Below are 54,659 nucleotides of genomic sequence, written 5' to 3' on the forward strand. Positions count from 1 at the left end.
GTCCTTTTTTGCACATTAGTTGTTAATTGTAGATCATTGTGACATGACAACAGCTGGTTGTGGTTGGACAACAGACTCTGCAGTGAAGCTGAAAACCGAGCACATTTACAACCCTCGACTATCGTCGAAATGGGTATCGAGCTGACTGTCGCTACATTCCGGTAAAGTTTATTACAAAATCGGCAATTTCAGTATTGTTGTCAAGTTTTCTAATATTTATATTTAGTTTATAGAAATTCTTTACGTGAGCCATGCAGAGCAGCAAGTTGCTTGGTTTACGAAACGATTAGCAGGACACATTGTAACATCTCAGACTAACTATGATGTACCTGGTAATGCATATGGGTTATTGGACGGCACATGGTGATAATATGACTATCAAATGCTTATCTGTGACAAGAGTGACCGCAATGATTTCTATCCAGGATATTTCATCAGTGGATGTACAAAATGCTATAAGAATTGTAGCGCTTGGTGTGCTGACAGCAGTTCTCTCACAAACGGAGACTCCACACGATCTAGTTGATGATGTAGCGTTCAATACAAATGGCCATCGTTCATTGGGTCGCAAAGTCATGTCTGTCGGTTTACGTTAGATAATTATTACAGACGTTGAGCTTTTACGAAGGAAGCGATGTAATGACGTAAAAAGCTGTAACGTGCTGAACTGTGAAACACTGTTGTCTTGCTATCTACACCAATTACTATACTGTAATGTTCAATACAACATACGCACAACTTATTGATATGCATGATGTTTACTCTTTTTACTATCGGTATTTGCACGTATCATCTTGTTTGGTAGGTTTTCTCAGAATTGACAGAATCATTACACACGTACTTGTCTATGAGACGGGCTGTCCATCTCTAATACTGCAGTATATTAATTAAAAGTGAAGATAGAAGAGCTTTAGTATGGACGGATATTTTATATGCGGATAGGTGCTCACTCAGTACAGACGGCAACAACGCAGGTCACTCTAGAGAAACTCGTTTGCAGTGCATGGTCTCCCTGATATGGTATAGTGTCCGATTATTGCAGATGTTTTATCAGCGGTGAAAATACAAAGATTTTTCAGCGAGAGGAGTTCTTCTCATTACCATCCATCATCAAATGGACTAGCAAAGAGGGCTGTCAAACGCTCAAACAAGATCTAAAAGGTGGACAATAGCGTACTACTCATTCAAGGATTGCAAACGTTTTGATGGCCAATCGAAATATGCCTTATGCTAAGATGGAGATCTCTCTCGCGGAGCTGCATGTTGTTTAGAAGGAAACCAGTAGCCGTTCTAGATTTGACTCGGCCGGATCTGACAGAGAAAGTACTCAAAAGGCATAGAAACAGAAATATCAACATCAAAGACACGACGACAAGGAACCTGAAGGTTTGACAGAGAGTTTACCTCCGTAGTTTTTGGCTATCACTCATTCAGCAGTGATAGCACAAGCTTTAGGAGCATGACTCCTATATATTTGTGTTTTCTTCTATAAGACGACCGAAGGGTCAAGCGACATATCGAACATCTATCTAGGAAGATCGAGGTATTCCGTCAGTCACAGCCTGTGAGGAATAATGAGCAAGCTGAATTCAGGCCAGAAGACTTTAAATTATCGGCTGCATGGACTCAGGCTGTCAAATAGAACAAGACGACCGCAACAGCTTGTAACAATTTGTCTATGTACTTGTAGTTTCAATTAGATCTTCAGATATGGCGATTTTGATGTGGATCATCAACATGTCTAGAGTCTAAGACACAATGGAACCGATTGCAAATTTAGTACTTTATTATTCCTCTAGAGCTAGCGCATGGTATACTAATGCCACACACTGTAACAATATGTCTACTCCACCGGTGTAAAAAGCGGGGTGGATAGTGGGATGAAGCCCCTTCGCTCAGGTTAGGATTTGAAATTCTGTGCCAGTGACTTTTGCAAATCTATTTACGCGCCGGCAAGCAAGGTAGTTTGCTTAATCATGATGACATCCATGGTACAGCCCCCTCCTTCTCCTGAACATCTTTTTACGCCACTCACTGTCTACACAGGCGCGGATCCAGGATTTTTTAAAAGAGCGGGTTGCAAATTTGATAGACCACGCCTACTTCAGTCAACGCAATCGTACCGTTAGAAGGCAAATGGCCCAGGCTTCTTACATCTTACCTAAAGTAAATGGCAACATATCTCTAGCAATGTGTCATGTTGTAAACTCCCTAAATTATCAAAACTGTCTAACAGAATCTAACTGCATCATGCATAGACTACTGCTAAATAAATGTTAAGTAAACTACGGTGCAACTATATCTCTTTCAAACAAAGACTGTATGAACAATGTCCGTGGATGATTTTGTACAAACTTCGTCTGCTGGTACCCGGTCTTTGTAACGCATGGCGATAACTGATAGGTGTGCAAGACGCTCCTCTGCCATGGTAGACCTTGTATAAGTCTTCAGTCTCCTCAGTAGAAAAAATGACCTCGATAGACAGTGTACATGGTATCATTAGCAGACGATGAACATTCGGGTACAACCGAGAGTCACAGGCTCCCAAGGCCAGGAGAAGGTTAATTAATTTTGGGGTATGGCCTTCTTGCACTCTTGCTCTGTTTTCCTTGCTTCTTGCATTTCCTGGTATTTGCTTTGCCATACTGACTGCCACCTTCTCACTTCACCTCCTAGAGACTTCGGGAATGGAAGATCTGCTTTCCATTGGGTCAACGTCGGAACGAACCAGAAGGATAAACACTAGACACAACAATGCTCGGACATTGTCTTGCTCACCACTAGATCGTTCGCGCATCTGAAGAAGCAGGAAGTCTAGGAGAGGTATCGCAACGGATCGTTTGTAGTGCTCAATCGGACTCCGACTACTAGTAGGTGTATTGCTTTGCTTTCGCTGTAAGTTCGATTGTCTTGGAACAGATTCAACGGATCCAATCCTGTCTGCGAGTCGCAGAATGTCTTGATACCAGATGTCAAAGAAGTTGTGTATATCCTGCCTTGTTGCCTTCATTCTTTCAGGTATACATACTGAGTGAACCATTCCCTACGCAACAAAGATATCCTGGTCACGAGTCTAGAGTTTCGCTGCCAGATGTCTCACTTCGTCAAGAATCCGCTTAGTTATTTTTAATTAAATACTGGAAATGAGCACAATGCGGCTTCAAGACCTTGTGCTTTAACTCCGAGGCCAACAAAAAGGGGGTGTTTGAAACCCCCACAACCCCTACCCTGGATCCGTCACTGACTAGATATAAATATACAAAAGCCATGCAGCGGACACGCTTACCTTCTACAGCTGCGTGTCGATATAAAAGGAACGAATTTAAGTTTGGCAAGGTGGTATCTATAAGATCGATCGACCAGGCATGCATGCATGCACTGCAGTATACGTAGTGGATTTAGACTAATAGAAGATGGTGCAGCAATCATGTGTACATGTTTTCTTCTTGAAGAAGAGTTGGAAAGCCAGACATATCTAATAATTAAATTATAGGTCGTAGCTTCGGGATCGAGCTAAAAATTCTAGGAATTAAGCCATGGCTTACCTTGGCCTGTGTTGAGCGACGACTACGAGCCTACAAGTAACCGGCTTTTAGACAAATTGTTGTCTAGAATCAAGTCGTTCTTGTATTGAGCATTCCAGCTAGACAGATATTCGTCACGTGCGACGTACGCGTGCGGTCTGATCCACGAGGCGTGATTAACATTTTCGTTCTACATGCCATTGATTAGACTCTGAAATGGTGTTGGATAGCTTGGACTGTTACAATCTTTCGTGTTGAAGTTTACTCAGACTGCTCAGCCGTTGTCAGAAGGTCAGCACTGCTAGATACACATACATACATCTCCATGAGTCAATGCAATTTGGTACCGTACTATAGCTAGAATATACGGTAGCCTAGATATCTGGCTGTAAAGTCTAACAAATTACGTAATCTGTTTTGCAGAATCCTAAAGTCCTAAAGGAACATTGCTTTGTTTGGTCAGCTCCTCCCTCTTCCCGTATTACAGGAAAGGGGAGGAGTCACGAGTTCAACCTTATATGGATACAAATTGTCGTTCCGTTTGTCGAAACATGACAAGTGGGATGTTACAATAGCCGACACAAGGGCGTAAGGACTACGGACAAATAGACAACAGAAACTAGGTCACGACACTACGTTATCTGTAGGAGTGCCATTGTTATATATAATTGCAAGGTTTGCAAGCCAGCTTGCAGTTGAAATTGTAAATCAGTGTGGTTCAGACGCGAAAAAGTGCTCTACTGAAGACCAACCATGTGGATCAAGACACAACGATTTGGAAATCTTCAAAAGAGTGTGATGACTATTGTGTGCCTTCTGGCACTGCTGGCAATGTCACAGGTCAAAGGCAACGAAAATGCTAAGTTATTGGTAAGTTATCTCAGTGAACATTACCAAAACTATCTACATCCATCAAACATCAAGTTTAGACTAAAGTAAGTTTGTGTAATCTAAGGATAATTTGGCTCAAGCTTTACAAGATTGTTCTGGGGAATCTGGTCCATCTCGTGGACAGTCAGGTATTGTGAATGGCCAATTGTGACGTTGAGGAAAGTCTCACTAACTAGGACATTACTGCTGTGACAGAAGTTCGTGTCGGTGGCAGCAAAGCTTCGTGCAGTGACAGCAATGCTGGTGTGTTAGTAAATATTGTATACTTGATTAATTAATTAAAGTAGTCTAAGCATTAATTGATTAATTAACGTATTGGCGGATCTATTTAATCTTGCATTTGCAGACCAGTAGAGTAATGTATAAAAGAGTTTGAATAATAAAAGATTATTGTATGACGTCATTATGGCGTCACTAAATTGTGAATGTTAACAGTTACGTCAAGAGTATAACGTGTGTGTGTGTGTGTGTGTGTGTGTGTGTGTGTGTGTGTGTGTGTGTGTGTGTGTGTGTGTGTGTGTGTGTGTGTGTGTATGTGTGTGTGTGGTGTGTGTGTGTGTGTGTGTGTGTGTGTGTGTGTGTGTGTGTGTGTGTGTGTGTGTGTGTGTGTGTGTGTGTGTGTGTGTGTGTGTGTGTGTGTGTGTGTGGTGTGGTGTGGTGTGGTGTGGTGTGGTGTGGTGTGGTGTGGTGTGGTGTGGTGTGGTGTGGTGTGGTGTGGTGTGGTGTGGTGTGGTGTGGTGTGGTGTGGTGTGGTGTGGTGTGGTGTGGTGTGGTGTGGTGTGGTGTGGTGTGGTGTGGTGTGTGTGTGTGTGTGTGTGTGTGTGTGTGTGTGTGTGTGTGTGTGTGTGTGTGTGTGTGTGTGTGTGTGTGTGTGTGTGTGTGTGTGTGTTAATAATATCATTTACTCAAATTGTACATTTTCACACTATTCTAAACACTACTGCAATGTACACTCATTTTAGTTTAGTCCTACAGCACACCACTTACACAATAATTATTGGCAAAAAGTACAACTTCAGTCATCTGAGATGCCAACGTATGCATGTCTACTGTACTACCTATAGAGCTATAGTATACACAGAAACTCTTAATTGTTAGGTAAAACTGCTCATCACGATACCGCTGAGGTAATACAGGAATGTTTGAAAAGCTGTGCATCTTCAAACGTTGCTGCATGTGTAGTCTACTAAAATCTACAATTATTAGCTATTAAATCCGTAAGAATAGTGGACCTCGATGCAATGTACGAGCCGGGGATCCATCACTCTGACCTAACTCCCGAGTTTACAGGCCTGAAATTAGTTGTGTAACCAGCTAGCTATAGGTGAACTAGAGCAAGATTGATGTTGTTGCTCTACAAATTGCCAGTAGCTTTTACAGCTGCCTTGTCACAGCTAATTAGGTAGGGAAGAAGCTAGCTGTTAGCTGCTGCATGCATGGCTATTACAGTGAGATTAGTCTTCCAAATGGTAACATACTGCACGTACTTACATCGTTTAGTATGCAATATGGCCAAGTGACGTGCATGGATAAATGTTTTAGACATACGTTAATTCTGTATTGACTAGATAAATGAAGTGCTATTACAGTTTTTAGGCATTTGCTTTCTTTGTAGGCTTAATGCGATTTGTATCAAGCAAGGGTTCACTACAATACTGTGATGGAACCGACTGGAGATCACTAATGAGTGAAGAGACTCAGCCTGGTGGATCACCGACGTCATCAGGAAGATCATGTGCTGACATCAAGAAGCGTAATTCTGCAGCCAAAGATGGTGTGTACTGGGTCAATCCAGATCCTTCAGTCTACACCAAGCCATTCCAGGTATGTCAACTTACAAAAATTAGTTTGTTTTAATGAAAATAAATTATTTGTACATCAATTGTTGTAGATCTATTGTGACATGACAACAGCTGGTGGTGGTTGGAGCATGTGCTACACAACAGACTTTGCAGTAAAGCTGAAAACCGAACACAGTTACAATCCTCGATTATCGTATGGTCGAACTGGATACCGAGCTGACTGTCGCGACATTCCAGTAAAGTTCATTACAAAATTGGCAATTTAGATATTGTTGTCATGTTTGTAATATTTCTATTTAGTTTAAGGAAGTTATTTATGTAAACCATGCAGCGCAGCAAGTTGCTTGGTTTACGAAGCGATCAGCAGGACACATTGTAACATCTCAGACTAACTATGATGTACCTGGTAATACATTTGGGTTATGGACGGCACATGGTGCTGCTAGCAGATCATATGACTATCAAATGCTTATCTGTGACAAGAGTGACCGCAATGATTTCTATCCAGGATATTTCATCAGTGGATATACTAACTGTCATAAGAAGTGTAACAATTGGTGTGGTGACCGCAGTTCTCCATACTTTCGCACAGACGGAGATTCCGCAGAATCTAGTTATGATGGTGTAGCGTTCAATACAAATGGTCATCGTTCACTGGGTCGCAAAGTCATGTCTGTCGGTTTGAGGCTCTAGTATGGAGACAATTAGCGTGCAAACTTTTGCGAATTAGTTAGTCGATTGCTCTAGAACTTAAAGATCTGTACCGTGGTTCCTTATAGCTAATTAGACAACTACTGCTGATTTTTGTAGCATTTTAGACACTACTCAATTGACACAAAGTTGCAACTAACACAAAAGTTAAACCAAGCGAGCCAAGCGGAATTACTGACTAAAAAGACTGAACTCTAGCTATTTATAGTTCCCTCTATACGTATGCTCACTAGACTTGTAATCTACTCATGTTAACGCTACATAGCTCTCCTTTAGTGAGCTAATAGGCGAAACATCTGGGCAAATGCACATGGCGACCGGAACGTGTGCTTCTCGTTTGGCTGGAGTACATGGAGAGGGTGTTGGAGAGTTCATAGCTTCGGTTAAGGTTGGTGGGTCGAGTGTAGAAGAAGCGTCCAGGTAAGCTGGTTTGAGGCGATCCATGCCCGGATTCAGAAATTTTTGAAAGAGGAGGTTGATCTGCTTGTGCATTAGTGTGCACAGTCTTGAGATAGCCAGTCTAGAGGGTTCAAAAAGCCCATCTGATCTGTGGTAACAAAAGCAGAACGTTTTGTGCAATCTGACCAGATAACGTGCTCAAGGGCTGCTTCGCAATCATCACATATACCAATTTTCTTATTACACGTCTGGGTGTGAGGCTATACGCACTCGATCCCTTTCTTTCATAAATGGGGAACCACGCATAAAGAAAAAAAGGGGTTGTAACCCCCTGAACCCCCATCTCGATCCTGGCCTGCGATCCAACGAAACAACCTCATTATACCCGATAGAGTGTATAGTGTTTTCCAAAAGGTTTTGATGATCACAAAAGGGCCATTATATGGTCACCGTAGAGACTTGCGAAGACGAATGAACGCATGAAAAGCAGAAGACAAGTCAGTCTGGGGAAAAACTTGACGAGGTCTTTGTTGTTGAGTGAGTTGTGCCCTGAGTCTTGACATCGTGTCCTTGAGTTGCATAGCATATATAGCTTACTAAGGATGAGAAGGTGTGTTGGAGCTATCACTGTAGTCATTCTGTTACCGGCGTTTGGCTCGCTAGACTTTTAATCTACTAATGGTTGTATGAATTAGTTAACCCTACATGTTCAATAAGGCATAGGCAGAATTTATTGATATGGTGTTCACCCGTTTGTTACTGTTTATCTTGTTTTTACCATAGTTGACTTAAAATCTTTACAAAACCATTACATAAATATTACATAAAATGTGCTTAAATTGAATTAAGACTTACAGAAGCATACGCCAAATAGATAGGATAAAGTAGAATGCAAGACTGCTAGTGGCAAGTGTACGATAAACGTGAGTTTACAGTAGGCAGTGCATGCATACCAGGCCCGTAGCCTGGCTTCAGATGTGGACCGTGCGTAATACACCAAAATGGACCAATGACGTCACATACATGTTACATTTTAGCCTTTCAAAGTATATATATATATATATATATATATATATATATATATATATGTATATATATATGTATGTATATATATATACACACACTAGCTGATTAGCGCATTGTTCGCCTTTGCAACTTCTGTTAATTAACACAAATTCCTGCGTATATATAATTGGGGCATCATAAAATTCGCTTATTGGGCGGAGAAAACACAAAATACAAATACCGGATAACATTTAACCCTGTATAAGTGACCAAGTATTCGCTTGAAGCTGTTTCGACAGACCCGATTTGGGAGAAGCTTTCGCGATCCGTCGACGGGCACATGTGCTGCATGTGCTTCAAGCCGGCCAGCAGCTTCGTCGTCTCTTTCCTGCTGCAATGTCAACTTTTGCGAACTACAGACGAACGCATAGATGCAGGGGACCTTCAGACTACCGCGAACGACACCATATTTCGAAGTGAGAAAAGAATGCGTGCTAGCCAAAGGTGGAGCGCAAAATTGCAGCGGTTTGCGAGCGCATGAGGAACAAAATTTTGTGACGTTGCGACCTACAGACGAATGCCAGCACAAAGCAAAGTACAAGAAACCAGCCACCGTCATGAAAGGGCACTAGCTGCTTCTCGAAGTAGGAAAGGTCGCTCGCATGCTTTAGAAGTGAAAAGGAGCAGATAGCGGTTTGCAACCACGTAGGCAACAAACAATCATACGGCTGCGTCCATGCATGGAGCACTTTCTTTAGATATGTAGACACTACAATTAAAAACATACTATATAGAAATAGCGAGAAATTTAGGGATTGCATGAAAACAATAGAGAGAATTTGACATAATAGGAGCGCATACAAATTTAAAGGAGCGTTTTGCGTACTATGTGCGTCAGTATATAATACATTGGATTAAAAGCGGACCTTCACGGCTGAGCGGGCGGTTCGTCCGAGCCCCCCGAACCCCCAGCCTACGGGCCTGCATACTCGTTTGAACGGGATAGCAAGCTTTCTTGTTGATACATATACGTCTTTCTGAGCTTTGTCTAGATCTGATGTCTCTGTATGGTTGTCCCTTTTGATGGACAGTACGGCCAAGCTATTTCGGCTCTTTTCCATTGTAGCAGTTCAAAGATACGTTTCAATCTTTTGAGGTATACGCATAACAGCTCGTCGACACTTCATGCAAAGTTCATGCAGTGCAATAATAAAAAATTAAGTGTTTCTGCTCCGGCTGCATTGTTTTCACTGTACAAGGTCACCTTGCAATGATTACGTATATATGCATGCATGTATGAACTTTCTTTGTTAGTCTCGTGTAGCCACTGTGTAGCCAAATTACAGACTTGTTTCTTTTGAAAACCGATTGGCGGCTGGTTTCTTGCTACTGGAAACGCTCTAGGGCCAAGACCCAAGCTACTAGTTGTGTACTCGTAACACATTCAGCTCCCTGATTACTGCACTATTTCTCCTCTCCAAACTGTCCCCGGTACGGCGTATCTAGGTACCGTATATGTCCATGCATACAGTGATAATAAGTAGACTGCATCCCTCCCTATTAGTTAACGTTATTGCAACGCAGCTCAATGTCGTCTAGACAACCTTTGGCGTAAAAGCGTAGCAGACACCAAGTATACGTACAGTACTGCACTGCCAGAACTGGTGCAGGTGCCAACGTGCTTGGAGCAGCCTACACAAAGATAAACCTCATTCAAGATTTGCTCTTTTCGCCACCTTCGGAGTCTTTGCCAGCCCCAATGAACTTGTAAAGCCCAAAATTTTATTTTCAATGTTTTGACGAGGACCATGAACAATCAGTGGGTGCAGCTACAGAGGGACTGGTAGGTCAGAAAGTTGACAACCTGTCTACATGCATGCAGATTAGATTGATGCTTCAGTATAGAAATTAGACTGTTAATTTATGGCAGAAATTATATCAGTAGTTTATGATAGTGTTTTGCGTTAATTGTTGTTTAGACATTTGTTGTCTATTTTGTTTGGTAGTGCGAGGAACACTTCGCTAGCGCTGTCTGCTGTGCATCATTTCTATTCTGGATTCTTCGTGCAAACGGAATCCTTTTTCTAGTAAAGCGAGGAATCAACGCAGCGACTCTAAACTTGTTCTGTTACCTTCTTTTATTTCTTAGAGTATGGAAAAATAGTTGGATGGCGATCTAAGGCAATGTTTTGGTGCATTGGCACAGTGAAATACATTATGTAAATTAATGGCGTCGCTGTAAAGAACGCGGACGTACAATGCTAGAGAAAGCATAAAGACGTTGCATTGTTATCGATGAAGTTGAAACGGTCGGTATCAGCATACAAAAATCTTTTGGATTCCGTTTGCACGAAGGATCCAGAATAAGAGATGCACAACGGTCTAGCCTATAGTCGCCCTCATTTGGTAGCGAGACCGTTCTAGCTCAGCGTGCGTTTAACATAAGCCCTATCATTGCTAAAAAATACTCTATCGGGCTAAACTAAAGCATGCAAGCTGTAGGGGTGCATACAAACAAGCTCAAAATTTTGCGGTATTGTATCTGCGGCTTGGTCAAACATACTTCAATTCCTCGATGACACGGTGCATTGTTAAAACTAGCTAGCACTTGTTTGTATTTTTCGGCACCATTTAGTTGATCAAATTCGCAGTCAACTGGCGCTCGGACAAACTCATCGAAGTGCTGCTGTTTGGCTTCATGCATCCATGCAGGATGTCACATGCTGCCATGAACCATCAGGGTACTGTTTGCTTACAAAATTATGCGGTTCCGCTCAAAGTTGCACGGACCTCCAGCTTGGAGCTCTGCAGCCACTGATATTATAACAAAATTTCGCCTTAGCACCTCGACTCGTGTGCCACTGGGCGTGGCTCTTCCTGACTTCCCGATTCTCCTAAATTCTAGGCTGACACGTATGTTTCTCCTCTCAGGTACAAACTTCAGCCTTTTCAAAGTTATGAGCCGACTTTCTAGTTTGCGAGCGATTGTAGATTTGATAAAACTATAGATTCCGGTGGATTAGATAGCTTAACTCGAGGAGGCCTTTTCGAGTGTCAAGTCTGGTCGATCTTCGATCGCCGTGTCTGGATTTGCCTTTGTTTCTTTTGCTCCCTCTTTTGTAACCAAGCGTTCTCTTCCACGCCCTAGTGGTTACGCACATGTATAACTATAGCTACAGAACAGTCATCTGACTGTAGGAAATGCCCTGCTTGTCAGCGTTCTATAGTTATAGCCGCTGTACGTCATCTCTACAGTGCTATAGCTCGATCGTTTGAGCGTTTGCAGTTTAAATTGTCAAACCTAAATGCATCCATCAAATGACAAAAAATGCAAGACGGTTATGAGAGATAATGAGTTGGGCACTCATGAAAACAAACGTCTACCAGTTGTGGCACTCTTCGACACTTGAGATTTCCTCATGCGTCTAGATTGTCAACCTTTAATTTTTAAACTAAAATAAGATGTTAATTGCAATTGTGCATTCAATCACTAAATAAACTATGCTAGAAGTAATTTTCAACAAGAGTACCGGTATAATAAATTAACTAAATAATATATGTATACGATTTTTATTGTGGGCAGGATTTTAACATTTACGCACTCTCTTTGTTAGTCTCACGTAGTCGCCATTTTGTTGGGTGCTACATGCACGTTGACAGTATTTCCAGTACAGTACTGTACATACACTTTGTGTCTGCTAGCTGCTGCGCTTTTTTACCCCAAATTAGGGGTTTATGCCCATTCGTTGCAATCCGTCAAAGTAAATCGCATCACCTCAATTGAAATTATTTCATGTGCGAGAAAAACATATTGGTAAGTAATGTTTTAGTTAGAAAACTTTAACCAGTCATCACTGCTGGCCATTGCTCTAAGTTGTTGCACCGAAATCTGAGCATCACCAAGATTTTGACGCACGTAGATTCGACCAGTTTCGAGCTCTCTCCACCGCATCATCGTATTCAATGCAAAATATCGAAATCGAGGATGTTGTGCGAACCCACCATCGTAGTGTCGCATCAAGTGCTTGAAGTACTGGCTCTGTCTTACACTTCGTTGACGTGGAGCAATAAATTCTCCCACACCGGTCGGAAAGAGCGTCGGAAAAGCACAAGTAAAGTAGCCTTCGGACTTGGACTCATCAACTAGATCTTTAGGGCCAATCAACACAAGTCAAGTTGGCGAGATGAACATCGTTGGCTTTTTGGCTACCTTTACTGCCACGTACCTCGACTGCCCTGCTGATAGCATCTTTCTCTGGACGCTACATTCTTGCCGCCGAAATTAAGTACAGTGCGGTAAGTGGGTAGTTCGAAATCTTCTTCGCTTTCACTTCCAACTATAGTCTGATTATCTGTAGATGTAGCAGAAAATAAACTGTCATTTTCAATTACACGCAGACCGGGCAGTTCACCGTCCTCAGGTAGACTTGATATGGTATTGACATCAATTTCGATATTAGTGCAGTAATTAAGTTACTAACGGTTTTTTCTCTCTAAAAATTCTAGGAATTAAACCATGACTCACCTTGGCCTGTATTGAGCGACAACTTTGAGCCTACAAGTAAACGTCTTTTGGACAAATTGTTGTCTAGAATCAAGTCGTCCTTGTATTGAGCATTCCAGTTAGACAGATCTTCGTCACGTGCGACGTACGCGCGTGCGGTCTGATCCACAAGGCATTGAAATGGTGTTAGATAGCTTGGACTGTTGCAATCTTTCGTGCTGAAATTTATTCAGACTGCTCAGCCGTTGCCAGAAGGTCAGCACTGCAGTCTAAACACGTACATACATCTCCATGGGTCAATGCAATTCGGTACCGTACTCTAACTATAGTATACGTTAGCTTATAAAATACTAGATATCTGGCTGTAAAGTCTAACAAATTACGTAATCTGTTTTGCAGAATCCTAGGAACATTGGCTTGCGTTTATGTTATTTTGACATTCGTATTAGCGTAATGTAAATATGCCAAAGGGGTCACTCCTGCAAGGTATTAAACGATGCTTTATTAGTCTGAAATTCGAGGCTTAGATGGCGTTTTACAACCACCTGTCTCAGCTCGTCTCCAGTTGGAAAGACAATGGATTTGGGAACCATATGCTTGCGTAAAACACTGACACCAGTATGAACAATTTCAACAGCCGTTGACTTACCAATGGAAAACAGGGATACCAAAGAATTGAATGACAAAGAATGAGCCAACCAGTATATAAGGCTAGCAAACCTTTTGGCACTAGGTACGGCCAATCTGATGACTGTATTTTGTTTTTGAATTCTTGTTCCGTGGAGATTGTGCAGAGCCCAAAACACTCCCTTTGTCATTCTAGATGAGGCAATGACTGTTTCTCTTCCCAATCTGGACAAAGTCGGCCAACTCTAGACCAAGAACCACATACTTCATTCTCCCAAAAGCCCCCACTTCTGGGAGACGACCAAAATCGTCTCTTTCTTTTCAATCCACCGAGAATTTGAACAAACGTTGGGTTCGTCCACATGCTTTATTCATTAGAAACAGTTGTGGGCGTGCACAGCAAAAGTGATACGAAAAGTAGCTACGTCTTCTTCTTGTTTAGTACTCCACTCGACTAAAATCTTCGAGATCTGCTATGGTCACCATATGGAACATGAAAAGCGCTGCCAATAAGGCGTTCTCACACTCTTTGCTTGCTATGGGCCTGCATATTATATATATACATTTTAATTTTTTAAATTTTATTAAACAACTAATAGCATACAGGGAAGTCCTAACTTAACACATTATCTACTTCCGCAAGCATGCGGCTAGAAATCATTCTAACGATATACAACCATAATTTTACAGACGGTTGCTCTAGCAAGTTCTTTAAGTTAAAGCTTTCCAGAAAGGAACAGCTAGCACAGCACAAACTTTAGAAGATATAGATTTTAAAGTTTCTAGGCTATCTGGTGACCATAAACAGAGCGACTCCACCAAGGGGTAGAAAACCCCGCCTGCAGATGTCACTCTTGCATCGTGACGATCATCTTTGTCCGTCTCAGCCGCTTCTGCCACTATTCCTGATGTTTCAGCAACTCGAGGGATGTATAATGGATGCAACGTATATATATATATATGTATATATATTAGTATTATATATTTTAAAATTTTTATAGGTCCCACAAGGGACTAGCCGTACCACCTAAACTACATCTAGCTAATATCATCTTAGCATTGCTACACCATAGTCTAGTAGAGAGTTGCTGATGGAAATGACAAACAGATTGGCTAATTGAAACATTAAATATATATATGTATAAATATATTTAAATTTTTAAAACTATATTAAAAGAATCCATGTCATAGCTAAACAAAGCTAACTTATCTACTATCAATTTAGCATTGTACTGCCAAAGCTTACATGACAACTGTTCGTGTAAATTACATAAAGCTCTACTAAGAGTCAATCCGTTGAACAGAGATGTTTTCTTCGCAATGGATTTCAGAACCTCCAGGCTGTGCATTGACCACACTCCATAAGTTTCAACTATTAGAGGATAGAAAATCCCCCTGCAGCTGCAACGTTCTCATCATGTATAAGATCTTTCTCACATTCCCCAGCTTCAGCAGCCACCCCAGCTTCAGCAGCCACACCTGCTTTACTTGCAGCGTTGATAATGTGAGAAGGGCCGAATGAATTCCTGACCGACACATCAAAATAGGCAGGTTTGCCTTGAGAGAAATCAGGGTGATAAACATCACCCGGTCTATCAAAGGACAGAGTCGAGCATACTTGTTCACGACGTGTACCAGCATTTTCCTTCAAGAGACAGTGGTAGATAACATCACATACAGCATCATGACGTTTAATTCTCAACGGTCCGCAACCAAAGGCATGGTCGCCATGTTCATCAAGGACATGAGTACATGTACATCTGTATGACGTGGGCTGACGTGGAAATACAGCTATTTCTAGACGTAATCGCAAGGCAACAACAAAATCCTGAGGGGACATGGCTAGGCCAAGACTGCGGTTAGGAATTGTCCTCAACCAAGCCCCCGAGTGAGGAGTTGTCACTGCTTTCAGTCGTGCTTGATCACGTAGGCTGAGACAGCTTTCTTCAATATTACATTTTGCGTTGTTATCCAAGATCTGCTGGATATCATGTTGAGTAGAGACTGGTGTTATACAGTCACTGAAGCCCGGAAGAATACTTGCCAGATGTTGTTGGCATTGAGTTTCACCGGGGATGATCAGGTCACCGCTTTTTCCAAGTTGGTATGATGGGTCGTCTTCAAGGATTGATATTGGCATTGAATTGTGTAGTAGCCAAAATGACAGCTGACGTGATGAATTGCAGCTTCCAATAAATGCTGCAGAGGAAGCTCTGCTGGTCTCTCGAAGGCCTACACCACCAAGGCGAATGGAAAGGGTTGCCTGTAGCCATGTCTGGTCCAAAATAGATGAGGCAGTCAGTGTTTCAAAGCTTTGTCGTAAGCCAGAGCAACTCATAAAAAATTTTGAGAGGTGGCACCGTTCTGATGATATGATTCATCTGGCATGAACCAAGGCAACTCTTGAGGAGATGTAGTTCCACCTGAGGTTCATCCAACACTGACAACTGAATCTGTTGGTGCAGAATTTTGTCAATCCGTTTGGATACGGAACTAACAAACTAAGTATCTGATCCGTAAACTGGAGAGCTAAGAAAATCAACACCATTGGAGACCCGCACAGTGCGTTGAATCTCAGGATCAAATTCGGGGGAAATCCTGGTCTCCAGAAGGCCAGAATATCTCGCATTTGTTCACATTCACATGTAGGCCAAAGGATAGTCCCCTAGACGGCAAGATATCCAGGAGATGAGCTATAGCATGACAAGAGCCCACGAAAGCACCATCGTCAAGATACCATAACTAAACATTGATACCTTCGGAAGTCCCAATGTCATCTAACAGTTCTAGAAAGGCTAGTGAGAAAAACAACGGTCCAAGCGGGTCACCCTGCTGTACTCCAGCGGAGGACTTGATCCAGGCATCACCAAACCGGAGAAAACCTTTGCAATGGTAGCACCACTGCGACCAACCATAGAGAGAAGGAAAGTCACAGTGCAAGCGTCGCAGGAAGGAAGAGCGATGGCATTCATTGAATGCGTTAGACATGTCAATTTTCAGACAACAAAGACTAGGATCAGAACCATGAGTTGTAATATATGACGACAAGGCATGAACAGCTGCGTCCAGACCTTCAGGCACCCTTACACCAATCTGGCCATATGGTAGGAATATATCAGGTAATTCTGATCTAACTGCCCAACAGCAAAGACGACTAATAGGACGTCGTAGAACTTCACCGACTGCTATCGGGCGTATCCCACCTAGCTTCTTCACAAGTGCTGTCAAAGGAGCCCCAGACAGCCAATGGGCTATTCTACGGTCAGCTCTCCCAGACAGAAAAAAGACTATCAGAACAGTTAGGTTGTTGAGGCATTCCTTAGATGATGGAAAAGCACAGCCTTCGATTGCATCCAGCAGGTGTTGGCTATGTAGCTGAGAGGCTCCAGGGCTTGAAGCTCGAGGAAATGCCCTCAAAGCGGCAAGAACCGACTCCGAATTAACACTGAGTGGTGGAGGAATGTCATCAATGAAGCCTGGAAGGACGTGTTGAGGGTGGCGTTGCTGTAACTGACAGAGAACGTCGATGCCGTCTGGTGCAGCAGTGCCCAACGAGGAAAGCGAGCGCATGGCATTCCCATAGCGACCCTCTCTAGCCAGAGCTAGGACACGTTTTCAATTGCGGATACTCTGGGTGGTGGGGTTATTTCCATGTTTTTGAGACAGCGAACAATTAACATCCAATCTGGCGTCTTTCCAGAGAGACAAAAGATCTCCTGACTGCCATACTTCCAAACGTGACATCAAGATAGCTTTAATTACATGTCGTTTTTTCTTTCCTCCCTTTGGGGGCATCTCAAAACCGCCTTAGCTAACATGAACAAGCGGGCAAACCCCCAGATTCCATGATAGGTAGCATTCCTGAACTCAACCGAAGAACTTCAGCTAACTTAGGACGCACAGACTGGGGAATATGACCAATAGTCTTGACAGGCAAAGTAGAGATCTCCTTCATGAGAGCATCAAACAAGAATCATTCATTACTACATGGACTTGAGAGACTCGCTGCTGACGTGATGGCTTCTAGCACTGCGTCATCAAAGTTGGCTAGAATATCATTAGACCCAACAGGTTCATCAATCAATGCACGTGCGTTTTGTACCACGTACCATATATATATATACACACACATACACAGATGACCACTCACCCACACATGTGATATATTAGTTATTGTAGAGATTTCATACACAGCAGAAACAAAATAACATGAATTCACTCAATAATTCAATCCAAGGACGTTTTTCAGTCCTGCATTAAGTTTTCTGCAATGTATAACTCTACAATAACGACTACATCATTACTGAACACATCTACAACTAAATGTGTGCATGTGTGTATTTGTCTAATTTTGTAATTAATATTAATCAATTTAATTAATTATTTAAACATACCAAAAAGATTTCAGTGCACCAGCAATCATCGCATCGGAAGAGTATGGCTTCTGAAAGTCACTGCTCGTATCCAATTCACAGGAAAGTTGATTAGTACCATTTCCACGACGTGCAGCAAATGACGATCCCAAACTGGGGTCCTCTGAGCTGCTAATCGAAGAGCGTGCTCACACGTTCCACAGTTCATTTATGTAGAATACAAGGCGGTAACGTGTCCATTGGATTTAGAATAGCGCACGTTATTTTGTAGTACATTAACATTAACTAATGATTGTTGCATTGATATTACAAAAAAGGAAATTTTTACACATTTGATAACGCGCGCTACACTATTTGTGTCTATTGATATCAGTGCGACCGAAAATGGCGGACTGATATCAACCCGCCGCTACCGGCTTCCGTAGGTCTCGCTTGGCTTCCTTTGTTTCTGTCGGCCGGTTGTCTGATGTAGTAGGCGTCAAGGCATTAGCAGTCTCATTTCCTCTAGAATTAGTCTTGTCACCTGTCATTTTGTTTGGTTTCTTGTTTGCGGCAGACTTCATCCGTGTGATTAAGTTTGTTGCAATAAGTACAAGCTTTTCCCCATGCTGGGCAGCTCTTCGGGAGATGTACTTGACCGCAATACTCACACTTGAATGGTCTTTTTGACTTCACGGCATGTGCTGTGAGACTGTCGGTTTTCTTTGTGAGAGGTGAGGTGGCAGACATGGAGGTGAGATAAGTGGTTGTCGCCTCCATGGATCTGCAGACGTCAACTGCTCGCTCCAAGCTTCGGTCCGCTTCGGTGAGAAGCTTCTCTCTCGTAGTGTCTGATGTAATAATGTTCATGACAATCTGATCTCTTATGATCTTTCGTTTCTCATTTTGATGGCACGAGCAAGATTCTACGAGCCGTAGGAGGTCAGTATAGAAAGTTTCAAATGACTCACCTTGTCGCTGTCTTCTTTGCAAGAACATGAAACGCTCATAAATTTCATTGGTTTTTGGTTTGAAGTACTTCGAAAATGCCGCAAGAACTTGGTCTAGTTCATCTGCTTTTCTATCGGCCCATGTGAAGGTCTGGTAAATAGCAATTGCTTCCTTACCCATCCATAGCAGTTAGAAGAGTTGCCACTTGATCCGCAGGGTCTTCCGTATCCTTGTTGGTTGCTTTCATGTAGAACTTGAATGCTCTCGCCATTGCGGCCATTCCTTGGCTGCGTCTAGTGCGCTCACGAAAGGCTGGGGAGGTTTGAGTCTATCGCCCATTTCCTGACACCACGTACTTGCCGAGCGTAGCGAGTCTTCTAATGCGGGTCGCACAACAGAAGTGGACGTAGTTCTATACGGGTCTCCATCGAGCTTCTGGTATGTGTGTGTGTGTGTGTGTGTGTGTGTGTGTGTGTGTGTGTGTGTGTGTGTGTGTGTGTGTGTGTGTGCGTGTGTGTGTGTGTGTGTGCGCGCGCGCGCGCGTGTGTGTGTGTGTGTGTGTGTGCGCGCGCGCGCGCGCGTGTGTGTGTGTGTGTGTGTGTGTGTGTGTGTGTGTGTGTGTGTGTGTGTGTGTGTGTGTGTGTGTGTGTGTGTGTGTGTACACAAATCTCATTTCTCCTCCCCACGACCACGTTTCATGATAGCACCTACTCTAAAAAAATCGTTTCCGTACCCGACTGCAGATGAGTCTAGGAACGATTCGTGCAAGTGACCAAACCACGAAGAAAACGCTTCATCAAGATCCATCGCCTCATCCTTTTATATTGTAGCTAGGGATTGTGTGTACTTGACAACCAAGAAACACCTTCAGGAGTTGAATGCCACCTACAGTCAACTATTCACACGTCCCGAACTACAGCATGATCAATCCTTTACTACACTGTGCTGCATCTAACAATGTTGATAGTCAATGTTTGCTGATATCAATTTCTATGTCAGTAAATACCATACCACTGTCGTTACAACGGAACTGAGTGCATACCTAGACTGTACATTTCAATTGTCTTGATCACGATCGCGAAACGACGACTACCTATACCAGGCCTATATACGTAATCTAGACTACTTGGAAGTTTGCATGTTTCAACAAATACGTATTGTCTAGTTAGGACTCGGCGTTTCAGTAGACTAATTGAAAGCTCCGTTGAAAGTGTTACTCACGAACGCGAGGCGCCTACGGATACCGTAGAACTAGTGTACTGACACTAAGATAGCCAGAGTCAATCTGATCTATTTTATACAGACCCGCGTAAGTCATCTCTCACATCCGGGAATCAACACTACTACATTACATTCTGGAGAGTAGCAAACGGAGACAGTGATAGTGTTGTTGTGTTAGCTAGTCACCTATAAGCCTACCTCAGGTGCGAAGTTGCAGAATTGCCTTTGCATTTTCATGGGGGAGGTCGTGTCCGATGAACGGGGTCGCAGAGAAGGATCACGTCTACCGTCCTAGCATAACCGTTTCAAGCCTTTGGGAGTCCCGCGTCTGAAATCACAGTCTCTACTAATTCTTCTTACTGTGGGCTTTAGCAAAGCTCACTCTTACTTCGTTTACTTCTTGCACAACTGTCCGATGATTGATGGTGTTCGATAACAGGGGCGTCGCTCTATCTAATAATCAAATTATGGGTCGTAGGGATCGAACTAAAAATTCTAGGTATTAAACCATGGCTCACCTTGGCCTGTATTGAGCTACGACTTCGAGTCTACAAGTAAACGGCTTTATACAAATTGTTGTCTAGAATCAAGTCGTTCTTGTACTGAGCATTCCAGTTAGACAGATCTTCGTCACGTGAGGTCTGATCCACAAGGCGTGATTATCGTGTTTTCGTTCTACTGATCAGACTCTGAAATGGTGTTGGTTAGCTTGGACTGTTGCAATCTTTCGTGCTGAAGTTTATTCAGACTGCTCAGCCGTTGCCAGAAAGTCAGCACTGCAGTCTAGACACGTACATACATCTCCACGGGTCAATGCAATTTGGTACCGTACTATAGCTAGAGTATACGGTAGCTTAGAAAATACTAGATATTTGGCTGTAAAATCCAACAAATTACGTAATCTGTTTTCAGAATCCTAGGAACATTGGCTTGTTTAGTCAGCTCCTCCCTCTTTCCGTATTACAGGAAAGGAGAGGAGTCACGAGTTCAACCTTATATGGATACAAAATTGTCGTTCCGTTTGTCGATACATAACAAGTGGGATGTTACAATATCCGACACAAGGGCGTAAAGAACGGACAGATAGACAACAGCAACTTGGTCACGACACTACGTCATCCGTGGGAGTGCCGTTGTCATATATAATTGCGAGGTTTGCAAGCCAGCTTGCAGTTGAATTGTGCATCAGTGTGGCATAGACGCGAAAAAGTGCTTTACTGAAGACCAACCATGTGGATCAAGACACAACGATTTGGAAACCTTCAAAAGAGTGTGATGACTATTGTGTGCCTTCTGGCACTGCTGGCAATGTCACAGGTCAAAGGCAACGAAAATGCTAAGTTATTGGTAAGTTATCTCAATTAGTTGACAGTATATTAACGTTACCAAAACTATCTACGTCTGTCAAACATCGATCTAGTTTAAAGTAAAGTCTAAGTCTAACGTTTGTGTGATTTAATTAAGAATAACTTGGCTCAAGCTATACAAGATTGTTCTGGAGAATCTGGACCATCTCGTGGACAGTCAGGTATTGCAAATAGCCAATTGTGACGTTGAGGACAGTCTCATTAACTATGACATTACTGCTGTAACAGAAGTTCGTGTCAGTGGCAGCAAAGCTTCATGCAGTGACAGCAATGCTGGTGTGTTAGTAATTATTGTATAAATAATTAATTAATTTAAGTAGTCTAAGCATTATTTAATTAATTAACGTATTGGCGGATCTATTCAATCTTGCATTTGTAGACCAGTAGGGTAATTTATAAAGAGTTTGAATAATAATAGATTATTGTATGACGTCATTATGGCGTCACTAAATTGTGACAGTTACGTCAAGAGTATCTACGTGTGTGTGTGTGTGTGTGTGTGTGTGTGTGTGTGTGTGTGTGTGTGTGTGTGTGTGTGTGTGTGTGTGTGTGTGTGTGTGTGTGTGTGTGTGTGTGGCCAAAATCGTTTACTCAAATTGCACGTTTGCACTCTAATCTAAACACTACTGCAATGTACACTAAATTTAGTTTAGTCCTAAAGCACACCCATTTTAGTTTAGTCCTACAACACACCACTTACACAACAATTATTGACAAAAAGTATAACTTCAGTCATCTGAGATGCCAACGTATGCATATCTACTATACCACCTATAGTGCTATAGTATACACAGAAACTCTTAATTGGTAGGCAAAGCTACTCATCACGATACCGCCGGGGATCCATCACTCTGACCTAACTCCCGAGTTTACGGGCCTGAAATTAGTTGTGTAACCAGCTAGCTATAGGTGAACTAAAGCGAGATTGATGTTGTTGCTCTACAAACTGCCCGTAGCTTTTACAGCTGCCTTGTCACAGCTAATTAGGTAGGGAAGAAGCTAGATATTAGCTACTGCATGCATGGCTATTACAGTGAGATTAGTCTTCCAAATGGTAACATACTGCACGTACTTACATCGTTTAGTATGCAATATGGCCAAGTGACGTGCATGGATAAATGTTTTAGACATACGTTAATTCTGTATTGACTAGATAAATAAAGTGCTATTACAGTTTTTAGGCATTTGCTTTCTTTGTAGGCTTAATGCGATTTGTATCAAGCAAGGGTTCACTACAATACTGTGATGGAACCGACTGGAGATCATTAGTGAGTGAAGACACCCAGCCTGGTGTTTCACCGACGTCATCAGGAAGATCATGTGCTGACATCAAGAAGCGTAATCCTGCAGCCAAAGACGGTGTGTACTGGGTCAATCCAGATCCTTCAGTCTACACCGAGCCATTTCAAGTATGTCAGCTTACAAGAATTAGTTTGTTTTAATAAAAATAAATTATTTGTACATCAATTGTTGTAGATCTATTGTGACATGACAACATCTGGTGGTGGTTGGAGCATGTGCTACACAACAGACTTTGCAATGAAGCTGAAATCCGAACACAGTTACAATCCTCGACTATCGTATGGTCGAACTGGATACCGAGCTGACTGTCGCTACATTCCAGTAAAGTTCATTACAAAATTGGCAATTTAGATATTGTTGTCATGTTTGTAATATTTCTATTTAGTTTAAGGAAGTTATTTATGTGAACCATGCAGCGCAGCAAGTTGCTTGGTTTACGAAGCGATCAGCAGGACACATTGTAACATCTCAGACCAACTATGATGTACCTGGTAATACATTTGGATTATGGACGGCACATGGTGTTGCTAGCAGATCATATGACTATCAAATGCTTATTTGTGACAAGAGTGACCGCAATGATTTCTATCCAGGATATTTCATCAGTGGATATACAAACTGCTATAAAAAGTGTAATGATTGGTGTGGTGACTACAGTTCTCCATACTTTCGCACAGACGGAGATTCCACAAAATCTAGTTATGATGGTGTAGCGTTCAATACAAATGGCGCTCGTTCACTGGGTCGCAAAGTCATGTCTGTCGGTTTGAGGCTCTAGTATGGAAACAATTAGCGTGCAAACTTTTGCGAATTAGTTAGTCGATTGCTCTAGAACTTGAAATCTGTACCGTGTTGAGTTGTTTTCTTGTTTAGCTGATTAGACAAATTAGTGCTGATTTTTGTAACGTTTTGGACACTACTCAATTGACACAAAGTTGCAGAAAAGCCAAGCGAGCCAAACGCCGGTAACGGAATTAATGATTAAAAAGACCGAACTCTAGCGATTTATAGTTTCCTCTACGCATGCTCACTAGACTTGTAATCTACTAATGTCTGTATAAATTAGTTAAACCTACATAGCTTCCCCGACTTCCAATGAGCTAGTAACTGAAGCGTTTGGGCAAATGCACATGGCAACCGGAACGTGTTATTCTCAGACTTGGCTGGAGTACGTATTTCCATGGCGAGGGTACTGTAGTATGGTACCAGTGTTGGAGAGGATGTTGGAGAGTTCGTATCTTCGGTTAGGGTTAGTGGATCAAAAGTAGAAGAAGCGTCCAGGTAAGCTGGTTTGAGGTGATCCAGGCCCGGATTCAGAAATTTTTGAAAGACTGAGAGGGAGTTGATTGGCTAGCATTCGTAAATAGAACATTAACTAGTTGTACGGTATTCGTAGGCGCCTCGCGTTTGTGAGTAACACGTCCAACGGAGTTTTCAGACCGTCTACTGAAACGTGGAGTCCTAGCTAGACAATACGTATCTGTTGAAACCCTAGCTGTCATGGAAGCAAACATGCAAACTTCCTAGTAGTCTAGATTACGTATATAGGCCTGGTATAGGTAGTCGTCGTTTTGCGATCGTGATCAAGACAATTGAAATGTACAGTCTAGATATGCACACAGTTCCGTTGTAACGACAGTAGTATAGTATTTACTGACATAGAAATTGATATCAGCAAACATTGACTATCAACATTGTTAGATGCAGCACAGTGTAGTAAAGGATTGATCATACTGTAGTACGGGACGTGTGAATAGTTGACTGTAGGTGGCATTCAACTCCTGAAGGTGTTTCTTGGTTGTCAAGTACACACAATCAATAGCTACAATACAAAAGGATGGGGCGACGGAACTTGATGAAGCATTTTCTTCGTGGTTTGGTCGCTTGCACGAATCGTTCTTAGACTCATCTGTAGTCGGACACGGAAACGATTTTCTAGGGTAGGTGCTATCATGAAACGTGGTCGTGGGGAGGAGAAATTTGAGATTTGTGTACAGACACACACACACACACACACACACACACACACACACACACACACACACACACACACACACACACACACACACACACACACACACCAAAAGCTCGATGGAGAGCCATATAGAACCACGCCCATTTCTGTTGTGCGACCCGAATTAGAATCCTCGCTACGCTCGGCAATTAATTAACTAGTCAACTATACGAATCAGCAGCATTGATCTGCATGACCGTTACGTACAGAAACAGTTCATAGTGCATTAGTGTGTACAGTCTTGATATAATCAGTCTAGAAGGTTAAAAAGCCCATCTGATCTGTGTTAGCAAAAGCAGAACCTATTGTGCAATCTGACCAGGTAACGCGCAAGGACTGCTTCGCAACCATCACATATACCAATTTTCTTACTATACGTCTGAGTGTGAGGCTATAAACACTTTCTTTCTTTCATGAATGGTGAACCACGCCTATTGGAAAAAAGGAGTTGTAACCCCCTAAAACCCCATCTGGATCCAGGACTGCGATCCAAAGAAACAACCTCACTATACCCGAGAGAGTGTATAGTGCTTGCCAAATCGTTTTGATGATCGAAAAAGGGCCGTGATGTGGTCGCTGTAGAGACTTGCGAAGACGAATGAACGCATGAAAAGCAGAAGACAAGTCAGTCTGGGAAAAAACTTGACGAGGTCTTTGTTGTTGAGTGGGTTGTGCACGGAGTCTTGACATCGTGTCCTTGAGTGGCCTAGCATATATAGCTTACTAGGAATGAGAAGGTGTGTGGGAACTATCACTGTAGTCATTCTGTTACCGACTTTTGGCTCGCTAGACTTTTAATCTACTAATGTTTGTATTGATTAGTTAACCCTACATGTTTAATAGGGCATAGGCAGAATTTATTGATATAGTTGTTTACCTGTTTGTTACTGTTTATCTTGTTTTTTACCATAGTTGACTTAAATCTTTACAAATCCATTACATAAGTATTACATAAAATGTGCTTGACTTGAATTAAGACTTACAGAAGCATGCGTCAAATAGATAGGATAAAGTAAAATGCAAGACTCATAATTATTGGCAACTGTACGATAGACGTGAGTTTACAGTAGCTCTAGACAGTGCATGCGCGCATAGTATCCTAGAATGTCCATGTCTTCATTAGAGCCTGTAAGCCTTTTATAAGCACGTCTAAGATTTAGTGCGTTTTCATTAAAGTTAATTAACCTGTTTCTAGGTAACAGCTTTCGCTAGACATGATTCAGAGGTAGTTTACTCAAGTGGTTTAATTATAGGTCTACGGGGTATTCGGTACCATGGTATCCTAGCGCACGGTACACGTGCCTTTGCACTGTTCTTTCTTCTGTGCGTGTATAATTGAATATGCAACGACAGTTGAAATTGAACTTGGCTCTACATACGGGACATGCGTTGCAAATGGTGGGTGCCCGTATAAATTGCCATGTGTACGTAATTATTTGTCAATTTTACTCCTGTGTGCGACGCAGATCGCAAACAATTTCAGACTAGACTGAACAATGGCAAACATGATCGAATTACACAGTTTTAGTGATAAACTCTTTCGTAAACGCGTTTGGCCTATCTCATTGGCTCTTAGTTCATTGTCTCTGGTTGCCATGGACAAGCAATCGCAAATACTGCTCCGTGATTGGCCCGAACTGTGCACTAGCGTTGATCAATGTCAAATCTAACGTTTGGTGGTTCCGAGGCAAGTGCGCGCGAATGACGTCAGACGTACGGGCTCTCGATGAACATGATGTGTTACGCTTTTGTTGCGTTCTTGTCGTATCTAGCTGTAGTATCATTTGCTCAGCAGCCGAAGATTGATTTGTTAAAGGCTGCTGGACTGACTGCCAGCACGAATTTACCAAGCAACAGTGGTGTCACCTTGTTAGTCGATGAAAAAGGAAACAGCGCTGGATACACTAGTCTCAATACACCGGCATTTCATTTGGAGGCTGGCCGGAGTCACAAGATAAGGTTTTCGTCTACCGCTGCCCAAGATATTGGTGCGTAAGTGACGTTGTTGCTGTAGTATGACGTCGATGTTTGCTGACGTCATGCCAGTGTGTCTTGAAACATTGTATCGATTCTAATGCTTTCTTCGCCATCTTACAGACTATACAGAAACTGTGGAATTAGAATGCCATTGACACTTATACAGTGTTAGGGAATGCTTTTGCTTGATATTGCAGTGCAATTTGTAAGACCTTTCCATTGGTGGATCCAGACTTTGACTAGAGGGGTGGGAAAAATCTGCTCAGAACTAATATGACGTCATTCCAAAAATGGCGTAGTAAATATGTAAGCCAGTTTTCCTTCATGATTGATTGTGTGCATGTGTTAGTCAATGGTCAGTGATGGGTGGAGCTATTGTGAGTTCAGGTCTGATATGGCATTTAAAAGTGAGCTTTTCTTACAGGCCAGGAGTCCTGAACAATTATCTTGTAAACACTGGAGCTTGGTTTGGCTTGTGTTGGGCCCAGGTGTTATAGCATCATGTAAATGAGGCTTATAAGCCATTGTAGAGGTTATGCTTATCACTTATCTACCAGATAAATTGTCATATGTTGTGTGGTGCATGTGAAGATTGTTTCAAAGTGGAACCGAGGCTAGGAAACTTGTCGATGTCCTAATTGATATCAATTATGTGCATAGGACAAGTAAATCTGAAAGCTTCTAACCTTGCAATGCTTTTTACAAAATACAAAATATTAGGAAATTTTTTGACAAAATCACTATTGTGATGCATGGAAATCTGACTTACTCGGTAAGATATTCAATTGATTTGGAAGAGTGACTCGTCTTACACATTTGAGATAACTTGGCAACAACATGACGGGGCACGTCATTTAACTTAAGATTAGTTGGGGTTACTGGAGAAGACACCAACTATTTCATCACATTGTTTGACTTGGCTTATTATTAGTCTTGTTATCAGACTCGTTGCCTTGCTCATGTCTGGCTCCCGCAGGTCACTTGCAAGCCTTTAAGTAGGTTGTTGTGTGTCGAAGTAGCTGTCTTTCATAGAGTATCGGTATGTACTAGCTTTATTGAATTGTAGGACTGCTACTCAGTTTGAGGAATTGCTTTATACGTTTGTGTCTGCATGCAACAGTTATCTCTGTTTAACTGCTGAACAAATTTTTGATACTTTGTTGTCGTATTTATGTGAATCAAGGATTGAGAATTTATTCCTTTATGTGTTGCACATGTAGCTTTGCAAATACACAGTCTGACTTTACATGCCATTGTTAAGAGTTAGCCGCATTCACCAAAGATGTAGTTTCAAGCATTGTTTATTCCTGTCATGCATAATGTCTTTATCATAGGTAGCAACTTGCAACTGAGTGCATCAAAGAAGTTTTTTTCGTTCTATACGATGCTCCGTCTTGACGTTATCAAGGCTCGAGATCCAGCGTTTTTACAGACTCAAACACTACTTGATTTAGAGGACAGTCAGAATTCACAGACTTATTTTAAGATTGGGTTGAAAATAAAAGCCAAACAGACACTCGCATGCTTGACATGTGTGCAGATCAATCTCGTTGTGAATTATAAAACGGGCGGTGGACCATCAAAGGAAGTGGTGTTACCTGAAGACTACAGTCAAGATCTGAATAATGGCCAGTGGCATAACTTGTTTGTTGGATTTGTTTATGGTGTTGCTGGATCAGATTCAACTGGAGGAAAAACAGAGGTAAGAAAGTATGTCACAGTAGGATTGATTACGTGTCGAGACGGTAACATAGCTACATATATTTATACTAAAATCTTTCTATTTGTTTAGTTGTATTAGAGTGTGAGTGTTGATGATGATGTGAGACATTTTGTGTGTTTGTTTGTTGTTGCTTTTCATTATTGTTTGTTTGACTGTTTGTGCATTCTTTGTATCACATTGTTACAATGTATTTATCATGATGCTCTTAACTTTTATTAGGTGAATAGTTACTACACCAAATTATAGGTCAATTGCTCTGAGGCAATAATGAGACATTAGGTACTTGTCACTGTGACTTCTTCTTCTTCTTGCTGCTACACTGCTGTAGTGTTGACATTATATGTAGGCTTTTTTGGTTTTGATGGTCCTGCCACACAAACTGAAGTATTTAACTGCAAATACTAGTAGTTTGTTAGCAAAGTTTGCATTTTAAAATAGTGCTAATAGTCACAAAGAGTGACTAATGTGTTGGAAAGGGTACAATACTGTCAGAACTTTTGACATGTGTTTGCTAGTAGGGAATGTACTTGTAGCGCATGTGCTGGTCACTTGTGGTATGTGTTTAGATATCTTGTAGAAGAGTAGTTATGTGTAATGTTGTTATTGTACAGCTGTTTGTGTATGGGCTGTCTGTTTTAATACCGCTGACTGATAAGTCAGATATTTCTCAAACAAGACATTGAAATATTTCTCAAATAGTAAATACTAATTACAATGTGTATGTGTACTCTTATTGTTTCTTAGTGGTGTCATTACTAATTGATGTATTTAGATCTTTCCCAAAATTGACTGTGTGTCAAAGACGCAACAGTCAATTGCTGATGATACTATTGGTCAGCCAACCAATGCGGAGGTCATACTGGGAGGAGAAGGCGATAAGGCATTTATAGGATCCATTCAAGATTTGTACTTTGTTGAGGCAGCCTACCTATCTGTTGAAGTAGAAGCACTAGCAAAGTACTGTCGTGAAAATTCTTGTGGCGTTGACTGTAAAGATTCTGTCGCTCCTTTTGAGGCTCGACTCAGTTCTTTGCGGGCCAGTAATGATAAGTTAGCCAATGACATAACATCGTGTGAAGCAAAGCCAACTGTTGGTCCTATGAGTACTGTAACACAGAGATGCATTCCAGAGACAGAGTCGAAGACAGGCGGATCATGTAAACAATGCAGATGTGATGATGACGGCCAGAAGAAATGCTATATTTACAGCTGCTAATAATGGAACTCTATTGAACATGGTATGGTGGGTTTTGTCGTTCGTGTTTTATTAAGTCAAGGTGTAGGTAGGAAATGTTTGAATGCTAGTTAGATAATGAGACTGATCTAGTGATCTTGTCTCTGGTTAGATTAGCTTCTGATGCTGTTGCAACTTTTGGTCTGCAATATGGTGAAGTGATTTGAAAACTGATATAAATTTGTTGTTGTCGTCTTGTTCTAATTGTGTTTCGATGCCAGCTTTATGTGTCTTCGTATATGTGTGCCAATGTAGTGCCCATTACACCTACGGTGTGTTCAATTGGGTCTTTCCCAGATTAGAAAGGCGAGTTAGGGTGTTTGATTGAGGTACTTTTTCTTTTCGGAAAGCTTAAACTAAAAAGGCTTTCCGTACAGAAGAAAGTTGGAAAGTAGCAATATGAAGATTTAAAATCCTTGGAAGAAACTGCAATATTGTAAATGGAAATGGGAAGTTTGTGTACAAACTGCAGTCCAGAGGACCCACTAGAGCTCCTAACCGGTAGTGAAGTACAGATGGCTGAGTCCAAAAAGTTCGTCAGGAGGGCTATCTTTGGGGTGATTTTGCATTGCTTTCACTCGTTATGCGAACCTGTCTGTCAACGTCATCGAACAGTAACTAGACTAGTAGTGCTATTGCAACTAAACAACAGCTGCTTGCATTGCTATTTGCATGCACAATGCATGTCACTTTTCCTGTTTCAGACAACTTGCTATTCAACTTGTGTTGACTTTCTGTTCTTTCTCGTCTTTTTCTCTATTTTAATCTCCAATTGAATACACTGTTAGTTGTGCACCTTTAGTCATGGTCAGATACTTCAATATATGTCTTCATGGTGTAGTGGCTAGTTCATCAGACACTAGAGTCTTGGGGATGAGTTCATGCCCCACTCAAATTAATCAAAAATGTGTGGGATTGAGTAAGCATGCTATTGCATTACTTTAGTTAATAGAAAGTTGCTGAAACAATATTTGACAGCTCATGACGTAGAAGTACCAGTAGTAAGAGGTTCTCTTCTTACTGGGTGACTTAGGCAATGCAATGGCATGCTTACTTCAGATACATTATCTGTCATTTGGGAAACATGTAGTGTCTATTTAGAATATATGCAAGATAATAATTTTTATTATAGATAATTAGTGCTTTTTATTTGCTTCATGACTGTGGTTTGGATATAGATAAATGATGACACTTTGCACATTTCATTTACGTATTAATTTTAAGTTTGTTTCACTTTGTACCGAATCTGTTCTCAAAGATGATATCACGAATTGATCTTTCTCTGGCTGTTGGTCTCCATGGCTTGTATTCTGCAGTCTTGGCTCTGCTGTATAACTTTACCTTTCCAATGCTTGCAACTGTTTTGCCATCTAGGGTTGCACTAATTGGTGCACTCTTTGTTCTGTTGTGTTTATTCGGCAGCACAAACATATTAACCTGTTCAACGCTGCCTGTTCTGTCCACATACCATTCTCGATGTTGTTGAGCCAGCTAAAACAGAACATTTTGTATTAATTAATGAGTTCCAACAAGTGTAGTTACCGTATTTCTTTGATTAATTAATTGCCTAGTCAAGAGGGGAATTGATCAAGAGGGAATTATTTGAGAGAGGCAATTATTGTGAGAGGGAGAGAGAATTACTGGTTTGTAGGTTGTGAAATACTGGGAAGTAAAGAACTTTTATAACAATTGTGAGTCACTAATGCATTAAGGGTCACTATCAGAGTCAATACGAGGATGCTCATGATCTTCATTGTGTTCGTTTGCTTTGATATTTGAGCAGCAGCTACCCTGTCTTACTTGTTAGCTTTGCAAAATACTTCTTGTCATCCTCTTCCATTCTAAGACCGACATCCATTTTGGCATTGAGATGCCACGACACTTGAACGACTTCTTTAACCACGTAATCTCATGCTGTGGAAGTACTGGGAGGGAGATTATGCAGAAGAAGGAATTATATTTCCATGGAGACTGGATGTTGGGGGACTATACAAATGATAAAATTATTCAGAGAAATATGGTATATTGCTTGTGATACAAATATTACATTTTTGTATGTGTGTACCTGGCATGCCAAAGGCGAGACCTAGCTACTTGTGCGGAGGGAAAGTGTCTTTGGTAGGGTACAGTACTTGTGAACAGTGTACATTCAAGAAGTGAACAGGCCTATGTCATCTCAAGCAGCAGCACTTGCAGTAATTGCAGTTCTAGTTAGATTCGCCATGATCATAGGACTACGTAGTGATCAAAATTGGTCTACCTAACTACCTGTGAAGTGGGGCTCCGCAATGAATTATTGTGTGTAGAATGTTGCAGTTGAGTGCACATGTGCATGTGATGTGTGCAACTACCACATGCCAAGTTATTTCATGTCACTCTGGTTTACAGTCTTTAGCAACCTAAACACGCGCGCGTGCGCACACACACACACACACTCACACACACACACACACACACACACACACACACACACACACACCTGTTCCTAGAAACATGTTACCGTAACTTAACTTAATAAACAATAATTTTATTAATGTTTTACACCTAATTTGCATACCTTGTCAAACTCCAGTATTGTGTCTTTTCGTGCGCCTTCATTTGTCAAGTGATATTTAGGTAAAGACAGCCATCTCTCTCTAGACCTATCTCTTGTTCCAACTATCAATCTAGGATCTCTGTAGATGACAGGAAACGGTGTAATCTTGTCACCTCCTTTTCCAGGAGCTTGACGTGACGTATTCAACTGCTTGTGACGGTAGTCTAGCATGCATCTTGCTGTAGTGTTGCCAAATGTCTCTCCATATCCGTACTTGGCATGTGGAACGTACCCTTTGTATCTTGATATAGAATCGCAGATAGAGAGAGATGAGGAGACGCCGCATACAATGTCATAAACTAGAACTAGCGTTGCTTCTCATGACAAGTTTGTTTCTTACCCTGGAGTGCGACCGAGAGGAAGATAACTGTGGAGGTATGTTGTCCTCTCGCTCAGTTCTGTTGCCATGTTGCCGCCTCGCCACGCCTAGTCGTGTGACCCGTCACGTGTTGTGCAACTACCTACTAATTGACCACATCGACTGTACACTGTAGTACTGATGTAAAATGGAATAAAAACTTGGTTGCAAGCATAACATCTGTTGCATGCCTATAGACAGGCAATATTGTAATAATCGCTATTAGTATTACAGTTAACACAATCTAAAAATGAAATGGTTACAGCTTAATATAATATTTCGGACTATGTGTTTCATAATTGGCATAAACAGAGCGTAAACATCAACGCAAACGAACATAAAATATACGGGAGTTTGAGTAAGTCTAGGCACATACGGGACTTAGTAATATGCAGGCAGTCGGTTTTTGAGAGTTATATACACTTTAGCTTTGTTAACTTAGCTGCCACTACATGGTAACTGGTGTTAACATCCTCTACAATCCAGGCGATATCGTGTTACCACGTACCGCGTCTCTACACCCACACGTTATTGCGCACGCGCAAAATTGTGGCCAACGCGGTGACGTCATAACCTCAGAGTGTTCAATGAAGTGCGTTTCTTGTATTCTCCTGCTGTGTCTCTCCACGTTGACGGCCGGACAGACGGTCAACCTGTTGAAGAGCATTGGTTTATCACAGAAAACCATCAGCGGCATCACAGTCGCAAGCGAGAGCGACTCCTACAGACAATCCGGTGTCTCGTCACCGGCCTACAGCTTCGACGGTGTCGATAAAACGTTGGCTGTGTCGTCAAGCGACGCTACAACAATCCTAGCGGGTGTCGGTCAGACCGAGTACTCGGTGGCGACTCTGATTCGTCGTACAAAGAGACTGACGTCGGGCCAGAGCGGATCTATTGTTCTCTTTTCGATCAAGTCGCCCAGCGGTTTGGAGACTCGCTTAGAAATTCGAATGGTGTACGAATTGAGGAAGAACGATCGGTCGTGCCCGGCCAGTTGTCATGATCTTCGTATTGAAGTGGAGCGGTCTGGTAGTGTGACGACGTTTGTTGACAATGACTTGTTCAATGATCTGACGGATGTGAGTGTATGGAGATATTTGGTGGTTGTGTTTCGCGTGCAGGCCGCTGGTGCCGACATTGGACGGAGCAATGCCGAGGTGAGAAGTGATGTGAAGTGTTGTGAAGTTTGTAGATGACTCTTTTTTCAAGAATTAATGTTTTTGAAAACCAAGTGCTTGAGTTTAAATGTACATGTACTAGATAATGATGGCATGATCATACTTGTGAATGTCATCATGTGAGAGACCATCCCAATAGCCTTTAGTTTAATTGCTTTTTGGTCGGTCGGTCAGTCTAGTTTGGTCAGTTAGTCAGTCTAGTTTGGTCAGTCGGTTGGTCAGTCTAGTTTGGTCGGTTGGTCGGTCAGTCTGTCGGTCAGTCAGTCAGTCGGTCAGTCTATTTTGGTCGGTTGGTTGTTCGGTCAGTTGGTCAGTCTATTTTGGTTGGTCGGTCGGTCAATCTGGTTTTGTTGCTTGGCTGGTCAGTCAAGTTTGGTCGGGTGGTCGGTCAGTCTAATTTGGTCGGTTGGTATAGTTTGGTCGATCGGTCAGTCTAGTTTGTTCGGTCAGTAGGTCAGTCAGTCTAATTTGGTCGGTCGGTCAGTCTATTTTGGTCGGTCAGTCTAGTTTGGTCGGTTGGTCAGTCTAGTTTGGTCAGTTGGTCAGTCTAGTTTGGTCAGTTGGTCAGTCTAGTTTGGTCAGTTGGTCAGTCTAGTTTGGTCGGTTGGTCAGTCTAGTTTGGTCAGTTGGTCAGTCTAGTTTGGTCAGTTGGTCAGTCTATTTTGGTCGGTCGGTCAATCTAGTTTAGTCGGTCGGTTGGTCAGTTGGTCAGTCGGTCAGTCACGTTTGGTCGGATGGTCGGTCGGTCAGTCACGTTTGGTCGGATGGTCGGTCAGTTGGTCAGTCTAATTTGGTCGGTTGGTCTAGTTTGGTCGGTCGGTCGGTCCAGCTGGTGTTGGTTATTGCTACTTGAAGTTAATGAAGATGATGTTTTAATAGGAAATTCTGTTGTATTATATTATGAAAACTGTTGCTAATGTGGGTTAGCGTACAACCTGTACATATATCCATTCCCATTGAGACATAGCGTTATATCCTAGAAATCTTATTAGACAGTTTTATGATGCAAGAATGAGCTGATTGTATCGTAATTTAACGTATTTATACATATTTCAGATTATGCCTTTATTTTTGGTAAATCGACTTTTCTCGCATCACTGGAACACCCATGTGCCATATATGGACTATTATGGTGTAGGGTTACCAACAAACTGACAAGCATTATTGGGGTTTAAGAGACTACTCTAGTCTCTTGCATAGCCCCTCTTAACGCACTCATGAAGAGCGGACTGCTCCTACACATTTACAATAAACCATATAAATGTTTGGGATGTCAATACTGCATTACATTAATATTAACTAACACCTGGAAAATCAACACCTGTTGTACCTTTTTACCAGCCATCTTAGTTCACAGTTGTTGGCAATTGGAAGTCACACTCGAGCATCATGTGACAGACGAGGCTTCTATGAAGGCAAATAAAGTTCTAGACTGGACACAGACTGTCAGTGGATTGCTACCGAAAGTAGTGCACTTGTGAGTAAATGGAAGTTGTTGGAGAAAAATATTTACAACCATGTATCACATATTTAAACTGACACACCCATTTTTGCAGTGCCTTAGTTACCTTATGCTTAGTTACATGTAGCCTTGTCCTCAGACTCAGTGAGCTTGGCAGTGTCCGGTTCCTGTATGAAAGTGTCATACGGGAAGCGGACACTGCCAGGCTCATGTGAGTCTGGGGACGAGGGTAGTTACATGTATGATATCGGCGTTACTGTTTTAGTTGCTTTCTTATGTGTGTGTTCAACTGTCGTTCATCTGACGTAAGCAAATTTTTTTTATAGATTGTTGTGTATCTCGACTGTACATCTAGAAGGCAAGCCATTACATTGATGCCGCCGCTAGCTTCCGACAGTGTTGTAACCATCTGTGGGTCGGGTGTGAACAAGTGTGATAATATAATCTTGCAAGATTTCCAGTTTCGTGACAGAGGATACTCGTACAGCGACTCGAAAATCTACTGTCCAGCGACTCGATGCAACACGGACTGTGTGGAAGACAGAACGCTAATCCGCAAAGAGATCGAGCAGGACGAGACGAAGCAAGCTACGTTGGCGGTCAAACTGGTCGAGTGCGAAGATCGTTATCCACCCGAGTATTGTGTAACTGCGACAGGAGATCGTATAGACGTTGGGCAACAATACGACGAGAGCTCCTCGATGAGATGCACTTGTCGGTCTCATCTCAACCTCGAGTGTATACCCAGTACGATTTGTAAAGATGGCGGCAATACATATTTTCCAGGAGATGAGTTTGCCAAGTCGGGAGACAAATGTCGGATATGTACTTGTCAGTCGGATGGCACTGCTCCATGTAAGACGGTATCTACTTGTCCTAATCCTGATTGTTCAATGCATAAGGATAATCCTAAAGTGATTACTCCTGCCGGCAGCTGTTGTTCCGTGTGCGAGGCCGACTACTGCAAACACGGTACCGTGTACAAGACGAAGGGATTGGACTGCACTGAATATCCAACGTGTGACAATGTCAACGGTGTCGGCTGTACTACCAAAACTAAACCGGGCTGTGTTTGTAAGAAAGGCCGAGTGTTCGACGACACGGGTGTTTGTATTAGGAAACGCCGGTGTCCGTGTAAAGTCCGAGACAATGGTGGCATCGTGACGAGCACATTGAATTTTGGATTTTCTGACGTGATAAATGGTCGTTTGTGTGTGTGCGAGACACCACCGACTGTTACTTGTTATCGTGGAGGCTTTTCCTAAGCAGTGTGTACAAGTGTTGTGGCATAAAAGGTGCATTTTTGCTCTCGACTGAGTCCTAGCAAGTCGCTTAGTGTTAGGGATTGAAACAATGGTTCTAGTACATAGTGATAGAGGTGAGTGCCATTTGTTGCTATCAATGATTCACAGAGTATCAATTAGTAGTTTAATTAAATGAGTTTTGCCACTGGAACTACATATTGTCTGATCACGTGATTGCTTAAATTAGATTAGACCAATAGACTTCTGGTGTAGAAATAACATAATTTGGCTGAACTGTTGGCTTGGAGTTCAGCAGTGGGCGGACGCCCTGATTGACATTGCCAGTTGGCAAGACTTGAAGTTTATGGAGACCTTTATCCCCGGAAGTGTCTGATGACGGAGAGGGTCTGGCTACGCGAGACCATGGTGCGGACCAGAGCCGTATAGATAGACTTCCAAGTTGCGAACGACATAGCGGGCACGTTCCTGCTCTGATTCCTACTAGACTTGCATAGCAGCCGAAGTTTATCTGCAGTAGACATACACTACAATATCGAATCTTGACTTCGTGGTTCAAAAAAAGCGTAAAACCATGCATGTCGTTTGATCTCCTGAATTCTATCCATTCGTCTCTACCGCCTGTATATGCACATCGTCTAAGAGTAACTAGGTACACTACCGCGTCAGACTCATCTAAACTACAGCTAGCTGCCCTCTAGCTAGTACTACAGTAGTAGCTAGAACTCAACGGCCACTATTACAGCGATTTCTATTGGAAGTTTAACATGAGTGTACTAGACGCAAGTTGCTTTATAGATTTCTAAACATCGAGCATGTACGTGTGCGTTACGACAAACACTAGCTAGATAACAAAAGTCATAGATCTGCGACCATGCATACATTACACCACAACACTATACTAGTAAGTCCGTGTATACTGTCGTTATATCTCATGTAAAGCAAAACAAGAAAGGAAAGTAGCGGCGGCGGCGATTCCCTTAGAACCAGTCGATGATATCGTTGACTGGTTCGTAACTACACGGAGTGCAATGAGAGCCAATCCACCATGCGTGCACTTGCAACCATTACCACGGCTGATGCTACTTTTACAACTGTTAGTTATTGCTCTTTCCCAGTGACTTAGGTTAATTAATTATAGTACAGCGTGTAATTAACTTTTGACGATGTAGACGAGGAGGTTCTCACTAGAGAGAGAGATTTGATGACGTCAATAAAGGCGAGTACTTTGTCGCGTTTGTTGCCCTTGGTAAATGCTTTCCTCAGTTTCTAGAGTGCCATCTTCAGGACTCTGGAGATTCGGTAATCCCCTTGGCGGTTTTTCGTAACAACATGACTGTACCAACTCTAACTATCAATGATCTATTAACATGCAGCTAGTCTAAGAGCCCTAGCGTCGCTAACTTCCATGACGTCGGTTCGCTGCTGCTGCAGCAGCAGAGACGTCGGAAGCAAAGCATATGGCCCGTCCTAACGCGCGCTAAGTAAGCGTCTAGCTAGCAGTACTTTGCATTCACGAGTTCTTCTAACTAGGAAGAATTTTGTCATCTTTGAAAACAGGACATACCGAGCCGTATGCATAGATAAGTACATTCCATACGATGTGGTACATAATTACTTTCACGTCTATGGCATGCATGGCTAATTGTTTATGTGGTGAGCTTTTACTTTCGAATCTTGAGTAGGTACTCTGGTACTGTACCTACTTATGAAAGTAAACACTTATAAATGCAAGTAAACACCTAGACGTCTAAATGCGAGCATGCATGTTGTTTGAGAGCGAATAGCTAAAGCTCCTTTGAGTCATGCATGAATACCTATACACGACTATCTATTGGTATAAAGTTAGCGTTACTCTAGTTAGGCACATGCACGTATACCAAAGTATACCTCATGCATTGTGTCACATCACTTGCCCTACGAGAGGTCAAGTAGACCTATATGTAGTCAAGTGGCCTCTATAGAGGCCACTTGACTACAGCTAGGGACCAGCTTCTAGAGACGCAGATTACTCAAATTCAGTCTACAGATCGAGATAACATCATGTACTCATGCACAGTAGTGCGTCTAGGCCAGCTACTTTGTCAAGAGCTAGCTGTATATTTTTCAAACATCAAGCGCGTTTGCAGAACGAACAGAACAATTAACAGCATTCTACAAGCTGTCTAGATAGAACTAGACTATTACAACACTGCAAATAATAGTTGCATGCTGTCGCGGCTGCGACCTTCTCAGCAACATGCAGTTCACAGTTTGCGGACATCCTGGACTAGATCGTATCCGTCGCTGACGAGCAATACTATCTTTGCTCCGACAGCCAATCCACCACTTCCAAAAATTACAACACTCATTGCTGCCAGTTTGGCAACTGTAGTCGCTTTCTCCAAAACGCTCATGTTGGAGAACAACGCTCTGATAATTATCAAAAGAAGGTCCTCAGTTATGAGAGCTTTGATCAAGTTAACAATGGCTTCTACTTTGTCACATTTGCTGCCCGCTGTAAATGCTTTCTTGAGTTGACTTACTGCCATCTTCAAGACTTTGGATTTTCGGACTGTTCCAGTAATCTGGTTGGCCGCTTTCGTAGCCAATGCCTTGTTGACTTTGATTGCAATGCCAACAAGGTCGCAGACCAGCATTACAATCTTGACGATGATAATAGCTATCTTGAGAGTCCTATTATTGTCTTGCTCTTCGTTTTGCATTGTGGTGGATGACCTGTTTATCCTAGTAAAGGTAGAACGGCGACGAGATAGTTGACTCAATGAATTGAACTAGTACTCAACTACACGGGTAGTAGGGTCTAGTATAGGGACTGTCGCACCCTCAGACGCTCCAGTGGTAACCGCCCACCATGCAAATAACTTTCGATAAGAAGAAACTACGCAGACAATACATGCAAGATTCAATTTAATACGTAGACTAGTTAGCCTTTTGATAGCTAAGTTTTGTCCGAATCAAAGCAGGAACGTGCTCGCGACATTCATGCAGGCGTTCTGAGCTAGAATGACCGAAGAGAGGTGTAGGGGCGCGCCTGTGCAACGACTTAAGCGGTTTATTTTTAAATTTAATTGCTACGCTAGACAAGGAACGTGCTCGAGGTGCAAGATCTTGGTTAACAACGGTTAGGTAGTGTGCTAGGTAGGTAAACGTGCTATTTTGTAGGCGTGATAGATAGGGATTTATGCGATTAGAATGGCTTGGGTGTGCCGTCAGTCAGTTTCGTTTCGTACAGTAACGTGTGAGTTACAGGAATTGGGGGCTTTCCGCGTAATTGGAAAATTGGGACAAAGGTCAACACGCCGGACCGTCGGGTTCTGAAATGTCATGCTTAAATGTCATTCAACTATAGAACAGTAAAACTGTGTCACACTTGCTAGATAGATATGCACTAGACGTGCAAAATGGGTTGTAATCCGGGCTTTAAAATTGATCATTACCCGTATTTGGACTGAAAATCTAATGTCTAGTAATCAGTCATTTGTCCTTTACGATATTGAAGAATTAGGAGGAAGGGAAGAGAAGCGTACAGATGTGCCTGTGACGGGACCTTATGTTTCACGTACACTGCAGTTTGTAATTTACTGCTCTGGAACTTTCGTCTTCTATCTGCTATACGGATACGTCCAGGTGTGTGTGTGTGTGTGTGTGTGTGTGTGTGTGTGTGTGTGTGTGTGTGTGTGTGTGTGTGTGTGTGTGTGTGTGTGTGTGTGTGTGTGTGTGTGTGTGTGTGTGTGTGTGTGTGTGTGTGTGTGTGTGTGTGTGTGTGTGTGTGTGTGTGTGTGTGTGTGTGTGTGTGTGTGTTGTGTCAGGTGGTTAGAGAGTCATCATAGGGAGTGTTTACTGTAAATCCCTGACCTTGAAGGGTTGCAAGTTCAAGTCACAGTGATGGCGAGCTATGGCATAGTTTCTTTAAGCAAGAAACTAACACATATTTGCTTCTCTTGACTCAGGAGTATAAATGAGTACCTGGTCATTGACTGGTGTCCTAAGCAGCCACGGCTGTGACGTGACATCAGCCACTGGGATCCTGGTGAGACTTCGGGTGCTCTCACCACAGTGGCTTCTCAAGTCGGTGCTCTTGCGAGTGCTTGGCCCGGCTCCAGGAGTTTGCTAACGCAGGCCCAAAGTTCTTTTAGTAGCGCACATGGCTCAGCTTAACAGCTGGGGGAGTGATCTCTGAGAGGCAGCTCCTGACATTTAGGATTTAGGATTTAGGATTTCTTAGGGGTGTGTGTGTTTATGTGTGTTGGTCTGTGTGTCTGTCTGTGTGTCTGTCTGTGTGTCTGTCTGTGTGTCTGTCTGTCTGTGTGTCTGTCTGTGTGTCTGTCTGTGTGTCTGTCTGTGTGTGTCTGTGTGTCTGTCTGTGTGTCTGTCTGTGTGTGTCCGTGTGTGGTGCTGTAGCTCAATTGGTTAGAGTGCATTTGGAGAATGAAAACATTTGGGACCTTGCAGGGTTGCAGGTTCAAGTCACAGTGATGACGAGCTATGGCATAATTTCCTTAATTAAGCAAGAAACTTACACACAACTGCTTCTCTTGACTCAGGAGTATAAATGAGTACCTGGTCATTGACTGGGGTGGACATGACCGCTGGCTTGGCAGTAACATCATGCAGCAGATGGGTACTTGTGGGCCTTTGTATCTAATCCCAAAGCTGCGCCATAGTCAGTGTCCCTGGATGACTCTGGCCAAGCTCCAGGTGGATTGTAGCGCTGGCCCTAAGCCTTCACGTAGCACATGGAGGCTCTGTCTCTAGAGGCAGGGGGAGCTATCTCCGCAACTGACCTCAAGGTTGACGTGTTAGGATGATGTAGGTCAATCATATAGAAATATGTGTATTACATATTTGGTTAGCACACATCATAGTACTATAAAATTTATGTATGAGAAATTTGTGATGATTAAAGTGACATTAATTGTTATCAGGAATGGATATTTCGCATTGAAGGATTAAAGCAGCATGGTTGGTATCTTACTCTTGTTCAGTTTGGATTCTACCTACTGTTTGGAAACTTGGAGAAATTGTTTCGAAGTGGCAGTGAGCGAAGGTACAGGAGACAGATTTTAAACATTCAATAATACTGGCTTTTATATGACAATACTAATAGTAGACAGTAGGTGGTACACACTGCAGCTGTAGGATTTTGGATGAAATGTTTTAGTTTCTACTGTGTTGCTGGGTGATTTAATTGAAATTTATCAGTCATTTTATTATTTATCAAGACACTCATCACACACACACACACACACACACACACACACACACACACACACACACACACACACACACACACACACACACACCACACATCATTGTAGTATTAAGCAATATAACAGTTTTAATATAATTTGTTATTGTCTGGCAGTTTATTTTAATTATTTTAGCTTTACTGCTGTTAACAATTTTGTTAATTTTGAGTCTTTATTGTTGCTATTGTCTACACATTCATGCTTAGTTTATTGTACGTTCTACTATTAGCACATTGCATCAGTATGCTTGTTTTCTGTTCTTATTTATGTAGTAAGCAGCAGCTAATTTAGGATTATTTAATCCAACTTGTAGTGTGCAGAAAAATGAACAAATTTGTGAGCATTTTCTTCTCATTTAGTAGCATTTTGTACCAGTAATATATGCTATGTGAGTAGGTTTGGCAATATTGATAACAGGCTTTATTGTCAGATTTTGTTATGCTTTTCATTCTAAATTGAGTGATATATAGTAAGACTATATAGTTCTTTTTTTTTAACTTTTTGAGGATCTGGATGGTTTGAATGTGCATGTATATTTGGTTTTGACATTATGTGGTTGTAATTGCGAATCAAGAATAGGATCGTTCAGTCATGAGAGATTACACAAAAATCTTGATTGCTGTTTATCACTCTTGACGATGAGAGATGAAAATGATGATGTTTGCTTTTTGACAGTAATAGTGATCGAGTATACATTAAATAATAATAATAGGTACATTTTTGTTATTTTGTAAAAATACTATATTACCTCTATTATATAATGCTATCTAAGGATTGAGAACCCTACTGCTAACTTACAGTAACGTTTTGGCTTTTGGAGTTTTATTGTGTTAGGATACCATTGAAGTCATATTTACTGCTTGCTGCTCTCACTGTTTCCACTATGGGCTTGTCGAATGCTTCACTTGGTCACCTTAACTATCCCACTCAGGTAGTTGCCACACAGTTGTATGTGATAAAGTATTGATGCATGACGTGTGTTTAGGTTATTTTTAAGAGCTGTAAGATAATTCCTGTCATGATTGGTGGAGTTGTGATACAAGGTATGAAGTATTATTGTTGTTAAGTTGCTAGGCATTTGTGACTGTGTGTGTGTGTGTGTGTGTGTGTGTGTGTGTGTGTGTGTGTGTGTGTGTGTGTGTGTGTGTGTGTGTGTGTGTGTGTGTGTGTGTGTGTGTGTGTATGTGAATTATACCTGTTGGTATTTGTTACAGGCAAACGATATGGCAAAATTGACGTAGCTGCTGTGTTGTGCATGACTGTTGGTCTTACACTTTTTACATTGGCTGACAGCTCAGTTTCACCAGACTTTGACAATACAGGCAAGTGTACTTACTTATTTTTTGTTTACCAATAACACACACACTACACACACACACACACACACACACACACACACACACACACACACACACACACACACACACACACACACACACACACACACACACAAAGAAAATGGACAAATGTCAAGTCCTCCACGTCATTCGTGAATGACGTCAACCCTAAGGTCAGTTTTGGAGATAGCTTCCCTTGCCTGTAGAGACAGGCCTCCATGCGCTACGTGGAGCCTCCACGTAGCGCATGGAGGCTTAGGGCCAGTGCTACAATCCACCTGGAGCTTGGCCAGAGTCATCCAGAGGCACTGACTATGGTGCAGCTTTGGGACTAGACACCAAGGCCCACAAGTACCCGTCGGCTGCATGATGTTACTGCCAAGCCAGCGGTCATGTCCACTCCAGTCAGTGACCAGGTACTCATTTATACTCCCGACTTGAGAGAAGCAATTGTGTGTAAGTTTCTTGCTTAAGGAAATTATGCCATAGCTCACCATCACTGTGACTTGAACCTGCAACCCTGCAAGGTCCTGGATGTTTTAATTCTCCAAATGCACTCTCTAACCAACAGAGCTATTACACCACACACACACACACACACACACACACACACACACACACACACACACACACACACACACACACACGCACACGCACACACACACACACACACACACACACACACACACACACACACACACATACACACACACACACACACACACACACACACACACACACACACACACACACACACACACACAGTGCTCGAAATAAGGAAAAAAGTTGGCCGGACATAAGCTCAGACCAGAGTTTAAGTTGCTTTTGACCAGACTTCTGCCAAATTTGATCGGACGTTCACAAAATGTGCAATATCATAATATAACAGATAACATTAGATATATAACATAATTATATATGCATAATATATTGATCATGTATCCATACACATAAAGAGCTGTGTGTCACTGCTCTGTGGACTTCACAATGCAGCATCATGCACATGTACACTACATGTACCTCTTTGAGCCCTAGCAATCAGATTAGTAGGTGCCATTTGGGGCATAAGCCAACTGCCTTACTGGGATAGCAAGGTTGTTTCATGTAACTTGAATCAATTTTAACATCTTGGCACTTTCACTGTTTGCTTACATTATTGTACTATTATATAATGCAATGAACACAAACACTTAGAAACTGATCATCATAATACTCTGTGTTTTCATTAAATATTTATGTTGGTTTTCTTCTCCAAATGCCAAAGCGCCTGTTGCCCAAAAGAGGCAATTCCCATCCTTTCACCATTACTGGTAGTTAATTAACCAGATGGTGCTTCTTCCGGCAGATTTGTTGCTGCAATGTTGTCCACTCTGAAGAAACGTAAATCAATCGTCGGGAACTCAAATGCAGCCATCAGAAAACGAAAGACAAGTAAACGTTAGGAAGCTAGACTCATTGATTTGTGATAGCCCATGGCACCTATTAACATTAACCTAGGTGAAACTATGCCAAGTGGTAAAGCCTGCTATAATTGCATAGAAAGAGATGAGCAGTGGCCTAGTTGCAGGACTACACTCAACGGATGGTTGGCCAAAGGACCAGGATGGCTGCCTTACCTAGACACATTCAAGACCTGCAACAACTGCCAGAAAAATGAATTTAACCCAACCACATGTTAAAAGACCATCTAACCAGCTGTTTGTTATTGTAAAACACCTAAAGACTTAAACAGGTTACCTTCACCTGTGACCACCTGTGATACAGCAGGCTTAGGATAGACACTGCTAGTCTCGCATAGCCATGCTAAAAGTTACATGCTCGACAGTTTGCTCTATCTTGTTCTGTGTTCGCGTTGGTTAACAAAATCAAGATTCCTTGACTACAGTTCAGATTGATTGACTGGACTGGGATGTCCGCGCATAGATGCAGTTGCCCGGACAAATAGCAATATTGATTGGACATTATCCGATGTCCGGCCGTTATTTTGAGCTCTGATGTCACACACACACACACACACACACACACACACACACACACACACACACACACACACACACACACACACACGCACGCACACACACACACACACACACACACACACACACGTGCGCGCGCGCGCACGTGCACACACACAAGACACGAGTTATTGGTTGACTTCCTACAAATGCTGAAAATGCATGTACTCAACATGAAACTAACTCTGAAGTCTATAAAGAATTTACTTAATTGAAATTGTTGTTTTTAGGTCTATTACTGATTTGCTTAGCTTTGTGTGCTGATGCTGTAATTGGCAATGTTCAGGAAAAGACAATGAAAGCATACTCGGCTCCAAACACAGAAATGGTCTGATGTATGATTTCTGCTGTAGCTACTGTAAGACTATGTTTATTGTCTATATACTCTAGGTGCTGTATTCATATGGTATTGGGTTTTTCTATATTCTTTTTGGCTTGATTCTTAGTGGTGGCTTCTACTCAGGTTTTGTAGTTTATTCAAAGGTGAGGCAGCTGCTTACGTCTTTCCTGTAGACATGCAGGGGTGTTGGAATTCACTTATTGTCTGCTACTCCTGTACTAGTTCACGACTTTTCTACTAATTAGAATTAAACCATTGCTTGTGTGCTTGTTCATGTGCATAGAGACCAATACGAGAATGACAATTTCGATGACAGATGGCGCATACATATTGACTTGTAATTACTCCTTGAGCCATTTGCTGGTGTATGTGTCGTCTTTCTTTTAATTTTTTCATTCTCTCATCCTTAAACTTCTTCAGACCAGATGACACTTTCTTCCTCTAAACCAAACAATTAGACGCCAGTGACTCCCAATTGTCCTGATTGATGCCCACATTCTGCAGATGATGACGCAGCTTGTCTTAATTTATATGTAAGTTTTTGGCTACCAGTTCTTCTCTCGGCATTCAACAATTGTCCATAGAACACTTGGTTTAGTAGCCTTCTGTCATTCATTCTTGTGACATGACTGACCCATTGTAGTTGTTGTTTTGTTATCATACATTCAATTCCTGTCATACCAGATCGTTTCAGAACCTCATTATTTGACACTTTTCCACTCCAATGAATTCGCAAGATACGACACAGACTACTAAGATGGAATATTTCAAGTTCTTTAATGTTTCTCCTGTAAAGCATCCATGATTGTGACCCACATAAAAGAGTTGTAAGAATGACTGTCTTGTATACTTTGATTTTAGTTTTTACTTTGATATCTTTTTGACTCCACAGCCTCTTTTGAAGTGCACTATATGATTTGTGTGCTTTTTGCAAGCGTGTAGCAATGTCATTATTTACGGTGCAATCATCAGAGATGACACTACCAAGATAGTAAAATGTAGATACTTTCTGTAATGCTCCTCCAGAAACAAAGATATCATCAGCTGTTGTTTCTGGTCCTAGAGCAGGTTGAAACAAACGTTCTGTCTATTTTATATTAGTTTGTAAGCCAAAGCTGACAGCAGCATTGTTGAAGCAGGAAACTATGTGTTACATTTCTTCAGCAGAGTGTGCTACAAGAGCATAGCTATCTTGATATAGTAAATCACAAAACTTTGTAATTGATGTCTTGGTTTTTGCCATAAATCTCCGAATGTTGTAGAATCTGCCATCTATACGATACTGTACAGACACACCTCAATCTCCTACGCAATGATTCATTTCTGTTAACATTGTTGCAAGAAAGAGAGCAAACAAAGTTGGTGCTAGAATGCAACCCTGTTTCACTCCATTTTGCACATAAAATCCCTCTGATTTTTCCCCACCATAGATGACTCTTGCTGACGTTTCTTCATGTAATTGTTTAATCAAATTGACAAACTTGGATGGACAGCCCAATCTTCCCAGAATTTGCCAGAGATCTTCACAATTAACTGAATCAAAAGCCTTTGTCAGGTCGATAAACACTATATACAACGGTTTTTGCTGTTCTCCTGTAGTTGTCTTAGAGTAAACACTATGTCAATTGTGCTTTTTCTCTCATGGAAGCCACATTCAGACTCAGGGAGAAAGTCCTTCGCAGTTGATTTTATTAGTCTATTCAGCAATATTCTTGATAGTACTTTTCCAGCAATGGACAATAGTGAAATTCCCCACCAATTTGTACAGTCTGCTTTATCACTTTTTCTCTTGAAGACTGGAATTATGTCAGCAGCATCCTTTAGGTCATTCTACATATTGACATTATGTACATATTGACAAGGCTGTGTACTTGTGTAAAGCTACGACTGTACAAGCAGTTGATTCTATGGAATAGATGTGTGTGTGTGTGTGTGTGTGTGTGTGTGTGTGTGTGTGTGTGTGTGTGTGTGTGTGTGTGTGTGTGTGTGTTTGTGTGTGTTTGTGTGTGTGTGTGTGTGTGTGTGTGTGTGTGTGTGTGTGTGTGTGTGTGTGTGTTGTGTGTGTGTGTGTGTGTGTGTGTGTGTGTGTGTGTGTGTGTGTGTGTGTGTGTGTGTGTTTGTGTACTTGCACACATGCACATATTTGTTCTTGTATAGGAGCCTGACGTAGAATAACGTTGACTGGATTTATTTGCCTATGGTCTGTTTATACCTAATGAAGATATGACGTGTTTTATAACACAAAAGTGTACTATATACTATACATGCTTCTGGTTCTGTTGCTGCAGACACCTGTTGTTGCTTATGGTCTTGCTGCTGCTTTCTCTCTGACTGGCTACATTGGCATTCTTTTTGTCTTATCTTTGGTGAAGTCATTTGGTGCTCTTGTGGCTGTAACAGGTAAGCCTACTTCATGTACAGATTTTGTGCAGTGATTTTTCTTGTGCAACTAGCATCGTTGCATATAGTTGAGATATACGGGTATGCATGTGTAACAGAATAGCACAGTGTGTCAAGTCTGGTGTCCAATTGTATGACATACTTTACAATATAATACATGTTCCAAAGCTTTAGAGACTGTACAATGTGGCAATACAGTTGATTGAGTTCAGTTTGCTTGTTAAAGAGACAAAATTCTGGTTTGTTGTACAAATGACTGCTATTGTTGTGGGGCTCAAATGTTTTATTTTCTAAGTATCACTGTCAGGTCATCATGCCTGTTTGTGTGTATTTTTAATGGAATATTGCAGGAGCTTTGCAATGAGATCATTCATTGCTAATTATTGGTAGTAATTTGCGTTCCTTAATTTTAATTAATTTTTTCCAAGATTTATCCTTCTAACTTGTGTTTGTTTGTTTCTACTATTTTACTTTGTTACTTCTACTTATGAGTTGGATGGAGGTTATGTATCTACCCCTGTTTGCCTGCAAGTTCTTCTATATTTAGTTTCCTTTTACGGAAAAGTAGGTATTGGCAGGTGGTCACAGATGTGCGTTCAACTGTCTAGTTGTCTGTTAGCAACATATTTTTGAAAGTTATCGATGAAGTACAATCAGCCTTTGGGGAAAGTTGATCGTAGGTAGTGGTGTTATGCTCCCTACTAATGGAGTTTCAGTTTGTATATTGTCAAATTATTGATGATGATATGATATTGCTGTATATATATATATATATATATATATATATATATATATATATATTATATTTGTATATAATACAGATAACACATATCCGCCCTAAGGACGGAGGCACGATGAGTCTAAGTCATAATAATTAGGTAGATAGTTACTAATCAGTCTTGAGTTATACTGCCATAAACAAACAGATAACTGTTTGTGAATTGCCTGGAAGCTTGGCCCAGAGACAAGCCAGATGATAGAAGAGACTTTTTTACAATTGATCTCAACACCTCCAGACTATGTGCAGCCCACACTCCGTATGATTCCACCACAAGAGGGTAGAACAAATAGCCATATATATACAAATGAAATGCCAGTAGTTGTAGCAACCTCCTTTATATACAGGGTAGATTGAATATGATAACTGCTACCATGTGCTTTATATGAACACACCTTTGGATTGAAATGTAATAGTAATGATATCAGCAAGGAAGGGTTTTGATGATGACTGAAATTGAGCGTTTTAATGTAAAAATGATATTTAGCTAACAGGAAATCAACATGGAGATTAGCATTCACTTTGAATGAAGTATGGATTATGCACAGGAACATGCACACACACACACACACACACACACACACACACACACACACACACACACACACACACACACACACACACAGTCTTTTAATGATGTTTTCGTTTCCTGCTGTTTTAGTGACAACATGTCGTAAAGCACTCACAATGGTGTTATCGTTTTTCTTCTTCTCCAAACCATTCACAATTCAGTATGTGATCTGACGTTTGTTTATACTCTTTAAGGCGTGATTCTGTTGAGGTCTTTCTTATTCAGGTATGTTTGGTCTGGTATTCTTGTTCTTTTTGGTATTGGACTGAATGTTTACAACAAGAATAAACAAACTATTGATAGTTTGTTTATCAAGCAATACGAAAGTTTCATAAGTCGTTGGAGGGCACAGAAATCACAAGTAGAGATGGTCTAGTTGTAGATTCTGATGCTTTTAGAAATACTATAAGGTTAACTCAACAGTCATATGGTACAGCAGTATATGGAGATGCTATGTGAACAGTGAAAAATATATTGTTTCTATTCTTTAAAATATGGCCGCACTTATGGTAATATTACATTTTACAATGTCTACCTGAGATGCGATCAGTTTGTTCCTCACACCAATGAGCTATTATTTGTTTGCATTCTTTTTACTAAATTGCGGGAGGTGTGAATCATAGACTTAATGAAATACTAACTGCTGTTAATATATATGCAACCCACATATCAATTTTGATTTTTTCAAAAACAATATCAAGTGTTGGTAAGATGTTTTTGTTGTTGTGAGTCCTTAAGGTTTTGCTATCTCTTATGCTATTAATATTGATTTGCAACAGTTAATATAGATAACTAGACTTCCATGAACAACATGGCCATTCGAGTTGAGATCAGTCGATCCCGAGATCGAGTGCGAAAGGCAAGCGTGGCTTTCTTCTAGACTAGAATTTGTGTGTTGTATATATATATATATATATATATATATATATATATATATATATATATATATATATATATATATATATATAGGAGTAGATGGAACGCCTTTCTATAAGAGGTCTGCGCAATTCAGTGTTCTCTTATTAAACTGCTCATTCTGTTGATGGAGTTGTTAGAAGACATGTTGAAACTAAAACACAAACTGGAACTGAAACAGATTTTTGCTAATTAAGGATGATGCCCAATTAAGTAAGTGCTGATTGAGTCAAGTTGTGAGGACCAACAGCTCACAGAGTCTGAGAGGTGTGATGAAACCATTTAGTAGGATGATGAAAAATAGATGTGAATATTCAGCATTGTGGTATAGTAATGTTTGAGAATCTCCTAGAAACTCCTGAAAAACAGCCAAAGCATGTAGTATATGAGAGCTATAGTGCATGCTTTCTGAAGTTTGTTCAAGAATTGTGAAATATGTTGATCTACCACTGCAAGTCCACAAAAAGTATAATTTTGGAACATTCTTGCTTGTGAGGCAGATTTGCAGTCTGATAGAATGGGTCAGTCAATTCTTTGTGAAACAGTCTAGCTGAAAATCTACAGTTGTCCACTACCTTATTGTTCTGTGGCGCTTAATTTGCCCAAGCTCGAGTAATTCGCATGTTAAACCTTATGTCTTGTGCATCCCTAACTCTTCGAAGCTTCTTTGCTCATGATAATCATTACTTCCACCCTGCTGTGAATAAAGTGTGGTTCAATCGTCTGTCCTTCCACTTGAGGAAACTAAAACGTGAAGGTCTACCTGTTATTTTGAGAGGGTATATATGGCAGAGCTGACAGACAGGCCGGACACTCAGCTAAGTTTGGTAGCTAAACTGCTCTGGAACTTGACACTTGTGCTGTAATTAGAGTACAATTATAGTGCAAGTAAGTTATAACAGAACCTTATACGTCATGAGGATAACTTACTTGCACTATAACTGTATATTAATTACTCTAAGAGTAATGAAGTGAAGAACAGTTACCACATGCATGGTATGCATGTTAGCTGCTGCAGCATTTCAGAAGAAAGTCCAAAGGAGAATGAGTGTGATGACTACATAGTCAAGGACTGGGCAAAGAGTCTCATCAACCATTTGTGCAACATCAACAGATCGAAGGTGGCAATGCTGCTGTGATGAAACCCAAATGGCTTTCTGTCGAAAACCATATCTCTAAAACAAACACACTGGGCATGGAGAGCATTTTTTCAAAAGTCTGCAACCACCCTTGCGAGGCTGTGACAAGGAAAATTGATCAAGCCCAGTGATTAATAAGTGATGCATAAATGACATTTCAGTGTTAGCTGTCCACACCAGTGCCAGTAGAAGTCATTATCCTAGCGTTTGTTTCACTTATTGCAAATACTCAAATTAACGCACATACAAATACTCAATACACTCAAATCACAAAATTCAATGGCGTTCAGATACATCGATCTGTTCACATCTATACTGTAATATTTTGAATTGTACTTAATTGCAGCTGCAATAGTGGGAAACACTGGTGTGTGTGTGTATACATTTTGAATTTTCTAATTTTCTAACCTTCCGAATGATTAAAATATGTGCTATTGTTTAGTTTTTGCCAATCATTGCTTAAATGCCACTGAGGAAGTTGATTACTGTTGATATCAATGATGTAGGCATATATGTATGGTCGTTAGCATTTCGATTTCTAAACTTCGCAACTCTGGACTAGTCATGTGACGCATCACGTGCACCGTACCGTATGCGAACACGTGACTCTTGCAGGTGGCAGTTAGCGTACATCTGTGGGGCCGGTGTGCTCTGAGATAGCGGTATGGATCTACATTATTGAGTTGAGAAATCCACACGTGTGTTTGTGGGGTTTCCAAAGTGGGTTTTGTCCGTATACCAAACACCATTGATGTTTTGTCTTATACACCCAATGGGCCATTTTTCAGTTTGACGTGTTTCCTATGGGGAGCTCCCTCTAGTCTAGCTAGACACACACTGTGGATTTCCTGATACCTTTCCGGTTTAGGCAATTAATCTAGCGCAACTTGCATTCATCTGCATTGCTTTTCTGCCAGTGCTATAATTATCTAAATTTAAAGAGAAGAGAGAGAAACCGAAAGCCTTTGGACGAGGCTAAATAAATGGCTTTTACCAAATCGCTATCACCAAGACTTTTCTAACGGTATCTCTTTGGTCTAGGTACCCTTATTCTTGGAAATTTGATATCCAGAGCTTAGGTATTATAGCAGTTGTAGGTGTACATTTTACGAGTACGTGTTTACATAAACTTTCTGTCCATGCATGAGCAGTGAGTAGGCGTTTTACACTTGAATGAGGAGACCGACTCAAGATCGTAAAAGTTAACTACAACACCTACAGATGAGAAACACAGCCTAGAATCTAGAGTACTCTAATAATAGAGTACCTCCTGAGCCACTGCGACCTTATGAATTAATTAAAATTAATACATGCACGTCCATTGGTGTAGTGACATGCATGCTCATTCACCCTGCATGGTTTGACTTACGGCGGTATATACGTTTTCAGACTCAACGGCCAGTACACTCTACAGCGACATGCCATGCATGGCCATGGCTATACTTGTCGATCGGAAGTTTCTAGTCTAGAGACTAGGCGCATGCAAGTTATTTAGAGGCGAGTGCAAATTCGGACTATCAAGGAAAACGCGGATTAGCATGTATTGCGTATTTATCTAGACTCCATGCAGTGCTCAAGCAATTAACTTTGTAAATTCCAGACATCAAGCGTGCGTGTGCGTTGTAGCCAAGACAAATCGAAACAAAACAATAATCTTTAGTAATACAGCTACGACCTTCTAGCTAGACACTACAACACTGCAAATGATAGCTGCATGCGCGCATATACATGTCGCTATCATGTCTGATATCTAGAAAGCAAAGCAAGAAAGTAAAGTCATAGAGAAGGGGCGGCGATGCCCCTTCTCAGTAACAGTTCACAGTTCGACGATATCTTTGAATAGTCCGTAAGCGTCGTGGACGATCATTCCTGCCCTTAGAGTGAGAGCTAATCCGCCAGTTGCAAACGTAGTCGCTATCGTTACCGTTATTTTGGTAGTTGTTGCTAGCCATTCCCAAGCGCCCAGGCTACCACACAGCATTTTGGCGATCTTCAAGAGGAGGTTCTCATCAAAAATGGCTTTGACGAGGCCAACAATGGCATTATTTTGTCGCCATCGTCGCCTGTCGTAAATGCTTCCTTCAGTCGCCCTAGTGCCGTCTTGATGACGCTGGAGCTTCGGACTGATCCAGTAACTTCCTTGGCCGTTCTTTCAACGATTGCTTGGTTGATTTTAATTGCAATGCCAACAACCGTGAGGAACAGCACTACACTTCTTACCACAACAAAAGCTATTTTAAGAGTCTTGGGGTCTTCGTCCATGTAACCGGTTTCCGCTACGGATGACATGTTTACGGCGATGAGATACCTGGCTCAATGAATTACGAGGTCTAGTAGTTGGTTCCTATTTCCTCGTTTGGTTTAATTAAAAGGGGACTTTCACTTTTTACATGTCCTTCATAATGCGTGATCAATTAGGATGCAAGCAGTGCGCATGCATGCATCCAACCAAGAGAATATCTCTAGATGTCTTCTGACGTGACTGTCTGACTAGCAAAAACGAGCCGAAACCAACTACTAGTAGGCGCTAGTTATATAATAATTAAACAATTTTGCAATAACTCTCTTCATCTAATTATATAAATACCCGAAACTGGAAACAAAATTCAACTACAGCAGGAACTCTAATAGTAGTGGTCGCAAGTCGAGGGTTGAGGGCCAATTCACCAGTTATAGAAAATTGCCTCGATCATTGCTGTTACTTTGGCAAAGATATCACCCATTCCAAATCGCTCATGCTACAGCACAGCATTTGGATGGTCTTGATGAAGAGCTTCTCATTATGGAGAGCTTTGATGAGGTCGATATGGCGTCGGCTTTGTCGCCATGGCAAGCGTGGACCGTGCATCGGGCCCTTCGTAACGATTAAATTAATTGCTCTGTTGACTTTGATTGCGAACGGCAATACAATTCTTACTACAACGACAGCTAGTTTGAGAACTTTATATTCCATGTCGGTTTTGCGGCATGTCTTTAATTAACTAGGCGGTGTCGAGATAGTTGACCTAAATTACATGCATGGTCTAATAGTTGGTCTAACTATAGATTTCCTCCTAGCTAGTTGGTTTACCAGGGACTTTTCACTTTTCACACCTAGACATATACTTAGACAAATTAGTTAAATCGAACAATATGAACTTTTGATGGCTAGAATCACAGCAAAATCGTGCGCAGTCCACGTAGAACCAAATTGTTCTTGCTTTGCAGATGGTTGCGCAATAAGTCCCATGCGGAAACAATTTTTCTGTAGAACAGGAAGCTTTCCCACTTCTACATTCGGTGTCTAGGTTTTATAAGCAAACCAAGAATATTGCAATTTTGGAAAGTCTAAAGTGAGAACGAACAAAGCAGTTGTGTAAAGGAGAAACTATAGTCTTACCTTGCCTCTAGATATAGCTATCTTGAAATCAAGGAAATGTTCTGTTGTCTGGTGTTCTGTTGACTGATGT

General features: G+C 41.5%; 6 protein-coding genes across 6 annotated transcripts; 5 read left to right on the forward strand and 1 right to left on the reverse strand.

The window, feature by feature from the left end:
* Positions 1 to 3,738: 3,738 nt before the first annotated feature.
* On the forward strand, positions 3,739 to 7,058 carry LOC134183528 (uncharacterized). The gene is made up of 8 exons (XM_062651092.1): positions 3,739 to 3,815; positions 3,948 to 4,112; positions 4,172 to 4,394; positions 4,480 to 4,543; positions 4,611 to 4,658; positions 6,031 to 6,239; positions 6,307 to 6,453; positions 6,518 to 7,058. The coding sequence occupies exons 3-8, from the start codon at positions 4,278 to 4,280 to the stop codon at positions 6,908 to 6,910; spliced, it is 978 nt and encodes a 325-aa protein (XP_062507076.1). The 5' UTR covers positions 3,739 to 3,815; positions 3,948 to 4,112; positions 4,172 to 4,277; the 3' UTR covers positions 6,911 to 7,058.
* An 11,606-nt stretch (positions 7,059 to 18,664) lies between these two features.
* LOC134183190 (uncharacterized) lies at positions 18,665 to 23,591 on the forward strand. Its single transcript, XM_062650672.1, has 7 exons — positions 18,665 to 18,757; positions 20,900 to 21,334; positions 21,452 to 21,515; positions 21,583 to 21,630; positions 22,555 to 22,763; positions 22,831 to 22,977; positions 23,042 to 23,591. Exons 2-7 carry the CDS (start codon positions 21,218 to 21,220, stop codon positions 23,432 to 23,434), a joined length of 978 nt encoding a protein of 325 aa, XP_062506656.1. The 5' UTR covers positions 18,665 to 18,757; positions 20,900 to 21,217; the 3' UTR covers positions 23,435 to 23,591.
* Positions 23,592 to 26,387: 2,796 nt separating this feature from the next.
* LOC134183584 (uncharacterized) lies at positions 26,388 to 29,808 on the forward strand. Its single transcript, XM_062651167.1, has 3 exons — positions 26,388 to 26,658; positions 27,982 to 28,349; positions 29,143 to 29,808. The coding sequence occupies exons 1-3, from the start codon at positions 26,397 to 26,399 to the stop codon at positions 29,584 to 29,586; spliced, it is 1,074 nt and encodes a 357-aa protein (XP_062507151.1). The 5' UTR covers positions 26,388 to 26,396; the 3' UTR covers positions 29,587 to 29,808.
* Positions 29,809 to 30,694: 886 nt separating this feature from the next.
* Positions 30,695 to 32,614, reverse strand: LOC134183550 (ciliary microtubule inner protein 2C-like). The gene is made up of 3 exons (XM_062651129.1): positions 32,541 to 32,614; positions 32,162 to 32,441; positions 30,695 to 31,095 (listed from the first exon to the last, which is right to left on the reverse strand). The coding sequence occupies exons 1-3, from the start codon at positions 32,606 to 32,608 to the stop codon at positions 30,835 to 30,837; spliced, it is 609 nt and encodes a 202-aa protein (XP_062507113.1). The 5' UTR covers positions 32,609 to 32,614; the 3' UTR covers positions 30,695 to 30,834.
* A 511-nt stretch (positions 32,615 to 33,125) lies between these two features.
* LOC134183710 (uncharacterized) lies at positions 33,126 to 36,656 on the forward strand. The gene is made up of 2 exons (XM_062651302.1): positions 33,126 to 33,718; positions 35,528 to 36,656. The coding sequence occupies exons 1-2, from the start codon at positions 33,146 to 33,148 to the stop codon at positions 36,464 to 36,466; spliced, it is 1,512 nt and encodes a 503-aa protein (XP_062507286.1). The 5' UTR covers positions 33,126 to 33,145; the 3' UTR covers positions 36,467 to 36,656.
* A 3,194-nt stretch (positions 36,657 to 39,850) lies between these two features.
* On the forward strand, positions 39,851 to 49,685 carry LOC134183155 (adenosine 3'-phospho 5'-phosphosulfate transporter 2-like). The gene is made up of 10 exons (XM_062650627.1): positions 39,851 to 40,093; positions 41,392 to 41,513; positions 42,550 to 42,646; positions 42,701 to 42,758; positions 42,930 to 43,037; positions 45,298 to 45,395; positions 45,458 to 45,550; positions 47,696 to 47,807; positions 49,247 to 49,316; positions 49,382 to 49,685. Exons 1-10 carry the CDS (start codon positions 39,926 to 39,928, stop codon positions 49,530 to 49,532), a joined length of 1,077 nt encoding a protein of 358 aa, XP_062506611.1. The 5' UTR covers positions 39,851 to 39,925; the 3' UTR covers positions 49,533 to 49,685.
* The last annotated feature ends 4,974 nt before the right edge of the window (positions 49,686 to 54,659 follow it).

The sequence above is a fragment of the Corticium candelabrum genome, chromosome 8 (assembly GCF_963422355.1).
Source record: "Corticium candelabrum chromosome 8, ooCorCand1.1, whole genome shotgun sequence".
NCBI classification, from domain to species: Eukaryota; Metazoa; Porifera; class Homoscleromorpha; order Homosclerophorida; family Plakinidae; genus Corticium; species Corticium candelabrum.

Excerpts from the sequence above, each read along its gene's own strand:
- LOC134183528 (XM_062651092.1), top strand. The coding sequence starts at position 4,278 with ATGTGGATCAAGACACAACGATTTGGAAATCTTCAAAAGAGTGTGATG. Across the intron at positions 4,544-4,610 it reads TCCATCTCGTGGACAGTCAG|AAGTTCGTGTCGGTGGCAGC; the intron begins GTATTGTGAATG and ends CTGCTGTGACAG. Across the intron at positions 4,659-6,030 it reads GTGCAGTGACAGCAATGCTG|GCTTAATGCGATTTGTATCA; the intron begins GTGTGTTAGTAA and ends CTTTCTTTGTAG.
- LOC134183550 (XM_062651129.1), bottom strand. The coding sequence starts at position 32,608 with ATGGCAACAGAACTGAGCGAGAGGACAACATACCTCCACAGTTATCTT. Across the intron at positions 32,442-32,540 it reads CCTCTCGGTCGCACTCCAGG|ATACAAAGGGTACGTTCCAC; the intron begins GTAAGAAACAAA and ends TTCTATATCAAG. Across the intron at positions 31,096-32,161 it reads CAATACTGGAGTTTGACAAG|CTGGCTCAACAACATCGAGA; the intron begins GTATGCAAATTA and ends GTTCTGTTTTAG.
- LOC134183584 (XM_062651167.1), top strand. The coding sequence starts at position 26,397 with ATGAACATGATGTGTTACGCTTTTGTTGCGTTCTTGTCGTATCTAGCT. Across the intron at positions 26,659-27,981 it reads TACCGCTGCCCAAGATATTG|GTAGCAACTTGCAACTGAGT; the intron begins GTGCGTAAGTGA and ends TCTTTATCATAG. Across the intron at positions 28,350-29,142 it reads CAACTGGAGGAAAAACAGAG|ATCTTTCCCAAAATTGACTG; the intron begins GTAAGAAAGTAT and ends TGATGTATTTAG.
- LOC134183155 (XM_062650627.1), top strand. The coding sequence starts at position 39,926 with ATGTCTAGTAATCAGTCATTTGTCCTTTACGATATTGAAGAATTAGGA. Across the intron at positions 47,808-49,246 it reads TGCTCTTGTGGCTGTAACAG|TGACAACATGTCGTAAAGCA; the intron begins GTAAGCCTACTT and ends CTGCTGTTTTAG. Across the intron at positions 49,317-49,381 it reads TCCAAACCATTCACAATTCA|GTATGTTTGGTCTGGTATTC; the intron begins GTATGTGATCTG and ends TTTCTTATTCAG.
- LOC134183710 (XM_062651302.1), top strand. The coding sequence starts at position 33,146 with ATGAAGTGCGTTTCTTGTATTCTCCTGCTGTGTCTCTCCACGTTGACG. Across the intron at positions 33,719-35,527 it reads TTGGACGGAGCAATGCCGAG|ATTGTTGTGTATCTCGACTG; the intron begins GTGAGAAGTGAT and ends TTTTTTTTATAG.
- LOC134183190 (XM_062650672.1), top strand. The coding sequence starts at position 21,218 with ATGTGGATCAAGACACAACGATTTGGAAACCTTCAAAAGAGTGTGATG. Across the intron at positions 21,335-21,451 it reads ACGAAAATGCTAAGTTATTG|AATAACTTGGCTCAAGCTAT; the intron begins GTAAGTTATCTC and ends GATTTAATTAAG. Across the intron at positions 21,516-21,582 it reads ACCATCTCGTGGACAGTCAG|AAGTTCGTGTCAGTGGCAGC; the intron begins GTATTGCAAATA and ends CTGCTGTAACAG.